Source organism: Microtus pennsylvanicus, chromosome 4 (assembly GCF_037038515.1).
Source record: "Microtus pennsylvanicus isolate mMicPen1 chromosome 4, mMicPen1.hap1, whole genome shotgun sequence".
NCBI classification, from domain to species: domain Eukaryota; kingdom Metazoa; phylum Chordata; class Mammalia; order Rodentia; family Cricetidae; genus Microtus; species Microtus pennsylvanicus.
This window is the reverse complement of record NC_134582.1, coordinates 77,419,842-77,480,453: the sequence shown is the minus strand read 5'-3', so window position 1 is coordinate 77,480,453 and position 60,612 is coordinate 77,419,842. Positions and strand designations below refer to the sequence as shown.

General features: G+C 50.3%; 1 protein-coding gene across 2 annotated transcripts; it reads left to right on the top strand.

The window, feature by feature from the left end:
• Positions 1-27,478: 27,478 nt before the first annotated feature.
• On the top strand, positions 27,479-57,841 carry Tgfbi (transforming growth factor beta induced). Of its 2 annotated transcripts, XM_075969473.1 has the most exons (18): positions 27,615-27,816; positions 32,354-32,452; positions 41,096-41,160; positions 42,680-42,840; positions 43,104-43,268; positions 43,504-43,650; positions 45,350-45,491; positions 48,111-48,323; positions 49,026-49,163; positions 49,686-49,831; positions 50,438-50,574; positions 51,259-51,389; positions 53,775-53,899; positions 54,831-54,933; positions 55,414-55,493; positions 56,497-56,521; positions 57,212-57,266; positions 57,478-57,566. In XM_075969473.1, the coding sequence occupies exons 1-17, from the start codon at positions 27,683-27,685 to the stop codon at positions 57,250-57,252; spliced, it is 2,052 nt and encodes a 683-aa protein (XP_075825588.1). In that variant the 5' UTR covers positions 27,615-27,682; the 3' UTR covers positions 57,253-57,266; positions 57,478-57,566. The 2 variants fall into 2 exon arrangements, with proteins under 2 accessions (XP_075825587.1, XP_075825588.1); XM_075969472.1 differs by having other exon boundaries at positions 27,479-27,816; positions 57,212-57,841.
• Positions 57,842-60,612: the final 2,771 nt, after the last annotated feature.

The following is a 60,612-nucleotide window of genomic DNA, read 5'->3' as shown; positions in this document are numbered from 1 at the left end:
CACACACACACACACACACTCCACACATCACACATTGATTAACCCAGCAACCAGAGGTCAGAAGAACTGGCCCTGTGGACTATACAGGCCACAGCATCTGGGTCACAATAGTGCAATAGGATACAGAAAAAAGAACACCACAAGTCTACAAGTCTACCACCTAGAGGAAGTGCTTGGGCAGAATTCCTCGAGGACACTTTAGGCTGCGCCTCTTGTTTGTGGCTGGGAGCACAGCAGTTTCTTTTTAAAGCAAAGTTAACCACAGTGTACTTGGAAGCCCCAGACAAAAGCTATTTAAAGGCTGAGGATGCAGCTCATGGAAAGGCTCGCTAGCAGCAGAGGCCCTGGGTTTCTTCTGGCACAAACAGACAGAGCCATGTAAGAATGACAAAATGGCAGATGATAATTGTGCCCAAATGCCTCAGTGATTGTTTTAGTACAGTGAAGTGCACACACGCTCAGAAGGACCCAAGTCACTCGAAGGCAGGGAGTTTTGTTTTTGCTTTTAAGAAGAAATGTGTTCCTTGAATTTCGAGAAATTCAAATGAGCTTGGTTTTTATGCTTTATTCTGGTAGAAAAAAAATTAAGATTTTTGTTGTTGTTTCCTGGAAGCTGCTTGTACGTCAGGTTGGTTTCCAACTCAGAGATTCCCCTGATTCTGCCTCCCGGGGGCTAGGATAAAAAGATATGCACAATCACACCTGTCTCAAATTACTTTTTAAAATTGCCACGTCCTGGATCCAAAATCAGGAACTGCAAAGGCGCCCACCCCGAGTCTAGGTGTCACCCTTTGACGTCCCTCCTCACCAGGAAGGTGAGCTGCTCCTCAGAATCCCGCTGAGGGTGGTAATAGCGAACACACCCACACCAAGAGCTGTTTCCAAACCTGTCCACGTTTGTCCGTCACTAGGAAGAGACCAACACCCCACAGTAGTTTAAGCAGCAACAGTCATAGTTTGTGATCACCCTCAACTGTAGAGGGAAAGATCTGGTTGGTCCGAGAAATGGGTTTCTTGGTTCCGTTTATGTATTGGAGCTCTAGAACAGCAAAGCGGCGAGCTTACGGTTGTGGAATTTTCCGATAAAGCAATCTCACTGGACGTTTGAATTGGAGTCTATGTGCCTATTCTGAAGACCTTCATATCGAGACCCTGCAGACTCAGTCTTACGGCTTACTACTTCAGTAACCACGGCATGTCTCCTTTGAGTCCCTACATACCTGTTGTCTTCACTATGAAGGGATAGACTAATCCACATCCAACTCCCCTCTTCAGAACCCAACAACGTACAAGCTAGAAATGATGGGTCATGTCTGCCCTTTCAGCCACTGGGAGGCTAAGGAAAACTGCCATGCATTGGAGACCATCCCTGGTGACAGAGTGAGACCCTGACAATGATCCACGTGAAGTGGCAAAGGACAAGTCTGAAGCTACCCAAGTTGCTGTCGTTTGTTTTAGATTATTTTCCCTTCTTGGTGATATTGGTAAATTGATCTTGCAGTGGGTGAGAATGTGTTTTAGTAGAGGCCCCTGTGCGAAGGTCCCAAGGGCCACCACTCAGAAAGTCACTAGATGACTCACAAAACAGCGTCAAGTACACTCACAGCCAAAACTCATTGCGACCAGGTCTCAACGATTAATGTGCAGCCAACTTGAAGGTTTCCCCTTAGGACCTGTGGGCTTCCTCATGTTCTCCTTCCCACTATGGCCACTCTTCACCAGCCAGGAAAACAGAACAAACTGTGTGGTCCGTTTGCACACTGACACCAACTAGATACTCATTATCTGGTCTTCATCTTTGGGGTTTGCCCACATATGGACTCCATGTACCAACCAACACTTCACCCTCCCAGAAGAAAGTCAGATGCTCAAGAGTTGAGGTGCCGTGACCCACCACAATTTAGGGATAGTAGGGAAATGCCACTAGCCAAGTTCTCTTTCTCTAGAGGGCAGGCTTCGCTAGGATGGCAGTCTCGAGCCTGCTTATGCTTAGGTGACCCTGCTTACACAGTCACCATCAAACTTACTTAGAATACTGTGAGTCCTATCAATCTGCACATCAGTGAAAGTGTGTGTAGTTATTCGTCTGCTATGGCCTGTGCTCCAGCTGCTCCAATTCTTGCTTCCAGAAGTTCTGCATCCTGAGTTAACTGGGTAGAAGATGGGAGGGAGCCTGCGTCCCCTCCCTCTGCCTGATGCTTCCCTTTGTTCCCGTCATCTTCTGTTCTCCAACCCTCGTGCCTGTCCTCATTGCTCATTTGCTTGGCTGCAGTCTTAGCGTGGCTGCTTGTTGGTTGTCTTTCTTAGTTCCCTGATCCTATGATAAAATACTAAAGCAACTTAATTGAGAGAGAGTTTGCTCTGGCTCTCAGCCCAAGGGTGCAGTCTATCATGTCAGGAAGGCATACGGGCAGGAGAGGAGGCCGCTGTGACTTTGCATCCACAGTCAAGAGGCGAAGGGGGAAGAAGGCGTGTCTCCCTTGCTTGGATCTCATTCGTTCATGGTCCAGCTGAGAAGAGGTGACACCCACAGTTGGTCTTCTTACCTCATTTAACCAAAACTAGGTAATCAATCCCCCATGGGCATGGTCAGGCCAGCCTTCTAGGTCATTCATGAGCCTGTCCCATGGACAATCAATATTAACATTAACAGGCTCGTGGGCCTACTGGGTTTTCCTTTGTGGTGTTGCATTAGAAGCATCCTTCTCACTGAAAACCTGAGAGCATTCTCAGAATTCCGTGACTGTTTTCTTCATGTTGTAACCCCACAACCGCTCATCCTCTAAGAATGGGACATCTACGGAGACTCAGTTATTTCCAGGAGTCTGGTGAGTGGCTACTGGGCATTGCTACCCTGGAACCGTGGGTGTCTGTCAAAGGCCTGACAGACAAGTGATGGGGTGGAAGATTATAGAGTCCATTTTAGAGCCCTGCTCTGGGTATCCAAAGGTTTTAACTTGGTAGACCTCTGTAGAAGTGCCGGCCATCCTTTGGGGCTAAAGGGAGGATGTGTTGGGGCTGGAGAGGGTGCTCGGTGGAGAAGAGCTCTTGCAAAGCACTCAAGTGTGGTTCTCAGCACCCAGCTCATAGCTGCCTGAAACTCCGCCTTCAGAGAGCCCAATGGCCTCAGTGACCTCTATGGACACCTGCGTATATGTGGTAGACGTAATCTCTCTCTCTCTCTCTCTCTCTCTCTCTCTCTCTCTCTCTCTCTCTCTCTCTCTCTCTTCCTCTCCCTCTCTTTTTCCCTCTCCCTCTCTCTGTGTCTCCGTATCCATGTGTGTGTCCTGTTTTTGTGCATGAACACATGCGTACACATAAATAAATTTTAAAAGGGCATGAACCATGCCTAGGATTCTTGCCTCAAGATTCCACTCCCTAACCCCCTCCTGTTGTGTCTGTGGGGTTTCCCTCACACTCGGGGGGGTGGGGTGGATGACAGGTGACCTGTGGAGCCAGAGTGAATCCCGAGTCAGCTTCCCCAGACTGGGTAGCCCAACCCTGTCCCTGGCTTTGGAGACAGGCTCTTTGGTGAACTGCAGGGACAGCCTTGGCGGATTTAGTCCAGCTTCTCACCTGGCATTTACTTGGTACTGAGTCTAATCCACGGTAGTACCTTTTGACTTTCTTCACCATTGTCTTAGATTCCGTGGAATAATGATATCAGCACACTAGGGGACCATTAGCAAAATATCATTTTAACATCAAAGCCCTAAAAATCCCAGTTAGGGGCCAGCTGGTGTTGGCACATGCCTTTAATCCCAGTACATGGGAGGCAGAGGCAGGTGGATCTCTGTGAGTTAGAGGCCAGCCTGGTCTATAAGAGCTAGTTCCAAGTCAGGCTCCAAAGCTACAGAGAAACCCTGTCTATAAAAAAAGAAAAGCAAACAAACAAACAAAAAAGCAAAGAGACAAAGAAACAAAATCCCAGTTAGGGAACTTTGGGGGCCATAGAATAATGTACCTAGGCAATCCAGGCAAATTAGAGTCTGCTAGACTCTCACTGAGGAAGTACAGACAGAGGCGTGAACACCAACAAGGCCAGGTGGTAGTGTGTCAAGGCTCACAGAGAGCAAGGAGCACCAGGAATTAGAAGCTTTGCTTCTGGGTCCTGACTCTTGGACAGACTGTCCTGTGACCTTGGACAAGGCAGGGCTCTCGCTTTGTTTACAAATGGGGGGATTGGTCTAGAAAGCTCCCAGCAAGCCTCCAGTCCCAACATTAGTCATTCCTTCTGGCCGTGGAGGGGAATTCTTTGGAAAAAGGGATCGGCTGACCTTGATCTGACTGAGCAGCTCTGGCAGCCAAAAGAAAGGAAGGAAGGAACGCACACCTCCCCGGCCTGGCCTCAGTGCCAGGGTGCGTTGCTTCGGCCTTGTTCCAACTTCTGCAGCTCATCGCTTTGTCTCTTGGAATCACCCAGAACCAGGCAGCCTGCGCGCTGTGTGACCACCCAGTTTACCAAGCTGTCTGTCACCCAGTTGTCATTTTGTCTCACTGTGTGTCTGTGTGCAGCTGACAGATCAGAAAATGGGTCTCGGGCTCCCTCGAAGTGAAGTCTGTTCTTCCTTTTGGGACTGATTCATGGCTTCGCCACAGGAGTCGGACATTGTCTCATGCTGGTGGTAGACATGGGCCTTCTGTGAGGCCAAGTTTAGACCAGAGCTCCAAGGCACAAGTGAGTAACTGCTGAAGCACTGGGGTGTGCTGTGGCTGCTTCTCCAGCTCACAGCCCTGGGGGCCTGCCCCCCCTCCCTGCCTCTGCTCTCCAGGTGGAGTTGTTTTGTTTTGTTTTTTCTTTTTCTTATATTCAGATTCTAAATCTACTGCCTGGCAGGCAGAGGTGAGTCAGTGGCCCTGGAAAACAGCAGACTGGCACCCTGCTGTCTTTTGGGTATGAACTTAGATGTGAACCCACTTGGTGCAATGAGATGAAGAGGCAAGATCTGAGCCCTGTCCCCTCTGGCAGGCATAGGGGGCAGGTCATTCTCATGACCACATTGGAGGCAGAAGACTAGCCTGTACGATCTTCAGACATCGTTTTACTCCCAACCATGATGGGAAGGACAGTGAGCATACTTAGCAGATTATGAGACACCTCTGAAACCGGATATTCAGGTTAATACATAATCCCCCAACCAGGGGCGTAAATAATCGAATTAGCCATTAATACACAAAGAGAACAATGACAAGCTCTCAGAAGTACGTGGTATGCTATATCACACCCCTTTCTAGACAACCCCTCCCGTTCCTTTCTGTAATAAGCTTTAGAAAAAGGTGAGCCTGTGACCAAACTCTTTTATCGTTCATATCATGAAAGAGGGAAAAGGACCACGGCTGGAAGGATCCTTGTTTGTGGCTTTCCCCAACCTCACTGTGAGAACCTCTCGCCACTCTCCACCCTAAAAAAAAGGTGGACATACAATCCTGTGTTTCCTGCACAAATGCATAGGCTGGCCAGACCGTTTTCCACATTGCCATGGAAATTGCATCTCTCTACCGTAGCCTCAGTCCAAACCCCCAGTGATTAAGAAGCATGTCCACTAGCCACCTCCGACAGATCTGTACAGAGCAGGTGTTCCATGGTCAGTTTGATTCCGGGGAAGTGTGCTGGGTTAACCTTGCTAACGTTCTAAAGGGTGATGCCCCTGAGAAGACAGGTCAGAGCTGTCAGGACAAACGGCCTGTGAGTGTTCTGTCTACGCAGCTGGTAAATGTTTATTGAACAGCCCTGTGTACCAGGGATTCTGCTATACACTGGGGTGTAGAAGTAATATGTCTGCCACAGGAGTTTACATGTAGTGGGGAGACATAAAATAAACAGGTAACCAAACAAGTCGAGCAGAACAGCTGTTCAGATGAAACAGGATGTCGGGCTACAGACATGGGGTTGGGACAATTTCTCTGTCTTCTTTAAAGTAAGTTCTGAAGAGCAAAAGGTGTGGTGGGGAGGAGAGAGGAGAGAGAGAGAGAGAGAGAGAGAGAGAGAGAGAGAGAGAGAGAGAGAGAGAGAGAGAGAGAAAACGAACCAGTGCACTGTCCCCAAGCAGAAATAAACTTGGCACATTAAAGAAACAGTGACTGGAGAACACAGCAGCGGGGTGGGGGTGGGGGACTTGAGATTGAAGAGAAGGCTGGGCCGGATCCCACAGGTTCCTGTGAGCACACTGGCTGGTCACTGTGGTGCTCTGGGAAGGGGCCAGGTGAAACCCATCTTGGAGGCATCTGGAGAAGACTGCTTGATAACCAGGCTCTGTTCTTCCTATGTGGAGATGCTCCCATGCCCCTGCCCCCACCTCCAGCATTCCAGGGAAGAGGGGTGGCTTCCTCAGACACCTGGCCTGCTCAGCTGTCTGGTGTTTGTTTGGACCTTCAGGAGAGAGAGATGTTCTTGACACAGAGTGGCTTCCTGGAGGAAAAAAAATCACTAGCGTGACCTTGACCAACTTCTCATTAGCCAAGGCTCTCTCAGTTGGGAGTAGCAAACACAAGGCCAGTTAGGCGAAGTTGAAAGGCCATTTGTTGTGATGTGGGATTTATGGTGAATATGTTTTATTACCAATGGTTAATAAATAAGTTGCTTCGGGCCTATGGCAGGACAGAATATAGCAAGGCAGAAAATCCAAACAGAGATAGAAGAGGAAAGAAGGCAGAGTAAGAGAGATGCCACATAGCTGCTGAAGGAGAAAGATGCTGGAAATTCACCCGTAGGCCATAGCATTGTGATGATACATCGATTAATAGAAATGGGTTAACTTAAGGTGCAAGAGTTAGTTAATAAGAAGCCTGAGCTAATAGGCCAAGCAGTGTTGTAATTAATATAGTTTCTGTGTGATTATTCGGGTTTGAGCTGCTGGGAAATGAACGAGTAGTCTCTGTTTACATTGTTCGATGCTAAAGTCAATGCAGGGGTAGATCCTATCTCAAGGAATTGGTGTCAAGACGCTCTCTGACACTGGACACTCTCCCGTTCTGTATTTGTATTGATTTTTTCTCTCTAGTCCTAGGAGACTCCCCTCCCACATGGAGTCTCTGCCTATTCCTTTGGAAGCCCTGCATTTTGGAATAGTTCCTTGAAATGCTCTCAGTTACCTCCCAATAGTGCCAGCTGGTCAGGGTACTCCACAAGCCCAGGCCTCAAATGAGCCCTCTTCTCTTCACCGCAGAGTGTCTTGGTGTCCTCACTGCTCTGTGTGCTAAGCTCTACCCAGGGTCACCTAGGGGTCCCCAGGAACTTCAGAGCTCTACTCTGTGATTATCCTGAGACCCTGGGATTTAACCTCAGTTCCTCACCAGGAAGATGGCCTCCTATAGGCCAGTGCAGTATTTCTTTCATGGGCCTCATGAGCTCAGAGTGGTATTGGCATGTAACTCAGTGTGTTTTTGTTTGCTTGTTTGCTTGTTTCTCGAGACAGGGCCTCACTGTGTAGCTCTGGCTGTCCTGGAAGTCTCTTTGTAGGCCAGGCTGGCCTCAAACTCAAGATCCCCCTGCCTCTGCCTACCAAGTGCTGGGATTAAGGGCTTGTGCTGCCGCTGCCCAGCACCCAGGATATTCTTAACTCCCACCTGTTAGGAAGAGCTTTGAACTGCATTAGCCCCAGGCTGCACTGTCTGGACACCACACCCAGACACCCAGGCATCTCTTCGCTGCCTGAGTTCTGACTATGGTGTGGCCTGCTCATTGCTGGGCTCTGTTCCAAACTGTGCCTTGTCCTCCAAGGGTTCCAGAGCCTTGTTGCATAAGGATCACAACTAGTCCAACTTATAATTGATGTCCTCTCTGGCTCGTTATTGATGTGCTGGCTTTGGGTCCACATTCCAGATGAGTAACACTCCAAATGTCTGTGCTCTGGCTCCTGCCCATCTCCCGCACGTGGATGGGCAACAACCATTGGCATCTTTCTTTGTGTTTTCATTCGTCTCTCTGCCCTCCTCCATCCTCAGGGTAGACAAGCCTTAGAGAGGTGGACCAGTTAGTTCATTTTTAAGGAGGTGCCATTGAAAAAGAAACCGTCTCTCTGCCTAGATTGACTTTGAAATAGCTTGGATATTTCATGATTGCTCCTTGATAGTTAGAAGAGGGTTCTTTTGTTTGCTTGTTTATTTGTTTGTTTTTCGAGACAGGGTTTCTCTGTAGCTTTGGAGCCTGCCCCAGAACTAGTTCTTGTAGACCAGGCTGGCCTTGAGCTCACAGAGATCCAACTGCGTCTGTCTCCCGGGTGCTGGGATTAAAAGCGTGCACCACCACTGCTTGACTTTAGAAGAGGGGTTTTTGCACACACACCTGACAGCTACAGCTGCCCCTCTGAACTCTTAACCTTGCCAAGTGGTCCAGGCATAAGGTTTTTCTTCACTTCTACTCCTCCCTCCTAGCACCTCCTTGTCTCTGAGATGCCCAACAGGAAACCTTCCAGAAAGGCATGGTTGGTAGTGCCTGGCATATACCTTGTCTTGTTTGGTATGATTTTAAAATACTTGACATTAAAAAAAAAAGAACTGAAGACTATCTGTAGAATATTTAAAATTTTAAATTTATATTGAAGTAATATTTTAAGTGCATTGGCTTCAATTAAATATATAGTTAGGACTAAATTTCACCCTTTTTTATTTTGTTATCTGAGTGCTGAGGGTGCTAGGGTGGAGGTGGGGCTCAGCAGGAGTAATGCCCAGGTTCCATCCCCAACACCAGAGAGGAGGGGAGGTGAGGGGAGGAAAAAAAAGGGAGAGGAGAGGAGGAGGAAGATGAAAGTAAGAGGGGAGAAGAAGGGGGGAGAGAAGAGGAGGGAAGTATAAGATAAGGGAAGAGGGAGAGAAGGGAAGAGTAATAGGGGAAAGGAGGGGCAGAGAGAGAAAAGAGGAGAAGGGACAGGGTGTAGGAGAGGGGGGAGGGAGGGAAGAGAAAGAATGGAAGAGGAAAGGAGGAGAGGGAGGGAAGGAGGGAAGGAAAGAGGAGAGGAGAGAGAGGAAGGGAAGAGAGTGGGAGGAGAACCTGCCCTCACACACAGAACTCACTGTGTGGCTCTAGGACACAATGCCGGTCAGATCATCTCTGAGAACGTTTTCTCCTTCATTCCTTCCTCTGTGGTTTTCCTGGCTCCAGTCACTGGCCTGGCAGGGTGTGGACATCAATGGCAAAGGCTCCATCTGGGCAGTCTCACCACTTTCCTCTCCTGTGTTGAGTAGCACTTGGTTTAAAGCTGATTTTCTTCAACACATTCTCAGCTCATGTTTTATTGCTAAAAACACACACATTCAGGTGCAGTTCAAAACTCTCACATCAGTTCCTTTATCAAGGAGTCAAATTTCTTCAAAACTCCCAAAGACAAATAGATTAGAAAGCTGCCTTTTGTAGCACTTCAAGCATTCCGGGAAGCTCCTTTAATGTCACCTCATACATATTAGGAAGGGGGTTTGGAACAAAGAACTCAGACCTTACATTTTTGCTGACTGGTAGATGTATCCATAAGTGAGAAAAGAACAGTTCTATTGTTCTATTTGGGACACACCATGTTCCTCAGTTCCTGTATTACAGTGGAAAGCCAACATCACCCTGATAACTCTAATTCAGTTCTGAATGATGAAAACTGATATTCTAGGTGACAACCATAGCAATAAGATAGATTATTTAATAACTGACTTTGTCTTCATTTAAACCACCATCATATAGTTTTCCTGCACAGACAACTGTATGGAATGGGTGAGAAAGACGGAATCATTTTCTTCCCTCTGAAACCCTGGCAAGCCCACATTTCACTCCACAGTTGATTTCGTTGACGAGGAAGCCCAGCTCACACCTCAGTTAGCACAGCCCACACAAGACCTTGGCTCTTTTACTTAAAGTTAGCAAGACTTTCTCTTGTGCTTTCTTTACTTTGATAAAATATTTTCTAATCCATCACCAACAACTTAGATCACTCCATTTCCTCCCCCTCCCCACTGCCAGGAAACTCTCCTTAGCCATCAAAGTGAAGCCACCAGGACTTCATGCTCCCCACAAACATGCCTGGGAGTTTGGGAGCACAGCCCACAGCTTTGACAAATCCCTCTGATAAGGGAGTTCGGAATACAGAAAGAGGGCTTGTTCTAAACTTGGAAAGTTTTCTTATCTGATAATCTTTTAAATCAGTTTTGTGTGGGATTGAAAAGCAATGCCCATGGATAGCTAAGGGAAGGCTTATCTGAATGTCTAAGGGTTCACATGTGTGATCTGAATGTGTGTGTTACAAACATTCTACGGTTAATGGAGGAAAGAGGATCCTGGGATCGGTGGTCATCTTCCAAGACCTACGGGGGAGTGATTTACTCTGGATGTTTTCTAGTCAGAGGTTTAAAAGCAAACTCCTCGTCGTTATCAGTCTGTGGGCTTGAGTACCGACAGGAACTTCAGAAGGGGCTTCCTCCAATCTCTGATGAAATGAGGGACAGGAGCCCTCCCTCAGCTCTGTCTGTACCGCCATAGGCCTGTCTCTGCTCGTGAAAGCACACACGCACATCTTAGGGGGTGTTCGTCTTTGCTGTAGTTTTACACAGTCTGATTTCAGACATTTGCTTGCTCACGTTCCTTGAGGAAGAGGAAGTAGAATGTTGTGTAATCGGATGGAATCTCAGGAATTAATGCTGATATTTGGTAAGCTGCTTCCTCTTCTTTGTGTGCCTAATTCATGCTTGTCTGGACAAATGTCAAAACTGCAGCTCTCATCAGAAATGCATGTGTACGTGTTCATTTGTATGCACACCTATGTGCTTGTAGCTACCAAAGGTCAATGCCAAGTTCTTTCTCTGTTTCTCTCCATTTTATATTTGATGTAGGCTCTCTCAGTGGCCTCAGAGATTACTGCTTGGATAGACTAGCAGGCCACTAAGTTACAGGGGTCCTCCTTTCTCTGCCTCCCTGACCACTATCAGAGTTAGGGTTAGAGGTGTATTTGACCACACTCAGCATTTCATCTGGATGCTAGGGATTTAAACTCAGGTCCTCATGCTTGCACACTGAGCACCATACTAACCGAGCCATTCCCTCAGCCTTCCTCACCAGAAATTTTGAACTCAAAACAAAAACTTCTGGGTTCTCAGTCAACTTTCAGGTGTACTTCTCTTAGAGATTTATTTTTGAATGAGTAGATACTTCACTACTGCCTTGTCTCTGAAGAGGTGAATGTATAGGCATGCTCAGATAGGTTTCTCTGTTTGGCTCAGAAAGTCCCACTTTCTCTTTTCCTTTGGACTGAAGTTCCTGTGGGAGATTTAGGTTTGAATGGAGAGGGAGCTGCTCAGACCACTGAAGCTTCTGTTGAGATATAGACACTTAAGCCAAAACAAAATTAGACACAGTCTATAAGGCCACCTGGCTCCAACCTGAGGCCAGTTGCACTTGCTACAGAGATCCCAGGAGCAGCCTTCAGAGTGTTAGTCCTCAGCCAAGTGTGACACATGACTGTGTGTTCCTCACGGTCCTCTCGGGATGCCTTCCAGCAGCTTCTTGAAGCCTGTTCCAAGCCTAACACTTGAGGGGGGAGTATCTAATCACTTCAGATAAGCTGGTCCCGCTCTGACCTGGGCCTGTGGAGTTCTGGCAGCACACTGCTCCCAGGAGGGGACCAGAGAGGCCGGCCACTTCTATGAGTTAGAAATCTGCTCTCATTGGCTACTGTGCTCCAGAGGAAAGAACTCTCTAGCGTTCCCTGTGCCTAAGGTTTGCGGCTGAGAAGCTAATTAATGATTGAATCCTATCATTTGCCTACAACCCCAAAGTCCCAAGTCTAATCTTGGAGAATTACGTCTTGAACGTGATTCTTGCAGATCCATATCCTGAGCCTGTCTTCCATATACCCTGGAACAGCACTGTTAGCAGTGGGAACTGTGAGGAACATGGATGCCAACGACATTCTGGTGAGGTCCCCTCCCTGTGCGCTACTTCTGATGTTAAATGTCTGCATGCTGCCTGGTTTGGGGTTTTGTGTTTTTTTATTTTGTTTTTGTTTGTTTGTTTGTTTTTCAAGCAATCTGTCCAGTACTTCTTCCATACTGTGAAGGAAAGCAATGGCAAACGCCAAGCCACGATGCAAGTCTCTGCACTGAAAGAACGTCTGTCATGAGTTTATTTTGAAGCCAGAAACAGGCTGCCTCAAACTGCAGGCGCTGACTGGAGGCCTGGAGGATGTGCAGCTAAAGTCTGGTGGTCAGTTTCTACCACTGTGGTAACGAACCCATCTTGTCCCACCAACGAGGAAAGCTGTTATTTAGAAGGGAGGGGTCCATTTTAGGATTCTGTGTTAGCTGATAAATATAATAGAAACTTTTATGTTGCAGGAGCGAGAGCAGTTTGCTTAACGTCAGGTTTGCCTACTCCCTGTACAACAGAGACTTTAAAAGAGCTCCTCCCCATTAATGCTGTGACTCGAGCCCAGGGCCTGGACCATGTAGACAAGCAGTCTACTTTGACAGCTTTTAGTGAAATAAGTTAGCCTGCTGCCCAGCCAGCTGGCCCCTCCCGCGTGGTTGTGATGTACCCCGCAAGTTGTGGGGTCTGTCGGACCCTCCGCGTTTCCCCACCTTCCCAATCATGCTCTGCCTGTCTTCTACCCGCATGAGTTACAAGGCAAGGGGTGTCCGTGGCAGCTGCTGGGTGCACAGCCAAGCGTGGGGCCTTCTCTCTGCCCTCACAGCCACTGTCTAGTGGGGAAATAGTGTGGAGGGAAAGAAGGGAAAAAAGCATAAGGGCCGTGGAAAAAACAGTCAGATGGCGTGCTGCAAAGTCCCATGGAGGATAGTCAAAAGTGAGCACAAGAGGGAGGGTGGAGATCGAGGGTGGGGTTGTGGGAAATAGAGGCATATTTGAGAAGCATGAGTCATTCAGCATTGAGAGAAAAGTCTAGGGAGGCGAGCGAAACCATGCTGGGGGAGTCTGGCTGTGGCTGAGAAAAGGCTAGAGGCTCGGGGGCCATCAACATACGGCAGATGTAGGGGGTGTGGCTGCCTAGGTGAGGACGCGGTGCTTGGCTGTGGTTGTGCATTAGAACCACCCAAGAAATTCAAAATGAAACAAAACTGGAAAGTTCCCACACAAGAGCAATACTGTCTGTTGTCAGTTTTATATCAGAGCTATACTATGGGTCTAATAGGAATAAAGATCCACACTGTAGCTACCAGAAGCCAGGAGGACAGTGGGGAGAAAGGATTGAGAGGTCCGGAGATGGAGGTGGGTAGGAGAAGTGACTCCTAACACTCGATGGCACAGCAGAGTAGCAGGCTATCAGTCATTTCCTTTTGTGTCACCACCTGTACCAGTCATATGGGAGCACGTGGCAGTGATGGGAGCACATGGCGGTGTTGGGAGCATGTGGCAGGGATGGGAACACAAGTCAGTGATGGGAACATGTGGCAGTGATAGGAATACATGGCAATGATGGAAACATGTGGCAGTGTTGGGAGCACGTGGCAGTGTTGGGAGCATGTGGCAGTGATGATGGGAGCACGTGGCAGTGATGGGAGCACGTGGCAGGGATGGGAGCACGTGGCAGGGATGGGAGCACGTGGCAGGGATGGGAGCACGTGGCAGGGATGGGAGCACATGGCAGTGTTGGGAGCATGTGGCAGTGATGATGGGAGCACGTGGCAGTGATGGGAGCACGTGGCAGGGATGGGAGCACATGGCAGTGATGGGAGCACGTGGCAGGGATAGGAGCACGTGGCAGTGATGGGAGCACATGGCAGGGATGGGAGCATGTGGCAGTGATGATGGGAGCACGTGGCAGTGATGGGAGCACATGGCAGGGATGGGAGCACATGGCAGTGTTGGGAGCATGTGGCAGTGATGATGGGAGCACGTGGCAGTGATGATAGCATGTGGCAGGGATGGGAGCACTTGGCAGGGATGGGAGCACTTGGCAGGGATGGGAGCACGTGGCAGGGATAGGAGCACGTGGCAGGGATGATGGTAGCACGTGGCAGGGATGGGAGCACGTGGCAGAAATGGGAGCACGTGGCAGGGATGGGAGCACGTGGCAGGGATGGGAGCATGTGGCAGTGATGATGGGAGCACGTGGCAGTGATGATGGGAGCACGTGGCAGTGTTGGGAACATGTGGCAGAGATAGGAGCATGTGGCAGTGATGAGAGCACGTGGCAGAGATAGGAGCATGTGGCAGTGATGGGAGCACGTGGCAGAGATAGGAGCATGTGGCAGTGATGGGAGCACGTGGCAGAGATAGGAGCATGTGGCAGGGATGGGAGCACGTGGCAGTGTTGGGAACATGTGGCAGAGATAGGAGCATGTGGCAGGGATGGGAGCACGTGGCAGAGATAGGAGCATGTGGCAGTGATGAGAGCACGTGGCAGAGATAGGAGCATGTGGCAGGGATGGGAGCACGTGGCAGAGATAGGAGCATGTGGCAAGGATGGGAGCACGTGGCAGTGTTGGGAACATGTGGCAGAGATAGGAGCATGTGGCAGTGATGGGAGCACGTAGAGGTGATGGAAATACATGGCAGATGCCACTCGCCTCAAGGTAGACAAGATGAGAGAGTGAGGAAGGAGCTGGAGACCAGGTGTAACTTTAAAAGCATGTTTCTAGGGACCTACATTCTCCAGCTTGACCCCACTTCCTAAATTCCCACCAGAAGCTGGGGACCAGCTGTTCCACACGTGAGCCTTGTGGGGAGGAGGTTCCTATTCAGCCCACACCAACACCAAGAAATGATTCACATCCTAGGTTATAGATGAACTGGCCAGCTTCATCCCTCATGCAATACCACACTGTGTGGTCTGAACTAAACATACTCCATCCAGTGAGTATGCACAGGTACAACTGCGTGTGTGTCAGCTTGGTTCTTTTTGTTTGTTTGTTTTTGTTTACTTGATTTTTTTCATTTTTTTTTGAGACAGAGTTTCTCTGTAGCTTTGGAGCTTGTCCTGGAACTAGCTCTTGTAGACCAGGCTGGCCTCAAACTCACAGAGATCTGCCTATCTCTGCCTCCCCAGTGCTGGAATTAAAGGTGTGTACCACCACCGCCCAACTGTCAGCTTGGATCTTAAGGATTCTAGTTTAGTCCATCTGGGATGTGGCCCAGGTATCTAAGAGTCCTCCATGATCAGGGACTCCAAAATGAAGCAGGGCTTGAGCACTGCAGGCTTAGGAAAGATTTCGATTCAGAGGGTGGGGCCTGCTGGAGAGTGTAGAAAGGACACTAGTGTTCTGGACCTTAGACCATTTTTGTGATAGCAAAGAGTCTATGGTCCTGCAGCTGCAGACTGCATTCTCGCCGCTCCTGGAAGGACAAAACAAAAAACCCTTTGACCTCTTTCACTGGGCAAGTCTTGGGATGCTGGCCTCAGCCAAGAGAGGGCTGCTTCAGTCACCTGCAGTTCCAGTACTTCAGGGACAAATGGGAACTCTAAAATAGCATGCTACCCCTTTGGAGGGCTACAGGACAGCCTCTCAAAGGATGTGCATAGACCTTACCAGAAGCAGTTTTCAGATTCTTGGAGTGCACGCTCAGCATGTCCCTCCTCTCCAGTAGTAGTACTTTCCCTGTTTTTCTTCTCACCAGAAGTAGGACTTCCCATAACCACCACGCCATAGGCACTGTGCCAGAACCACCAGAAAGGCAGTGAGATGGCACAGGGTCTGAGAGCCACATGAGCAGCAGACACAGTGTGCGCCTGGTTGGGTCTAGGCAGTCCCTAGCAAACCCAGACACTTGTCTTTCTCCCCAGAATTCGACTCTTTAGGGAGACGTTGTCTGTCAGAAAGGCAGGTAGTGACATGCTCATTTGAATTAAATTGAAGCCATGCTGCTCAGGGTGACAGCAAGGGGTGGTGTCACAGTGAGACCCCTCGGTAGTGGCCTACACATATCCAGCTGTGTGATCCAGTCCTTATGCTAAGCCCTGCACGTGTAGCGCATCCACTCCTCCCAACAGCCTGTTCCGTTATTCATTCTTTTATTATTTCCAATTACAGAGAATATTTATGTACGCAAGATTAATAACTTGCCCAAGACAGAGAATAGATGGAGTAGAAATAGGGCAGAGATTTTTTCATAAATAATATGAACTAAATTTACACTTCTAATATTTTGACAAAAAGTAAAGTTTGTACATATTTAGTATAGTGTTCTAACATTTTAGGCAATTGTTTAAATATATAGTATACATCTTTATATATAATTCAATGTGCAGGAAGGTCAGTTCTTTGAGGAGGTTCATAAGCAATGTATTTGAAGATCTCTGGCTTTGAGCCAAACAGCCCCAGCTAAGACTCTTGGCTCAGTCCCTGAGCAGTGCTGGCCAAGCCCCACCCTCCCTGAGGCTCAGCCCTCGTGTGTAGAAATGTCTCTTTTCAGCAAGGTTGTTGGAAAGATCAGATGAGCTATCCCAAGAAGAGGCCTGGCTTGCAGCCCACTCTGCTGAATAGTAAGAATCATTAACACAGTTGGCATCTTGGAAACCTTCCTGGCATGGGAGGGGGTCCACTTAAGTGAGCTCTGTGACCCCCCATTTGCTAAACGCAATGGTTTCCACATTTGTTCCCATGGAAATCTCATGCGTAGTGGGAACGTGATGCAACTAGGCTCCATGTCTCCCATTGCCTTCCCTTTCCACACTTCCTCAAAGAAAATCTCCAGACATGGCTTCTCCAAGAAGCCTCCCAGGGAGACGCAGGACCACAGTGGCCTTTCGTGCCCATCATGCCAAGTACTTCATCAATAGCGATGGGCTGATGATGAATTCCGGGCATGGGGTAATAAATGAGGCAGGCGCTTCTCTCACCCTCACCAAACTGGCGATCTAGTAAGGAGAACGGGAATGTCACCAGTTGGCATGGTGACAGCAGCAGACCAACAGGGCCAGGGGAAGAAGCCCAGAGAAAGGTACCCACCAAGCTAAGGTCACGAGCAAGAGTATCCTAGAGAAAGAGTTGTCTAAACTAAAGTGTGGGCTGGGTTCTGAGAGCTGAGATTTCCCTGATGCAGCTGTGGAGATGAATGTTTACTGGCCTTGAGCTTGATGTCACACATTTCCTTGCCTCCTGGACAATGGCATATACCTGGCAAACATAATCTCCTGTAAGTCTTGTGTTTACCTGTCTAGTTGCTCAATTTTGCAACAGCACAGCAAGCAGATAGTAGGTGTTAATAATAGGAAAAGAGGCCTTTCGAAAACCCTCCTGCTGTGTCTTCTCTGGGCCTGAGCAGTGCTGCATGAAACCCAGGCTAGCCAGACAGGGGTTACCAGAATCCCACCTGTTGGTTCCGAAGGCATTAATCCCCAGGAGGCAATATTCTGATGTTCACAAGTGGCTCCAAAATCACGATTTACCTGGGCGCACTTGGCCTGCAGAAGGACTGTATGTCCATGGATCCCCAGGCTGGGGCTCTGGGCCAGTGAGTGGCAATGACAAGACTTGTCTCAGCCTGCATCTGCTGCCCCAGACCAGAGAAGAGCAGAGTCATCAGTGGGGACGAGAGGGCAGGGTGGCCCGTTCACACTCGCTCGCTCGTTCTTAGCAAGTCAGATCCAGTCACTCAGCTGACGCCCTCAGCTTTTCTTGCTGCCCCAAAGTGATCCTTGACCTTTGCCAAAGCCCCGCCCCCCGCCCAGCTCACACATTTTACGGTATTCTCTTCAAGCCCACAGAGTCCACAGACTCACGGAAACAAGCACTATTCACCAACAAAGCAAAGCCAACTGGGATTGGGGATTCCTTTTAAGACCCAAAATGAAGACCTTCTGTGTTGTTTCAGAATCTTCTATTTGTGGGATGTTCCTAGAAAGCCACAAACCAGAACTTCTTGTGTTCCTCAGAGAATGAACCCGATTCCCACACTGACAAACCATCTGAATCTCATGGTTGGCTCCAGGGAGTTGGTGGTACCATGCTGGCAGCCTTACTCCGCATCCCTCAGCCGAAGAAGGCCACACTTAAGGCAAATCAATCTGCGAGTTTTCCAGCTTCCCACCTTCAGTGCTGACGCTCCCTGTGGTCACAATGAAAGAAGTTGCTCAATGAGGGAGGCTTCAGAGGAGACTGAAATCCAGGGGGCAACGGAAGCTCAGTGTGGGAAGCCAGGCCCAGAGAATTGACCTCAAAACTTTGACCCACTTGTGAAGTGTTTGGTTCATAGACCGGGGTGCTCAAGGCTTACCTTGCCCCGGAGATGGATACCAGCCACTTAAACCAAGCCAGATCCAATAGCTTCCAGGGGACCTCTTTCATGAAAGCAGGCCTGTCCTGACTGAATTCTTTTATGTGCCTGTTTGTGGCCCCAGTCACTTGATCCTGTCCCGTGCATGTGGTTGGCTTTTGTAAGCATCCACAATCAGGATGCTTCCTCCCTCCTGGACCACAGAACAGACAGCGTTTCATCTACAGCGAGAACAGGCTCCTGATCTAATGGTTTCTAGGGTTCCATTTCCACAATGATAAAAGGTTTCCACCCCCAATCCAGCCCCTGCTCTGACCCTGGCTTAGGACCACTTAGAAACATGCTGTGCTCCACAGCCTTCTTCTGGAGGGGACATCTGGCCTTTGTGGACATTGTGGTTTGCTGTCATCTTCTCTAAGGCCCATGCCAGGTAAACATCCAACATGGGCCAATGCCTCCAGCCAAGTGAGGCTGCTGCTGGGACCAGTAGCCACTTTCTGTTAGCCGGGGAAGGACCGCCGTTTGTTATTGTCTCGGAGCTGACACCATGCCAATTCGCACATCTGGAATCGGTTAGGAAGAAAGAAGAGAATGAAAGCCAGGGTCTCATGACCCTGCCGTCTTCCTCTCCGCTGGTTAGAAGCGGTAAGTGGGCCTCCAGCTTTTCTCCTTTAGTACGGAGACTAAAGGGAAAAAGAACTCACAATGGCACAGCGGATTGTTTCAGAGGGGCTTCGGTGGGCTCCGTGTCTAAACAAACACTTGTTTGAAGCTGCACGCTATGCTGTTCTTTACTCACACGCCAAGCCTTTATGAGCCCAGCCTTGAGGTCCAGGTCCTTCCCGAACTTGGCCGACTCTGCCGCATAGTCCCAACGGCTCGGTAGAATTTGCACTTTTTGGGTTTGGTCACACAGAGAGAGTCAGGCCACAAAGACACACACTTGCTCCCTTCCTTGCCTTCTTGAAACTGCAAGCAGTGTTCAGCAGGAGCCTGGACAGTACCAACATGGGATGCTGATTTGTGGTCCTACAGATGACATCAGGATCCGACATCAGGACCCACAAGTCCTCGGGGGCTACTTTAGGGCTTCTTGCTTTTGGAGAAGTGGTCCAAAGAAAAATCAGGTCTAATTTTGAGAAGAATGAATGAATCAGGCCTAAGGATACTGAGTATATGCTATACCGCGGACAAGAGGTAAAGGAGGGCTTAATGTAAAAAGTCAGGGTTGTGGTTTTTTCTTTTTCTTTTTTCTTTTTTTTTTTTTTTGGCCAGTCAGACTCGGTGTATATAAATGTGACTTCTCTGGACTCTCCTGAGTCTCCTGAATTATCAAGTACTAACAAGAACCAGAAAGCCAGCCCAGCAGTCTTGGCTCCAGTTTCTGCCTGAGGAGCTGCCGTCTACCTCACTGACACAGCTTCCTTTCGCCCAGATGATGAATCACCTCTTCTGGGAAGACTCTGGGACCCCTGCCCCCTCCCTGCTCCCCTCCCTGCCCACACCAGCTGTATGGGGTGGCGTGTGGTTGGTACTTCCCTTAGGAGCTACTTTTGCATAGAGTCTTGAATTAGGCGCTGATTTCACCGTGTGCGCGTCTGGCTCTCTATGGGGCCGAGCGTTTCCCCCCCAGGCATGACTCACTCCTGTCTGGAAGCAGCCCACTACAAGCTAGCTCAGGCAGATGCGAAGACCCCATCAAGACCCACTTTCTGGAGTGTGCTGGCTTCTGAAAACTGTCAGGACGTTTTTTCAAAGGGCTGACTAATAGGATCAGCTTGGCCGCTAATGTGGCTGCTGAGTTAGAAATGAGGTAACTCTTTTGTTGTCTGAAGACTTTGATGTCCTAAATGTTAGACAATGCCATTAGTTTAACCAGTTCTCATATATGCAACTTATATTTGATCAGTATTGAAACAAAGTATTCAAAGTTTTTTTCTTTCTGTGTGCCTGGCATAGTGTTGCCACATGTCCTTGGGCTGTGTGAGCCACCCCCTCTACCTGGGACCTTTAATTCTTAGTTCATGTGATTCCCTGGTGTTTTGAAGAAAGGGTGTCTGCTTCACAGGTGTGAGTTCTTGTCCAGAGGGAACGGCACTGGGAAAAAGAGTTCTGCCCTGCCCGAGTCAAACAGAGCTTAGAGCTTTAGGTGGAGAAGGCTAAAGAGGGGTCTAGACAGTCTAAGCCGATGGTAGAGGCTGGCTGTCACCTGCCAATGTGGACCTAGGGAACCCGAGAGCTGACGAGATTGCCCCGTGGGTAAAGACACTCACTGCCAAGCCTGAGGCCCGAGTCCCATCTCTCATCTGTCCTTGGAACCAATTTGGTAGAAAGAGAGAAACGACTCCAACTCGGACATGTATCCGGTATCAGGCGTGCACACACAGAAAGTAAATAAATAAATGTATTAAAAAAAAACCCTAAAAGCATCCCTTGTAAGCTGAGAGAGTAAATTATTTTCTGGGGTCTAGACAACCCTTGGTTTGAGGACTGCGGGACATCCCCTTCAAGAGGCCCCAGGATACAGAGAGTGAAATATTAGTCCTAAGTTACCTAGGGATCCACGCCTGTTGTTTACTTGATAGGGCATCTCACTGTGTAGCCCAGGCTGGCCTGGAACTTGCTGTGTGAGTGGTCTGCCTGGGTAAGTGACACTAATTCAAACAACCTTGACTCTGAGGTGAACTGGACGTTTGGCCCAGTCGCTCTGGGCTTTTTTCACTTTGGTGGAAAAGAACACTTGGCTACCACTCTCCTCACCAAAGCTGCTGCTTCCACCAGAGTGACTTGGGGAAGCTGGGAGGGTTTGCTCAGAGGACCTCTATGCAGAGAAATTGATAGGGTTTCAAAAGGGTTTCAAAAGCTACATGGCTGCCCTACATGGTGAGGGGTACATCTTCAAACTCCTCCAGGGATAGACCTGATTGGGGCATTGAGGAAATGAAGAAAAGGTAGACACATAAGAAAGCTCGGATTGGGTGGGTGGGACTCTCTGGTGAAGAAGCTGCAGTGTCTTGGAATCGCAGTGTGTTTCTTACACACAGTTGAACAGGTAGGTGGGGTTATCACACACAGCTGAACTTGGAGGCAGGATTAGCTAATGTCTGTAGGAGCCATCTCTGTAGGGAAGCGGACTTTAAGCATAAAAGCTGGGGAGAGAAGGCTAATGATGGGTATTTTCTGCACGCACTGTCAACGTTCACACTTGAATCCCTAGGAAGGTTTTCTATCCCTCTGAGCCTCGAGGGGAGGGAGGGGCTTTGCCATTTCTCCATGAATCTGGTGCTACGGTCCTTATCATGGGCATCTGTCATGTATCCGTGCAGGATTTCACACCAGAGGACAACACACATCCACTCAGGATTTCACACACTCAAGTATTCCTCCACTCCCTACAGGGCACAGCTTGCATGGTGGTTTGGGGTAGAGCAGGCTGGGGCAGGGGGGTTGCTTTCTTCAATAGGCTGACTTTGCTTTGCTGACTTTGTGGCCGCTCTGGTGGGTTCCTTTGATTCTCTCAGCCTCGGCTTCTTTGTATGTGGAGTAGAGAAGATGGCAGTACCCAAGCTATAGGATTCTCTCGAGGATGGGAGGGCTTAATGCAGGCGTTTGGTAATCTACTGACAGCTCGGCATCCTGTGTACACACATGCCCATTTCTGACGCTCCTCTTCTGGTTCTTCCTGGCATCTTTCTCAGGATGCCTTTCTTCCACACAGTCTGGAGGGACCACAAAGACTGGTCCTTGTTTTTGTTGCATTCAGAGACAATCATCCACGTCTGTTATCTGTGTCCTCTTTATCACTACAAATGCTGTGCCCTTTACTAGGAGACATCGTGTGGTTTGTGAGCATCTCAGTGTCCACCATGTCCTAGGGACTCATCTGGAATCCCATGAGTGGAACAGCGAGGAGGAAGGTGCCGGGGGAGATTTGTAAGATTGAGGGGTAGGGTGTAGCTAGCAGATAGAATACCAACAGACCTTCTCTTGTATCCTGTCCTGGCTGGGCCTAGTGTCTTACTGGGTGTGGTTAATGGAGGGTTGGGAGCAGTACAAACTGGGTTTCATATGGCTCTCTGTATGGGATTTAATTCTATCCTTTCAGGGCTGGGCAAAAATGCGGTTCAGGGCAAGATCAAGTTTCAGAATGTTGAAACAAATGACAGACTCTCACTATCCTGCCCTTCACACATCACTTACTGTAGCATGGCTTTGAATGTCTGGGATGTTCTGGGCAGAGTCTGGTGACCCCTGGAGAAGGGCATTCTTAGGATTGGGCCTCAGTTAGAAGGATGGCTGCCGCTGTCACAGCTGCTCCAGTCTGCCTTTCCCTCTGACAACACTGCAACCGAGGAAGTAGAGACTTACTTCCTCTTGGTCTTGAGGATCTGCCAGAGAGTGAGTTTGTGACTTTGGGCGCACCTTCCTGGGGACTCTCACTCCTTCATGCTTGAATGGGATGTTTTCAGTGGGCAGCCAGGGGAGGAAGCCAGGAATAACATTCCTCAGAGCTCTTCAGAGTTGTAGCTGGAACCAGAAGCCACGCATGGCTGTGTAGTCCTAGACATGCTGGCGAGTGGCCCCCTAAGCAATCCCACTGAAGTCCGTCTCTAGTCTAGACCTCTCAACTGGAAAAAGCAAGAATGCACAAAAAAACAATTTAGACAAGACCTTTCAAAATCAGCAGGGCAGCCCACTGATGGGCCATAAATATCAAGTTGATTCCATGCTGTCTTATTTTGGGGTACATAAAAGGACCACTGAGCAAACACACAGGCTGTCTATCGAGACAGACTTTCACCCTCAAAAAGAGAGGCCTCATCAAGTGGGAAAACCCAGAAGGGAAAGCCAGCTGAAAATGCTCCAGCCCAGAAAAATTAAGAAATTTGCCTGAGCAAGACCGTAAAGTTGGTTATGCAAGTGCTAATACGTGTGCCCAAGACAAAGAAGAGCAGGGGGAAGCTGGTGTGGATCTGTGTGTGGGAGGAGAGGAAGAGGTGTGTCCAGCAGGAGCTGACAGGTGCACATGCGCAAGCTGATGAGGGGATAATTTCCAAGGGGACTGAGTGTCAGGTGCACAGAAGGAGGCAGATAAATCATGCGATCTTTTGCTCTAGGTGATAAGGATGGATTTTCACTGATGTAGTCTTTCCCCTACATTTTCCGAGCTTTTTGTAGTAAAGCTGTGTTCCTTTTTCTGTACGTCAAAAGAAGAAAACTCAACAAAGCAGTCTGAATCTTCTTCCATAAATAGTAGCCATCAGGAGTGTCTAGGCGAGCAGAGTTTGGGGGTTGGAGTAGACAGGGGATGCTGGGAAAGTGGGTGAGAGAGTAGGGGAGGAGATGATGTTAGGAGCTGGCTGTGGGTCGGTAAGGGAGCGACAGGAATCTGGGTGTTCAAGGGTTAGAGAGCGAGCAGAAGCTTTGAGGAGAGACTTGGAAAGAACGTTTGTCTTGGTAACAGAGGGCATATGGGAATCAGAAAGGGAGGAGGTTCAAATCCACATACAGGGTTTCCTGTCTTGAATGGTGCCATCCGCAAGAGTATCAAAAAGATATGTTGGCCCAGAGAACTGTGTGGACGCCTGGACTTTGGAATGCAAGGCCACCTGGTGCTATCTAGCTCGCTGGGGCCATCGCCTGCCTTGGAGAGAAAGAAAACACAAGCAGAATGGTGTGGGTGAGGTTGGTCCCACAAGCCAGCGAACCGTCATCTGTGGGCATCACTCTGCAAAAGTATTTGAGGTTAGGCAATTAAAGCAACCCCAAGGACGCCTCCGGGTTCTCCTCAGAGATTTCAGCTGTGCCAAATCAATGAAGCTCTCTTTATGAAAAATCAATTTCCCTGGAAAACAAATTTGGGTTCTAACCAGCAAGTAGCATTTGGCAAACTCTCATGAAGAAAGCCAGTGTTTGGAAAAGAGAGGGAAACAGCAAGCCATTGAGTGGAGCAAGCCTGGGAGGGAGCCTGGTGCTGTTTCAGGCTGTGACAGCTGCCGTCTCCATCAGCTGGGAAATGCAAAGCTGTGGCTTTGTTTCTGAGATCTTACCACCACAAGCCATGGTCTGTCCTAGCCTGTTGGAGTGCTGGAAGCGGGGAGGGAGAACGGAAAATGATTTGGAGCCCCATTTCCTCTCCCTGTTCAGTGTGTAGAGGACACTGGCTGTCAGCAGCAAGATCCGGAGCAAAAGCCACTTGACTGTCACACCTCAGTGGCCATCCAGTGGGAGCTAGTGTCAGCACGAGCTGAGAGTTCCTCTGTGCTTGTTTCGCGAGGGCAAATATTCCAGGATATTCCCTTTGGGTCAATCATTTGACTTGTACTCTATGGTCACCTGAAGGTTATCTGTCTAAAGTGACCCCATAGGCCAAGGTTTCTAGGGAACGACACAAAGGGACCCTGTCAAAATGTAGAGCCCGATTCTGTAGGTCTGAAGAGAGTTCTAGAGTCTGCACTTCTAGCACATTCTCCGGTGGTGTGGATGCTGCTTTCTGGATATCACATCTGGAGTGGCAAGGCTGTGGCTCTGGAAAGTCAAATCCCACACGGCACCACGGTCACCCCTTATCTGTAGCAAATGCGGCGGCTTCTCGCCTGTGTTCCTTACATGGATAGAAGTACTTACTGTATGACATGTAACACGGGAAACAGGGTTACCAGATCTGACACATACGCTCTTGGAAATCCCACGCAAATATGCCTTCCTATTCCTTCTAGGCTGTATGCGGAGCAGGCTGGAGAGGCTGAGAATCCTCTGGAAAAGGTCTGACCATTTCTCTTGATGCCCAAGCCCTTGAGGGGGGGAAACAGTAGAGCCAGGCCTGAACTGGCCTGTTGCCTGCCTGCCTCTCGCCTACGGACATGGGATCCTGTGCAGAAAGCTCGTTGGAAACTCTGGTTTGTCTTCTGCTACTGAAGGCTCATTGTCGAGTGTTCCCAAGTTGTTTACACATAGCTTCTGGTGATCTTGTTTGTGCCACAAAACATGAAAGCCACCGTTTTTCTAAAGTACCTGGAAGAAGTCTAGTAATTATTGTTCCAAACAAGCCTCATTTTCTTGTGTTTAGATTTTCTAACATGGAAAGAAAAAAAAGCTCCCAAATGAAAGGACTGTTTTGCCCTGGCAGCTCCGGGCCATGGGGCTGGAGGACCTCCCCACACAGCGACATCACCGTCTTTGAAGCAGCAGCTACTACCATGGGGGATATGTTTACATTTCTCCCTTTTATGGGGACGGGCAGGCGGTGTGGAACTTGTGGTGGAATTTTTAAAAATATCTAAACAGTAACTGAAGCATTACTGTGATCTCCTCAGTGAGCTCATGGAAAAGCTCAAGTCATCCAACGTTAGTTTTATAGAGGGGAGTGAGGACGGTGAGATCACTAGCCACGTTCAGACCCCCTCCGTCTTGCCAGAGATGGTGGTGCTGGACTGGAAGGTGGAAAGCAACCGTTTCCCAGGCTCCTCTCCCCAGTTAGCAGGGTTTCCTGGCCCGAGGGACGCTTTCTGGGATCAGGCCTGCACTTGACTCTCTATGGGTGTCTTCCAGCATCCTGGACCAGGCAGTCATTGCGTTCAGAGATGCTTTCTAACAGAGCAGAGGTTGTTTGGCTCGGCTTTGTGTGCAGCCTTTCTCTCTGTTACGAGTTTCTCCATCAAGGCTTCCCTCGTCCCACTGCATCTCCACCCATGGGGTTTTCAGCCTCTGCTCTGCTTGCACCTCCCTCCATCAGATCATTGAACAGCTCTTGTCCCCTGTCCCCTCACTGGAGAATGGCTTCCAGGTCTGAGTCGCTGGATCAGGCAGCCTGTGAACATTCCATGGAGATGAATCAAGTGTACCTCAAACTCATCAGGTCCTGAGCTACTCATCTTTCCCTGGCAGCGTCCAGCCATCTCCATGGCCTTCACATGAAAACAGCCGCAGCAGCAGCCATCGTGATGCCCAAATCTCAAACACCTCACTCACCCTCGATGCTTCTTTGCCCCCAGTACAGAGTGTGTCAGTTGCTTTTCTCACTGCTGCGGTCTGACAAGACACAGTTTCAGAGAGGAAGGTTTGTTTTGGCTCACGGTCCACATGATGCCATTGTCCGCCGTCCGTTGTGGCTGGGAAGGCAGGCAGTGGAGGCTGCTCACGTGCATTTCTGCAGATCACAAGGCAGAGAGCATGGGGAGTGTTCATGTTCACCTTGCCTTCTCTTTCCCCTCTTTTTCCAATCCAGGACTGCAGCCTGTGGCATGGCACCATCCCTATCCCATGTGGGTTTTTCCCTTCCAGCTAGTCTTTGGAAATACCATGCAGACACACTCAGAGCTGAGTGTCACTGATGCCCTGGGCATTTGTCAGTCTGAGTCAGTTGGTAAGCACAGTTAGCTATCACATGTAGCTCGTATGTTCCCTTGAGACTGCGTATCTCCTAGACATACCTCCAATACTTCTCCCTTCAGCTCCAACTCTACCACAGTAGCGCAAGCTCCTATGTGGTCCCCTCCTGCTCAGCCGACCCTCCTGCCTCCCATCTTGCCTTATTTTATCTGCTCCCCTCGAAGCCTGCTCATGACACTAACTCTGCCCTTTGCTTGAGCCCCTAACGCTGGCAGGATTCTTAGTTTAGATCTGACCCCTGCTATTCGCCTGTCTTCTGCCCGACTCTTGTCTCCACCCAGCACGCTTCAGTCAACTGACTAGCTTAGCATCCTCATTTTGCCTGGCTAAATCCTGTTCAGCCTCCAGCTCTAAAAGCAGATGCTATCGATTCTACCTGATTGAGGGGCCTACTCCAAACTCTTAAGGCTCCAGCTGCCTCTCTCCATGGTATCTTCTTGGCTAGGTCCATGCTCCCCACATCTGGGAACTCACCCCTGGGGCTAGTAGAACCAAGTAAGGGGAGGGTGATTAGTAGGTGCCAGGGTGCCTGCTCACCTCCTCGCATGCCTTGAGCTCCTCCAGGGCACACTCCTAGCATCTATCTGGCATTCACAGACTTTTACATGCCTTGAGCTCCTCCAGGGCACACTCCTAGCATCTATCTGGCATTCACAGACTTTTGCCGGAAGCCAGGTGAGGGATTCCTGATTGCCAAGGTGTGAGCCCCGCCCTTCCCCACTTTTCTGTTTTCTGTCAACAGGAAGATTTGCTCCTCATCTACAGCATATTAGCATGGGTGGTGCATCAGGATCCCAGAGGCCAGTCTGACAGGCCAAAGCTTGTGGGTGCCCGCTCACACCCTCTGGCTTCCTGCAGCCTAGGCTTCAGGCATGAACACCTGAAGAAAGAGTGAAACTTGAGGGCGCCTTCCTTTGGACCCGCACTTTGTGCGCAGTGGGAGGAGGGTGTGTGAGGCAGCTGGGCGGTGCAGGAGGGCTGCGGGTGCTTAGAAGTGGCTTGGCCTGGGAGGCGCTGGCCGCCCTTCCCCGCCCTCGGCCGCTCCCACCCTCTCTACTAAACCCTAGGCGCGCTGCCTGGCCGCTCTCACTTCGCCAGCGCCTCCCGCGCCTACTTTCGTCGTGGGTCCGCGCGTGTTCCTGCTCCATGGCGCTCCTCGTGCGGCTGCTGACCCTGGCTCTGGCACTGGCACTGGGCCCCACCGCGACCCTAGCGGGCCCCGCCAAGTCGCCTTACCAGATGGTGCTGCAGCACAGCCGGCTCCGGGGTCGCCAACATGGGTAAGCCCCAGCGGTTCCTTGGTGGGCGGTGCAAGGACAGGTCGCTGAACTGCCAGTGCACTCTGCTGGGGACATCATCGTAGCCAACCTGAGTAGCAGGGGACAAAGCCCGACGGAAAAGCAGCCAGTGCACGAAGAGACTAGCCCTGCGTGGAGGGAGGAACTGTGGAATAATGAGATGCGGGGACCCAGTAGAATGCTTTGTGCTGAAAGGATTGGGGGCGCTGGCCAGTGGCCACAGACTCGACCAAAGTGTATGAAACAGCCTAGGGGACTTTCAGTCTCCTCTCCTAACTCTAGGTAAAAGGGGGCGTTTGCAGCTCTCAGCAAGGAATTCCCATCACCCTGAGAAGGTGTTTACTGCAGAGGAGAAGCCCAGCCAGATCCCACTGTCTAGTAAATCCAGGTGTGAGCCTGGTCACACCAGGTAGCAGGCCCTCAGGTGCCCACAGCTCCTGTGCACCTGGCATTGCTCTGCACCCAAACACTCATGCCCAAACAGTGCTTTCTGGCCACCAGACCAGTGTGACAGCTTGTAAAGGAAGAGCAGGAAAGTTCACTTTCTACATGCTAGACACATCAGGTCCTGGAGGGCCCCAGACTGTCATGCAGGGTGCCCTGGAGCCAGCATCGGAATCTGTCTTGAAGCCATGGCCAATTTTGTGAACGTGAGCCATTCGTGCTTCAGATACTCCTCTGGAGCACCGCAGATGTGTGGGCTTCAGGAGCACTGGCCAAGGATATGCCCTGATGAAGATCCTGGCCCAGACCCAGGCTGTGCGGTACTTCTACATACAACCAGGCCATGGCTGCTTCGAACATAGCCCAGCTTTGCTGCACGTCCAGCCTACCTGGCTGCACCAACATGGTTTATACTGAGGAAAACTATGTGGGAAGAGAGGAGAGGTCCGGATGCCCCATACCCCAGCTCTCCAAGAGACTAGACAGATCTGTCCTCAGACTTTAAAAACACCTATGTGGCTAGTGAGGATTTGCTTTGTAGGCTCAGACAAAATCGCAGGCCCCACACTGGGTATGCTCTGAACTTGGGTAAAGGCTGCCACTTTTAGGGAGCAGTCACTCTTCTGTATGTGGATTTCAGGTCTCTTATAGACTCCCGGGTCTCAGCTTGGGGGAATCAAGCTGCTGGGTGCAGGACTGACCACTCTGCAGGGCAGAGCCCAGCCAGGTTATGCCATAGCCACACACCCACCAGAAAGGAAGGAGGCAATGCAGAGGTCCTGAGGTCATTTACTGCTTAGGCCGTGTGCATGGAAGGTTGGGAGGGCAGATCCGAAAAGTGCAGATTTGAAGTCTCAAAGCCAAACATTGACAACTGGAACGATCATCCCTGCCTGGGTCACCTTTGGTCCCGCCGCCTTTCTTGCACGCTGTATTCGGGTTCAGGGGTTCTGTTTCTCCTTCCTCTTAACCACGAAGAACAGCACACATGTGTGCATGCTACAGCATTGTCATCCAGAGTAGCAATGTCACAGCAATGTGAAGTCTCTAAAGGTACCACATAGATCTATCGCTGAGGCCAGCCTCCTTCCCAGACCAGGACACTGATAGGAAAACTTGAACTTTTAAAAACCGGTGTGGACCAGGGAAGTGGCCCCGCTAAGGCATTGCTGCTAAGCCTGATGACCCACATAGAATGAGAGAACCAGCCTCTCAGGAGCTGTCTTCTGCCCTCCACACACTCACTGTGGCGTGTGCCACCCACCTAAACACAAAATGAGTAAATGATTTAGACCAACATCTCTGAATGCTTCTTGCGCTGAGTTGGAAGCCCTGTAGTAACCTGTGACAGGCTGAGTGATGGGGAGATGACAGGTACTGAGCAGGGAGATGCATTCCTTTAAAGCCAGCTACTCCTGAGACAGGGGTAAGAGGTGGGCAATTTAGGGAGACCCTACCTCAGCATAAATATAAGGAAGAGCACATTAGCACCCCTTCTGGAGGGAAATCTGGACACCCAGGCACACAAGTCTTGGCAAATGGGCAGACACTGTTGCATTTACTCTGATCTAACTGTCCCTGAAAAACCACGGGACTGCCTGGCCTTGCACGCATGGGTGTGGTTCCCTGTGCAGATGGATAACCTTGTACCAGTTCCAGTCCTTTATTCAAAGTGAGAGCTGGAAGGGGGGGGAGGTTTAAGGACGTGCAGGGTGTCCCACGAGGGAGGGAAAGGACCCTGTACCTAACTCTGGGAAACAGTACACAGTCATCTATCACCCTAATGTATTTGCTTCCCCATGCCCCTGCCCCCAGCACGGTGAGAGCCACCGCAAAATTCTTATTTTACAGAGGGAGAAATCAGCCTATGCATGCCAATACAGCCTTAGGATGCAAATACAGAAAGCTGGTAGTAGGGTAGGGGTTGCTTGGTGGCCTCTTGGCTCCCCGCTGTATCTGTGTTACCTTTGGAGCTAGCACACTAACGTAAAAGTGAAAGTGTAGCCACAGGTTTGAATGGCACCAGCAGAAACAGGATGGAAGTTCTGGAAGTCCTTGGTTTTCAGACACAAGTCGAACAGCAGGGCTGCTGGTCTTAGGGCAGAAGCCCAGAAATGGCCTGCTCGTTTTGATTACATTTCAGTATAGATTTCCTGTGGACACAGCTTACCCCTACCCCCAGCCTCTGCTCCTGTGGCAGGGGCAGTGCAAACTCTCTCTGCCGAGGAGAGGAATGCTGGAGCCAAGTCCACAGAGACTCGCTGAGGAGCCGCCGGCCGCCCATGGAGAGCTGTGGGGAATTCATCCACAGTAATTATTTCCTGCTTAGCTGGACAGGAGAGCTGGGACTGTTCAGCAGTAAGGATGATTTGGGGCTGGAGCATGGCTGGTGGAAGCTCTTCAGGGGTTATTCAAGGACTGTGAAACACATGGATCACTGGGTGGAGAGTCTCTAAGCACCTGGGGAGACGCAGGAAGCTGGGCTGACCCAGCTACCCGAGTCACCCATCAAGCTTGACTTCTCATGGTCATCACTACCCTAATGTCAAGCCCGCTGTGCTCACTTACTGCGGTCCCTTGAGCAACAGCAACAAAAATGTAATCTTCATATGGAGAAGAAACGGGAAGGAAAAAGAAAGGGTCAGAACAAACAGCCACCCAATCACCCAACTGTGGACACTGTCCAATGGTGAGGTGGTAGCCACAGATCCCCCAAATCCTCTGCTCATCAAAGGAGTCTATGGATCACAGTTAGTTGTTAGTTAGTTAGATAGTTAGTTAGTTGAAGCAGAGTCCAGATTGTTCTCAAACTCACTGTGCAACCTAGGTTTGCCTTGAACTCAGAGCAATCCTCCTGCCTCCACATTGCGTTTTAAGGTATTGAGAGTTGCTATTGAAGAAACTGTCCACATTTGGATGCGCCTGATGCTGTGGGAACATGAAAATCTTGTGGACACCCTCAGTCTGTTTTCTTTGCTTGTCTGACTTACAGTTCAGTCAGATGGCTGCTGCCTGCTCAGAAAGAGGCTCACTTTTGTGACTACAGATGGCAGCTCCCTTGCCCCAGGAGCTCCAAAGAAAATGCCACCGTCACCGGACCTGAGCACCATTCTGGTTGCTCAGGAGAAAAACATACACTCAAATAGCATTCTCCAGAATGCTAAAGGCTCCAGAAGGCTCCAGAAAAATGTTCTCAGCAGAAACCCAGGGGTGGGGGGAGGTTGCTTCTGCTTTTCCACAGTTACTAAAGATCTTTTTAAACTAAATTTTTATAAACTGTTTCCACGAGCCTGATCCCCACTGACTCTAATCAGGCCGAGAACTCTTGTCTTTACGGCTCTTTTGAGGGTAATTGGAGAGAGGGAACATCATGACATATCAGTTACCAGGTCTGTTTAGTACCTAGCACAAAATAAAGGCAGCCCCTCAGGTTACAGTCCTGCGGGAAGTGGGGAGTGGCTCTGAGTACTGTGCAATAGAGAGTTAAGAGAGAGAGAACTCATTGTCAGTCCTGACAGCCTCTGGCCACTCACCCTGCTTTACAGGGTGGATACTCCCAGTGTGCCATCCCAGGAGCCAGGCACTGGTCTAGACATGCAGAGCGTGTCTGTTTATGGAGCTGGCTGAGAAGTGCTGGAAGCCATCCGCTCTTGACAACGGGACCTGTGACACACACTGGGATGCCAAGTCTGTGCCCAGGGCAGGTACAGAAAGAGGGAGTCTGGAACGTCCCAGCAATATCGCTTGGGTTTTGCTCATTTTCTCAGTCTGTAACACACAACCTCACTTTTTAAGGTGCTTCCACCTTCATTTAATAGTTGCCTGAGCCAGGGAAGGATGCTTAATGTGTAAGACAGACTCGAAGCATTTTTTTTGAGGAAAAGATTTTATGGAAAGGAAAGATGTATATAGACAATGCCAAAGTTTACCCCAAACCACCAAAATGGCCATGTCTCCTCTCTCCAGACGGCTCTGCTAACCATAGGAGGTCCACATGATGGGACGGACCGCACAGCGACCTCAGTGTAGGCTGACTTGCCGACCGTCTCGCTCACACTGTTGCTCTTGTTTCCAGCCCCAACGTATGTGCTGTGCAGAAGGTCATGGGCACCAACAAGAAATACTTCACCAACTGCAAGCAGTGGTACCAGAGGAAGATCTGCGGCAAGCCGACGTAAGTATCTGTAGCCGCCCAAACCATTGCCTGCCAAGGAGACCACAGTGTGTGTGTGTGTGTGTGTGTGTGTGTGTGTGTGTGTGAGAGAGAGAGAGAGAGAGAGAGAGAGAGAGAGAGAGAGAGAGAGAGAACCAGCTGCCAAGGAGGCCATACTCTATATGTGTATGTATGTATATGTGTGTGCGTGAACCAGCCACCAAGGAGGCCACCCTGTGTGCATATATGTGTGTGTGTGTGTGCATGTGTATAGGGTAGTTGCCAAGGAGACCACACTCTATGTGTGGTTATGTGTTTGTGTGTTTGAGAGTCAGCCATTAAGGAGGCCACACTGTGTGTGTATGTGCATGTGTGTGGTGTGTGTTTCTCTCACTAAATGAATCGACTATTCAGAGGAGAAGCTATGTGACTCTGGGAATGAAAAGTTGTCGGTGAACTTACCCCAAAGGTCAGCCAAGGTAAACACTTCTGAAAGTCTCCCTGTGTCTAGGAGTCACACAGGAAGCAGTGTAGCAGATTGAGACTCAGGCTCTGACTCCAGTTCCGACCCTGGCTGTGCCACATACTTGGGGAGGGTTCATCTTTTGAACCCTCAGTTGCCTCGTGGGCAAAATGAACACAGCAGAATGACCTGCTGTTGACCGGAGGGTTGAGTTGAGCAATATTCATAAGAGGAGGAATATGGCACCTGGCGCATCATAGCTACAAGTCCCAGAATATACAGATGTAGACCACACATGCAGAAGCTGTGTGGTGGTCACAGTAGGTCTTGTGGGTGCCTCTCTTCCTGGAGGGAGGTGGCCTTTGCCTCACTGCCTGGCTGCCCGGTGGAAGCAGTTGAATGCATGTTCCAACAGAACTCTGGGGAATCTAATCGGCTTTGGCGCTGACAGTCAACAGACCTCAGAGCTGGCTCTCTCTTGCAGAAAGGAAGAGGTACCATACCAAATCTCCTAAGAGACGTGTGGAGACCTGACCTTCCTCTTTTCAGGCAAATAGGAAGATTTCTTTGTACTTGCCCCAGTGTGAGAGATTTTAAGATGTGTTTCTTATGCTATGGCTGTCAAGCAGCCATCGCCAGCTGAGAGGAGGAAAATGTTGTTCCCGTAGCGTGTGCGTGGAAATGAACACCATGCTGTGTGGCTCGAATTATGTTAGGTTGGTCCTGGGCTCACAGACCAGAGCAGAAGCAAGGCTAGCAGCTCCCTGGGACCCTTTGTACAGCCCATGGCAGCAAGTCCCACCCGTGGGCAGCCTGGTTTCTGAGTGCTGTGTGAGCTGGGACCCACCGATGCTCAGCCCAAGTTTGTGCTGCTTGTAACTAAAACCCAAGTTTTAAAAACCAACCCTTTCAGTACCGATAGATACGTACCTGACCTATTTAAACTTTAATTGCTTAATTATATGTGAAGTCAGACCCCATGCCATTACTTCTCAAGAGATGGCCAATGTGCTGGTGCCAAGTGGCAGATCTTCATGTCATAGCCTCAGGGCACCTGGGGCAAGCTGGCCACAGGGTGGCATTCACCACGCTGCATCCGATTGGCCCGTGCTGTGGAACTTGACAGGGATTCATGGGAGCTTAATGGCATTCCTTGAGAGCTCCCAGACACGTGATGTTGACAGTGAGCTGTACTGATTTACTGACGCCTACCCATGTCTCTGCAGGCCAGGATGAGGTACACGCCACAGGAGGGTGCTGACAGATTGTCCCTGAGAGTCCTCTCCTCTAACCTGATCTGGTTTTGAGAGCACAGTGAGGTAGTGGGTCAGCCCTCTCACCCCAGTGACTGCAGGAAGCCGTGGTGATGGTGGAGGGCGGGGGCACCAGCTCTAGGAAGGGAAGATGTACTGGGTTGTGGGTGGAAGAATGGTCTATGTAGTGAGGTCAGTCAGAGCCCAAGGCTATCCAGGTTTGACCTGGCTCACAAAACTGAGAGGAAAAAATTATTCACATCCAACTCCTGCATGTGGTTGCTGCCCTGGGAAACCTCAAGAAAGAGAAAGTGAGCAGAGGAAAACATGGGCTGCTAAAAAAGTTAGTCCCCAGTGGAACATCACATGTGGTCTTGGCCTTAGGAGGTGGAGCTGATGTAGAAGGGACCCAGGGGACAAAGAGGGGAAGAGGGAAAGATGGGACTCATCTCTGTTGTCCTCCAGGACTGAGAGCTTCAGAAGACACCGGCGTACATAGGAGAGTCATCTCCAAGGGAGCTGATTGTCATATGGCCACAATTAAGTGCTAGGTGGAGTAGAGATGTACCAGCTGGAGCTGATGTCATCCGGAGACTGGGTGGGTACCTAGACCTGCTTAGTTGATCATGAGTGGGGCTAGAAGTGTGGCTATTGGAGCAGAGTTTTGACAAGCCAGCATGGGCATTTTCTCAGTGAGATGTCAGCAGGGAGGCTGCAGCAGAAGTGTGTGTGGGATGAGAGGAAGCAGGACCTAAGGGGGCCTGAGACAGAAAAAAATTTTTGGTTCTGAAAACAGATGATGACACAGAGGTAAAGGTCTGGCCTTGTGAGGTTACTAGAGATACGGACACAGGCCTAGCGAATATGGAGCCTAGAACCCCTTGTCTATGCCTGTGAGGCTCTGGGTGCTGTCTTCCAGAGGGTACGGGTGGCCCTGCCACACTCGGCATGGTCCCTGCCACATTGGTGAAGCCTCTGAGTCTTCAACAGTAGCGGTCTGTATTTCCAAGGAGAGAAGAATCTGAGACTTCGGTGCTATGTGTCAAAGACTCTGTCAGGCTGAACTACTGCAGGATGCGGTTAGCAGGGGACCTCTGTGTGGTGGCTTCTGTGTGGTGGCCTGAGCGAATTCTATTGCTCAGCAATTCATCTCAGCCTTTGCCTCTGAGCTGTAGCCCCAGAGTGGCACGAGAGCCAATCAGACAAAGAGACTGTGGCTGACAGGAGCCCACTGTGTGCTTTCAGGCCCTGGTTTGCTCAGGAGCCATACAAGTTTTCTGTGTGTCTCTAGCCCATAAAGAGAAGCCTGGCTACTTCCCTGCAGGCCTCTTGTGTGAGGCCGGGGGATGGGGATCTGCTCAACAGACAGGTTGAGGCTGACCTAGCTGGGGTGTCACAGCCATGACTGGAGCTATAGAATCCTAAAGGTGGAACAAAGGGACAGTGTGCAAGCTAGCGGGGGGGGGGGGGGGGAGCAGTCCACCCCAAAGTCTTCAAATTGCTCCCCTAGCAGCATGGTTCACAGGTGAGAAGCCATTTTCTGGAGGCAAGAAGAACTGACAGGATGCCCCAGTATCTCCAGCAGCTCGAGCTTCTGTACCTTTCAGCCATGTGGCACAGTTCCTCGGCATTCGCAGAAACCTGACATTTCCGGAAGCCATCTGGGATGTGGTGGCACTTTCCTGTCAGCTAGAAGGTCTACTTCTAGTAGATGTCATCCTGGCACAAAGACATCTGACAGAGCCCCCCCCCCTTTCCTCCCTCCCATGTGTCCCTTCACCTTGGCCCAAGAGGAAAAGAAGTGGTTGGAAGCAGTCAGCACTGTCCCCAGACCACACCTGTGCACATTTCCTGTCCCCATCCATAACTTGCTCTAAGATAACAGACTGAGCACACCTCAAATACCCCACCACGTGGTGCTTTCTAAAAATTCTAGGTCTAGACCGTTCTGTGAACTAGGAGTCCGCTTAGATGGTGCGTGATTTTGTTCTGGTGAGAACTTTCATGAGCCCACGTACTGTGTGCCGCAATGATCCCCCAACGATGCCCGCATCCTAATCTGAAAGCTGTAGATACTTTCCTTTCCGTGGAAAAAGGGCTTCACAGACGTGGCTTGAGTGTCAACCTGGAGTGAGTCTGGAATCATAGGTCCTTGTAAAAGAGCGGCAGAAAGGTTGGAATCAGAGAAAGGGGTGTGCTAAAATCCACAGCTAGTGTGATGCCGCCAAAGGCTGAGGAACCCAGCCGCCTCTGGAAGCTGAAGGGCAGAGAGGGGATTATCCCGGTGGCTTCTAAAAGGAATATGGCTTTGGTTTTAGGCCCATGAGGTCAATTGCTGACCCTAATTCAGAATTGTAATGCAATAGATTTGTAGTGTTTTAGGCCACCGAGTTCGGGGTAATTTGTCACAATAAGCTATCGGAAACTAACAGCCCTTGCTGCTGTGCTGATAGCTATCACAGGGGTGGGGTTTGATCAGCTGTCTCATGCAGGCCTTTACTTTCGATGAAGCTATGTTTGTTAGAGCATAACTGAGCTTCCGTTTTGTCATTTCTGTGAGGGTGTTTTATCTCCATCAGTTTGCTTTAGAAACCCCGTGCTGAGTACTTAGAATACACCCCACGTGGAGGTACTTCATGTATGTTTGCCAGTTCAGCCCCCGTAGTCATTCTCTGTCCAACAGTGTGTGTGTAGACACACACACAGAGAGAGAGAGAGAGAGAGAGAGAGAGAGAGAGAGAGAGAGAGAGAGAGAGAGAGAGAGAGCATTTGCAGATGGGAATACTGAGGAGCTAGAAGTCTACACATCCTACTGACAGCCATACACTGAGAAATGGGGAGGTCTAGCCCCTTTGTACCATCCCCAAGGGGAATCCAACCTGGCCACTATGGTCAGCAATGCCACAGGGAGCAGGCTAGGATCTAGGTAGACTGTCCTGAGGTCCTGAGTCTCTTTTTTACAGCCCCAGATCTGTAGCCAGGGTCCTAGAAACAAATCCTCTTGAAGTCAGAGACCTTGGGCCAGAGTCACTAATCGCCCCCTCCCCTGGCCCCGGGGTTGACTTCAAGTTTGGTGGTCATTATGATGACTGATGGAGACTGAGAACCAGGACTTCTTCCCCAGACAATGGGTGTGAAATCTGGGGGACAGTCAGCATCCAATGGCCACCAAAATGTACTGCTGTCCCTATGGAAAATTTCATAAGCCTGTGTTCTGAAGTCACTTCACATCTCCCTAGGCTCTGAAAACCTTCACTGGGCCACAGTCGGTTAGGAAAAGCCCCACCTTTTCCCTAGGAACTTCAAGAATCAGCTTAGCCTCTGTCCAAGGGACAGCGGGTAGAAAGTGAGCCGCTTTGGACTGGCAGTCCATGGGGCATGCCAGTATCTAGAAACTGTAACTGTGTGTTTGCTCTGTGGTTAATCTGAGGCAGGATGACACAGAGAGTGTCCCCTATCCCAGGAGACTATGCTCCGTCTCCATTCCTTACCCCACCTTCTCCCTGAGTGTAGCTAGTCTCTTGCCGCTTGTAGCTAGAACAGCAGCTGTACATTTGGGGGAACAAATGTTTGGGGAGAAGGCAGTGAGACTTCTCCCCCATTCAATCTAAGAGACAGGCAGGGGACAAAGCACCCCACACCTTGACCTTGTGTTGACATTATCTTCTTACATTCTTTCTTCAAATCTGTCTCTCGTTTCCTTTTGCCCTAAAAAGCTAGAACAAGGTGACCAGTAACTCATTGCCCTAGCGTGTGCACTTAATCCAGTCTGAGCTTTTTATGTACCACGCTGTGTGTGGCCAAGCCAAAACTGGAAGTCTTTAATCAGAATCTAACTGATGAGACAAGATACAGAAACCAGTAGCCTGGTCCTTCCTGAACTGAGGACATTCAAGGAGGGTGCCCATAGTATCTGTTCTTCTCTACTGGGTCTAGAGAGCAGACTGAAGTTCTGTGCTTACAAAGTCCGCATCTTCTCCAGGGGGAGCCTATGTAGAATAGAGCATGGCCCAGGGAGGGTGGATAGCTCACTGTGAGACCACCAGCTCACGAAGTCCTGGTTAAGATTGTTCCAGTAAGCTGCTTTCTCTGTGTGTAGTCTCCAGCTGGCCTCTGCAATCCGTGCCTGAGCCGGCTGGTTCTGAGAAGGGCTTATATGGTCTAAACAGCTAGGAGCATGGAACCTGCCAACTGCAGAGCCCTCTCCACACATAGGGCTGATGTCCTCAAAGGAGAGCCTGGTGTATAACTATACTCCCGGAGAGATACCTGGAATGGCTACCAGTGAGCCCAGGAAGGAGGGCTCTCCAGAGCGAGAGGATTGGAGAGTCTTCACAAAGAGCTGTGCTTGGTTACAGGCTATGCCTGGAGGAGGGCTCGCAGCCTTGAAGATGGAAGTTCTGCTGTGAGGACTCCACAGTCCTCCACAGAAGCCACCCTGGTGTGAAAGCAGGGTGCTCTCCAGCCCCTGTGAGAGTTAGGTGCAGTGAGCCCAGCAGAAAGGCTTTGCCATTCTTACTCAAATCTGGCTACTTCCTCTGAATGCTTGCATGGTTGAGAGCAGTGGTCATTGAGTTAGCCTCAATGAAACAGGAGAAAGCCTCCATGTGTCTAGGCCCTCAAGGACCCCTTAGCCCATCTTGTCCTGTCCTTCTAAGACTGCTCTGCTTAGGTCTATCCCGTCCTTACCAGCCCCCAACTTTCCACTTCTTCCCATGTCATTCTCTAATCCTCTTCTACACGCATGTACACTCATGTACACATACACTTTGAGGGGGGTATTTTATCTTCACTGAAATCCTGGGGAGGCCAGCCAAGCTGTTCAGTTGTCCTTTGGTTTGGAGGGGACTGGAACTCAGAAGCTAACATTTGGGGAACAGAGTCTATGGGGAGTGTAGCTGGGCACTCCAAGTCATGGAAGATGAAGCAGTGTGTTCACAAAGGGTCCCAGAGAAAACTCTTTGGATGGGACAGTTTTCCTCAAGTGCTTCTCTAACGCCGTAGGTTTCCACATTGGCGCTTTGGGAAAGTGACTAAGTTGGGGTGATGGCTTTATCTGATTGCACCTCCCCAACTCCAGTCACAGAACCCTGGTATTGTTTTTGTGTTGTTTTTATTGTGTGTGTGTGTGTGTGTGTGTGTGTGTGTGTGTGTGTCTGTGTGTGTGCGTGTATGGGGAGATGGGTCCTGGTGCTATGGGCTCAAGGCTTGGGAGTTCCCTGGATTTAGCTGGGAGAAGCTGGCAGATACTGTTTTTCTTCGAGAGTCTTTGTCCCTTCAAAGTCCCTCCGCTGTCTGGGGTGATCACCCTGAGGCTGAAGGGGCATCATAGAACAGCTGCTTGAACTGTACCCTACTCTGTGGATCAGAAAATAGAGACCACAGAGAGAAGTGGGCTCCCAAGGTTACCCCACTAGTCACTGAGGGATCCTAAGTGAGTCACCTCATCCAGGATGGCTTCTTCTACTCCTCTCTGCCTTGGCAAGTTCCTTAGCAGCGGAGATGGCGCACGTTCAGAGGAGAGCATAGTGGGTTGATCGTTGTCGGCCAGGCTGTGATCTCACCGCCTGTTTAAGGAACCAATGGGAGGTATGCGGCAGAAGAGGGTGCAGGAGGGAGAGGGAGCAGGGCACAGAGGAATGTATAGCTTGTCACTCCTCACTTAAGAGGTCAAGCGGGGGCTGAGGGACAGCAGGGGGGGGCAAGTCTAGCCAAGTGGCACCTGTAGCTCCCTGGCCGTCTGAGAATCTGACACATCCCCTGGGTAACAGAGGACCACGCTTCATCCTCACTTAACTGAGTCTTTCCTGAACCGATTCCAAATGAAGTCTCAGGAGCCAGCAGCCTCCTCAGCACACACCCCTCCCCCCAGGGCCACATTTCTTCCCGCCTGTCTGCCTCTTTTCTGATGATGTCATCCCTGAAGAAAAGGACTGGCAAATCTCTCATAGAAGAAAGGAAGGGGAAACTGGATTGGTTGCATTTGCCGCCAGGCCTTGGGGGAGGGGCGGGAGTGGGGGCTACACACCTGTGGGCAGCCTTCAGCTCTGGGCCTCGGGCTCCTTGGCCACAGTGTTATTTGAGACTCTCTCAGCTTCGGGGCTCCCACAGACTATCAGGGTGGCTGAAATGTGCTTTGTGAAGTCCAGACAGCAGCCAGCGCCCCACAATGGGCCCTTGGAAGAAGGAGAGTACACAATCTTTAGTTTTCTGAACCACTAAGTTTAAAGCACCCTGCACGTCTCCTGTCTCCTGTTCATCTGAGTGCAGAGGAACTTGGCAGCTGCTGCTATTGGCTGCCTCCTGGAAAGGCAATGGGAAGGTTGACGATGAGGGCGGGTGGGGGAGTAATTTGTAAATAATCATGAAGGTATTTTAAAATTGAAACCATAAACATGTTTTTAATAAGTTTCTTTAAAATGTAAATGAATAGCAAAGCAGGTGTCTTCACATGGAGGTGCTCTGTTTGCATTTGAAATCTGGTTTGTAAAAGCTGAGCGGACACAGTGATCACCCATGCCCTGCCTTTCGGGCTACTCAATCGAGTACTGGAAGAGCAGGAGAGAGACAGAGACCAGTGTGTTTTACATATGTGCTGAGACCCAGAGAAGAGGTGGGACCATGGGGAGGATATTGGAGGGGGGGGGGTAAGCTCAGAGACAGAACCAGCACAGGAGTCCTACCAGCTCCTCCCCAGAACACCATCTATCCAGAGCCCTGTGCATGGTTGTTGGAGGTCATTGCGGGGTGACTGATGGTTCTGTCAGGGCTATTGAGTGTGCTGCCTTCGCCTGGTTTCCCGGTTGGTTGGCTGCTGGTGTTGGCGATCATCAGAGACAGGTTACAAGGCTGTTGATGATGCTCCTGGTCGCTATGCTTGTCGCCCCTGGGAGAGCATCCGGGAGGAGGAGCAACGCACTAAGGGACACTCTCCTGTCTCTATTTCAGAGTCATCAGCTATGAGTGCTGCCCAGGATATGAAAAGGTCCCGGGAGAGAAAGGCTGTCCAGCAGGTGAGTGAGCCAGGCCCTGCCTGTGGGTGGATGGGATGGAAGAGTTACCCTGTGAAGGGCAGCACAATCATAGCATGGTGCGGGCATGTGGTTGAGATGTCTCTCCTGTGTGTTCCCTGGGCCATGAGGTGCAGAGGACAAAGGTGGAAACAGTACCTGTCCTGCGCTACTCCTGACCCCCAGCAGCAGGTGGAGGAAAGGCCACTCCACTCTGCCCAGCCTCTTCTCCGTGGTTACAGGTTCTAGCCTTGTAGTCAGTGGCTCTCCGTGGTTACAGGCTCTGGCCTCATCGTCAGTGGCTCTCCGTGCTTACAGGCTCTGACCTTGTCAGTGGCTCTCCGTGGTTACAGGCTCTGGCCTCGTCCTCAGTCACTCTCCATTCTTACAGGCTCTGACCTTGTCAGTGGCTCTCTGTGCTTACAGGTTCTGGCAAAGATGGCAAGATACTTGTGAATTTTACTAGAACCTTCACTGCCACACAGCAACTATGCAGGGCTGGGTTTTGTTTTAGCTTTGAAATCCAAGATAGTTTAAGCTTAAGATAGTTTCTTTTTTTTCTTTTTTTAAGTTTTATTTATTATGTATACAGTGTTCTCAGTGCTCTGCCTGCAGGCCAGAAGAGGGCCCCAGATCTCATGACAGATGGTTGTGAGCCACCATGTGGTTGCTGGGCATTGAACTCAGGACCTTTGGAAGAGCAAGCAGTGCTCTTACCCACTGAGCCATCTCTTCAGCCCCTTAAACTTAAGATAGGAACAGGAATTTAAGAGGGAAAGAGATTTAATTTAGTGGCAAGTTCATGATGCTATAGTTAGTGTGGCCATGGCTATGGCCTTGCTAACCGAAGGAGAAGGGCAGTTGAAAAAATAAAAGGGTATAAGGATGTTGGCCTATAGGGGGGGATTTAACTTTGGGATGATCATTTTTGATGATTTAAATATGGACTTTAGTCTGTGTATGTGCGTACATCTGCTATCCCAGCTGTCAGAAAACTGAGGCAGGAGGATCACCATGAGCTGAAAGCCACATAGTGAGTCTGTCATAGAAAGCAAATAAATAGACATTCCAGTTGCTGTCTCAGGGGACCATTCTCAACTGCAGACGGTTCCTGAAAAACACACGAGAGTCTTGGCAGATAGATTTACAGTTCTTTTGTTCTAGCAATGGTGTTAGGGAACACGTGGCAATAGCTCGGGAGATCGCAAGGCCCGTGTGGAGTTTCCCGCCTGTTTCTACCCACTTTATCTGAACACATAGAAACAGAAGCTCTGCTCTGCTGTTCTTAAAACACTTAGGAGCTGCCCATCAGGCTGGTCCACACAGGGAGGCATTTGACATACTGGGTGGTTCTGCAAAGCATGTGATTTTAAGCGTCTCCATCCATAGACATCTGAGCTTTTCCTCACTCTTCCCCCTCCCTTCCCTCTGCAATTGTCTCCATTCTTTCTGATGAAGAAGCACGGGCAGGTGTGTGTCTCGGATGGACTCACACCCGTCCCTCTGTCCTCTGCCTCTGCAGCTCTTCCGCTCTCTAACCTTTATGAGACCATGGGAGTTGTAGGATCGACCACCACGCAGCTATACACAGACCGTACGGAAAAGCTGAGGCCTGAGATGGAGGGACCAGGCAGCTTCACCATCTTTGCCCCTAGCAATGAGGCCTGGGCTTCCTTGCCTGCGGTAAGAGGAACCTTCTGCCCAGGGCACTCTCCTGGGAATCGCCTTTCTCCTGAGACCTGGGCACACAGTGGGATTCTTCTGTTTGGGTCAACATCCTTTCCCTTAACCCCTGAGGGAAAGTTAAAGTGGGGTCCCAGGTGCCTTCCAGTGGCCCCATCCTCCCAATGATGCTCACTTAAGGAGGACCAATTGGCAGAAGAGGGGTCTAGGTTCCCTTGGAGCAGGGGTTGCTGCCTCTCAACTACTGTGCCCTTTCTTTCTAGGAAGTGTTAGACTCCCTGGTAAGCAACGTCAACATCGAACTGCTGAACGCCCTCCGTTACCACATGGTGGACAGGCGGGTCCTGACAGATGAGCTGAAACATGGCATGGCCCTCACCTCCATGTACCAGAACTCCAACATCCAGATTCATCACTATCCTAACGGGGTAGGGGCATCCCCAGTTACTCAACGCTGTTCTCTGTTCATAGCGAACCCACCTCTGGCCCATCAGGGTGTTTCCTTCTAGGGTTCCGTCCTGTGATTTGATAAACCGTAGACACGCCCTTGCCTCTGGGTCTTCTCTACAGACCCTCCCACTTCACACTGCTCCTAGCTGTGGGCCCACTGTTTGCCCTTCCCGCAGCCCTCTCTTTACTCATCCTTGCTTCTTCTCTGGGCAGATTGTGACAGTGAACTGTGCCCGGTTGCTGAAAGCTGATCACCATGCTACCAACGGCGTGGTGCACCTCATTGATAAGGTCATTTCCACCGTGACCAACAACATCCAGCAGATCATTGAGATTGAAGACACCTTCGAGACCCTTCGGGTAAGGCCCATGCAGGGGGCAGTTGACTTCCCCAGAGGGACCTGGCAGGGTGACTTCTGCAGGAGGACCTGAGGATGTCCCAAGTGTGGTTAAAGGGAGGAGATACTATGAGCACTGGGCTTGATCCACTCCGAGAAATGGCCCTGTTGTAAAGCTTCCCTTTCTTTGGCTCTTCTGGATAAACCAGCAATCTGTCACAGTAACTGCCAGAATCCTCTGAGCCTTAGGGCTGAGCTGTGAAGTCCAGAGTGTGAGGGCCCACCTCCCTGATTCTACTTCCCACACAGGGCACTACTACAAATGTCTTGTCAGCTGGCACGGTGCTTTTAGGCCATATGTCACCAGCCTGGGGCCTCACACATGTCCCCTGGACCTTGCAGAGAGGCTGTGGTATGACTCAGGAGAGTAGTCCAGACTCCTGACTGCTCTGGTCGAAGGCATATGTCTAATAACTGGAAAGGCAAGCAGTTTCCTGTTGGCGCTGGCCACACAGGAGGAAGTGAACACGGGCTGCCATGTCAGGGGTTTTGCCTGATTCAAGAAGAACTTCCTAACCACAGAGCACACAAGAGGGAGTGGGCAGCCCCTCCCTGGAGATCTCTAACACAGAGACAAACACAGCCACAGCAGCGTGGGCACAGAGGGGCCTCGGCATCTGGGGAGAGCTATGGCTGGCTCAGGGTGCCCCCAGGGAGTCTAGCTCTCCAAAGCTTCTCCCTACCTTTCTTCTGGGTCTTCAAGGGAATGTTAGTCCAAAGTCGACAGCGCAAACCTTCATTATCAACACAAAGTCCCATGAGTAGCTCCCCCTTACTGGGGGATTCACAAAAAAAAAAAAATCTCTTTCTTATTCCCCTTCTGCCCTCCCTGGTACTGATTTTTTCCTTCTAGCATGAGTTTCTAATACCTGCTGCTCCCCAGGCCTAGGCAACAAGGAACAGAGCGAGTCAAAAGGCTGCCATTCTTTCTGAGGGTCTAGATGAGATGTGTACAAGGCAGGGCAGGGTGATGTCATTGGGGAGGGTCGGCAAGTGAATGGCAGGCAGTGTAGCCTAGGAATGGTGGCCAGGGAAGGCTTCTTTGGAAGAGATACTTTTAGCAGAAGGCTCTGAAAGATGAGACAGCCCGCGTTTCACAGCCCCACTGCAGAAGCACCGCTGAGGTAGGGAAGCCTGGAGGAAGCCTTCATGCCTTCCAGACCAGCAGAGACTCCCTAGTGGGGAGCAGTGAGAAGCAGCTCCGGCTCTTAGGACACTGTTCTAGATGTGAAGCCCTGAGTCACATGATTTTTGCATGCCATCATCACTCAGAAGGGATCACTACTAATTGTGGAATTAGAGCTGGGAGACAAGACAGTGAGGTTCATATTCATCTGGGGACCTATGCCAAGAGGAATGGCGTTTTGGTCAAAGTTAGAAGGAATGGGAGTAGAAGATGGGTAGAAAGAGAGGAGGAGGGACTATTGGGATAAAGGCCTAGAGGTGGCATGGACTGACATCTGTCAACACCTGAAAAACAGCCAGTGTGGCTGGAACATGGGCCGAGGCCTATGGAGTTTGTGCTAAGACAGAACCTCGGCCAGGCTTCTCTCTCACTTGGGACTTCTCTAAGTGTCTCTAGTCCCCAGGGAAGGCATAGCCAGGTTGTGTGTATCTTGCCAAGTAAGCATATGAAACACTTGTCCTCCTTGCCTGCGCAGGCCGCTGTGGCTGCATCAGGACTCAATACCCTGTTGGAGGGTGACGGCCAGTTCACACTCTTGGCCCCAACCAATGAGGCCTTTGAGAAGATTCCCGCTGAGACTTTGAACCGGATTCTGGGTGACCCAGAGGCCCTAAGAGGTGAGCACCTTCAGCTCATGTTGCTGCTTCCTGGGCGCAGCCCACCTGAACCCCGGCCTATGCTGATGCCACAAGAGTCAGAAAATCCACTGCAACCCTGGTTTATAGTGTTCCCAGTGGCCATGTTTCTGTGGAAGCCTAGCAGACTCAATTCTGAGAGCCCCTAGCTGACCCTGGCTAAATAAAGGGAACAAAACTGGAGTGGCCAAAACTGTCAGGAGGACTATGATGCTTAGAGAGCTTGGAAGAATCGGGTGTGGGTGGCCGGAGGTGGCATCCTTCAACTAGAATCATCTTGGTAACCTTTTATATCTTCCTATATCTGACCAGAGGCTTCATGGGTAACCAAAAATATTAGTTAGGAATCAGTAATGGTCAGTGATTTCTATTGCTGGTTCCATCTTTCAGTTCCTAAATTAGACATGGAAGGTAGATTAGGAGTGGTCCACTCTCACCTCACCTGACCCCCTTTAGTTCTAGAACTTCTGAAGGATCACTAGCACCAAGCTGCCCGGTGACCCTCTAGATCCTGTAAAGTGCACATTCTTCCTCCCAAACATCACTAGGCGTGACTTCATTTAAGCCCGCCTTGGCAGCGTGCCATGTAAGGAGAAGAAGCCCAGTGGTTTGCAGACACCCTGTAAATTTAAACTCTCCAGGCCAGGCATGGGAGGACAGGGACACTTCAGAAAGCAGAGGTGGGCACTGTGCCTATGTGAGTGTTGTCCTTTAAGATACCTGTCCCTGGCTGAGATCTGGGGTTCTGCAGTGAACACAGTCAAAAGTGTGTCTTCAAGGAAGTTAAAGTCTGCTAAGCACCAGCTTCCAAAGAAGCTGCTGAGGTGGGATCCAGTGAGTGTCGTGTGGAGGGCAGGGCTGGGGTCCATGGTCTCAAGGGCTAGGAAGCTCCCCAAGAGGGATGTGGCTGCATCTCCGCACACATGCCTGAAATGACCAGACTACAAAGAGCAAAGGTTTCTTTGGCTCACAGTCTTCGATGTGTTATTTCCTGATCACCTGACCCCATGGTTTTCAAACCTGTGGCTTTGTGGGTCAGGCACTAAGTAACTTAAAGGCCTCACAGTAGCCCTACCTCTTAAAGTTGTCACCACCCCCACTAGTACCACCCTGGGGCCAAACCTTTAACACACAGGCCTTTGGGGAGGGAGGACATTCAGCATCTACACTGTAGCACGCACCAAAAGATCTTTTGTACAGAGCACATTTTTTATATTCATTGATATTGGAAATCATTATAGACCCCAGATAGAAGCCTTTTGCTTATCTGCTTCTACTATGCCATAACCAGTTTTCTCCATCCAGGGCCCTGCCCTCTGCTGTTATAACTACAGACTTGAAGGCAGAGGGCTGGGTTCTATCTACATTCACAGTGCCCTGTTTTGTCTCTAGATGGTTGGTAGATAGCCAGGAAGCAGGCCTGGGCTGGCATATCTTGTTTGAAGCCTGACTTCTGGTCCTGTCCTTCTCACCCCTATATGACCCCAGGAGTTCAGTTTACTTCTCTAGGAAGAATGATCCCTCAAAGGCCTCGTTCCTATGGGGTCTTCTTGTCATTTTCAGACAGGGCTTACTATGTAGCCTAAGCTAGCCTCAAATTCAAGGCAGTCTTGCTTCTGAGTGATGGGATTACAAGCATACCACCATACTTGGCCTGACAGAGTCTTTTTGTCTCTTCTTTACTTACTGAGTTGGGTCAGTACTGGCTCTCAGGATCTGTTTCCAGTACCCTGGTGCCTCTGTCAGCCCCACAGCTTCCTCCTAACTATGACAGGGCAGTTTTGGTTCCCACACTCAAGGATAAACTGAAACTTGCCTCTGTGGTGAAGCTGAGACAAAGGACCTTGGTGACACTGGAGAGTAGCATCTGGGAACCTGTGGGCTTGGGGAGGGGTGAGGCTTGTCCTTGGCTGGTCCGTGCTGCTGCTTTCCTACACAGAGGTCATGAATGACCCTGAGACCCTGTTAGAGGTGTGGGTGCAGAGGCTTCCGCTTCTGACTGCCCAACACATGCCTCCAAAGTAGAGCCTAGACTTATGAGGGAGCAATGGGCACAACCAGCCTCTAAGTCAGATCCTGGCCACTAGGAGGCCTTGGGGTAAGATAAACATAATCCAGAAAACAAGACATACAAATAATTCATACCTATCCTTGGGTCAGTTTTTATCATTGCTTGCCTCAGTCTGTGTCTTATAAAGGCCTAAGACATAAAGACCATAGTATACCTATTGGAGGTTTCCTCTTCTCCCTGGCCCATTAGGAGAATTTACCCTGAAGCTAATGGCTGGTGTTTCTGTGTTGTGGAGAGGCTTGCATTTCAGGTTTAGGAGACAATGCTAATCTTATCTGTTTACTCATAAGGAAGATGAGATTTGAGGAGGCTAAGTGGCTGACCCAGGATCCCACAGTTGATCAGCAACCAGGGGATTCAAACTCAGGCAGTGTGACCATAGAGTCCCAATGGTTTTAGATAGTGGTAGGCAAGAGATGGGAATGTGGGCCCTGTAATACTCCAGCAAAGTCCTCAGCCACAGGCAGGCAGGGAACTGGTCCCTGCAGAGGTCTCAGCAGGCTCTAGACCTGTGTCCTGTTCTGCCATAGACCTGCTGAACAACCACATCCTGAAGTCAGCCTTGTGTGCCGAGGCCATTGTCGCCGGAGTGTCCCTGGAGACCCTGGAGGGCACCACACTGGAGGTAGGCTGCAGTGGGGACATGCTCACAATCAACGGGAAGGCTGTCATCTCCAACAAAGACATCCTGGCCACCAACGGTGTCATCCATTACATTGATGAGCTGCTCATCCCAGATTCGGGTAGGTGGGCCTCAGGGGCCCCTGTCCTGTGCAGCTTCCTCCCTCCTCTGACAGCCCTGGTGACAGCACCAGGGCTATGTAGAATCCTTCAAGCCATTTCCTGCCCTTGGTTCAGCACACGGCCCTATACCTACTGTGAACCTATGGGAAGTGTGAAGCTTTGAGCTTCAGGTACAGAGGTCCAGACACCATCCTGAGGCAACCAGGAATAAGTTAGAGCACATATGGAAGGAACGAGACACCATCGTAGAGTCCTTTCTGGCCTGCATCTTGTGGTTAGGCCCAAAAGGCCATTTGCTGATGTCACAACATCTTATTTCCTTAGAGAAACCAAGGCCACTGGCCCAGGGAAGATGACTGGATTGGCTTTGGTTTCCATTCAGAAAGGAAACCAGTCTCTTCCTGTGGGAGTATCTTCAGAAGCAGCCACGCAGGCCACGCTGCCTCCTCCTCCCCACCACCCTCAAACAGGCCCTGGCCAGGCCACCCTGGGGTCAGGGACAGTTCTGCCTGCTGCCAAGTGACTCTTACCTCCCTGCAAGTTAGGTTTTCTGACCACACAAGCACGCTGGGCCCCACTGCATTCAGAGGGCCGGTGGCTCACAAAATGAGGTTCCTGCTAATGCCTGTCCCATCTGGGGTGGACCATGGCATATACTCATGGCCATGTTATCTTTCGAACTCTGTTTCTCCCTCTTGCAGCCAAGACACTGCTTGAGCTGGCTGCAGAATCTGACGTCTCTACAGCCATCGACCTCCTCAGGCAAGCCGGCCTCAGCACACATCTCTCTGGAAAAGAAAGCTTGACCTTCCTGGCCCCTCTGAATTCTGTCTTCAAAGGTAGCATGGAGAACACCTTCTACTGTCCTGTTGTCTCTTGGACAGCTGCCCCAATCCTACAGCACTGCCCTGATTTACGACAGCCTTGGAACCTTCCGCCCACCATAGCCCAAAGCAGATGTGACTCTCTCAGAAACTTTGGACTACCCATTGTTTATCTGAAACAGCCAAGAATGTACTGGGGACTTTTCCCTTCGGAACCCAGCATTTCGCTTCTGCCGAGAGTGGAGCAGGCTTCTGCTTTTTGTTTGCAGGGTCAACACCAGGGTATATGGGCAGAGGCCAGCTGAGCTGCCACCATGGGGATGACAAGAAAGACCCTCTCCCCCGACTGAGGGCAAAAATACAAACACACTCAGTGCCTAGACCTATTTTATTTTCTATAATAGAGGCCAAATGTTAAGGAATTTTGGCAGTCACACTTATTTTCTATCTCCATTTCCAAACCAAGAGGGGATGGGCTTTCTTTCTACTATATGTGCCTCATCCTCCACTTCATCTCTGTGCACCCTTCGCTTGCAGATGGTGCCCCTCACATCGATGCCCAAATGAAGACTTTGCTTCTGAACCACATGGTCAAAGAACAGCTGGCTTCCAAGTATTTGTACCACGGACAGACATTAGATACCCTGGGTGGTAAAAAGCTGCGAGTTTTTGTTTATCGAAACGTAAGTTCTAGGACCTTACTCACACCCCTTCTTTGGCTTCAAATCTACAATTGTTTTTTAAAGTCCTCAATAGCCAGGAACTTATGTAAGAACTGGCTTCTACTAAAGGGGAAGTAGTTTCTGGAGAGGGCAGGATACTAGCTGACACTTCCTTTCCTGCAGACTTGGAGAATAAGGCTCAGACCTAACTGAATTGCTGAGCATTGGGGCTACCTGGGGCTCAGCAGGATGGACAAGGGGGGAGGGGCATGGAGGCTTTGAGCCTTCCCAGGCTTATGCCAAGAGAAGCCCTATGAAGCTCAGACTTCTTTGATCCAAGACCTTCCCATATCTAACAGGAGGGATTGCTCCTGGCCTGGGATCAAACAGGACCATTTGGCCAAAGATGTCCAATGACCGGTGAAATCAACCAGTCAGCTACCTCTTGTCTGCCTATTTGATCTTTGTCAATGGACCTCGTGTGAGACTGATGTTGTCACGGAGTCCTTATGCAATTTTAAGAACCCCTATAGCCACTCTTCCTTGTGGAACACTTCTGTGGGCGATGCCATTGCAACTGGCCTGAGAGGATAATCATCTCCCTTTCTCTCCCCCTCTTCTCTGCAGAGCCTATGCATTGAAAACAGCTGCATCGCTGCCCATGACAAGAGGGGACGGTATGGTACCCTGTTCACCATGGACCGGATGCTAACTCCCCCAATGGGGACCGTTATGGATGTCTTGAAGGGGGACAATCGTTTCAGGTAACCAGTCTCATCCCAGGGCCAGGCTTCCGTCAAGTGGTCATGCTGGCCCTTATCTATTTTATCCAACTTCCCAGGGGGTGACCTAATGTAGTGACATACTGGTGTGATCTTCCATGTTTGGGGTGTGGCGAGAATGAGGGTCTCCTTGAAACCTTAGGTTGGGAAGCAGGGCTCCTGCTGGCGGTATAATCTTCATACCCATTGTAAGGGGAGACGTTCTTATTACTACACAAGGGTGTCACTCACACCAGAAAGTCCCCAGTGAGCTGAGGGCACAGATGTTAAGGACCTGTTGTGTTTTCCTCTTTCTGCATTTTATTTGTAGGTGACTGAAGCCACCATGTCACTTTGCTTCCTTGCCTTGCTCCTTCTGTCTCCAACTTGCTAGCTCTCCAGTGAGTGCTGTCAAGCCAAGGGTTTCCTGGGCACTGGCTTCAGTTGCCTGCCCAAGGGATGGGAGACTGGTCCCCTGGCTTTGCAGGGTCACACTCAGCAGACACTGACTCTGCCAGACTCAGGGACAGCCATACCAAGTCCCACCTTTCTCCTCCCTCTGTTCCCTCTGCCCATATTCCCTGTGTATGACATTCGTTCTCGTTGAAAAGATGTGAAGTACACGGTCTCCCTCCTGCATTGGGAGAGGCCACGGAAAGCAAACTCATCTTCTCTGTTTGTCTACAGCATGCTGGTAGCTGCCATCCAGTCTGCAGGGCTGATGGAGACCCTCAACCGGGAAGGGGTCTACACTGTTTTCGCTCCCACAAATGAAGCTTTCCAAGCCATGCCTCCAGAAGAACTGAACAAACTCTTGGGTAAAGAGCAGTTTAAACAGCTATTCCCATTTCCCTGAAATGGCAGTCAGTCCCAGCCATAGCAGGAAATGAGAGATGCAGGGCAAAGGGACTTAGTGATGAGGCCATGTTGTGGACACATGAACAGAATTAAGGGGACAGCAAATGGTGACAATAGTGGAAAAGGGTGGGGTGAGGGCAGGGACCAGGGAGACTCAGGACAAAGGACACAGAAAACACCAGAGCCAATTATGGTTGTGACGGGGCCATGGCAAAGAGGGGTCCTGAATGCCCCTTCCTTCTTTCCTCTCTTGGGCCAGTTGACTTTCAGCTGGATGTAGGAGGGCAGAGGTGATGCCACTCAGTTTCCTTAGACACGGTGCCAAGCAAGCAAGAAATGAGCCGCTGAGGTGTGTGCTCTCCGCTGGGGAGCTGTGATGACAGAACTGCATTAAATGTCCTCAGAGATGGAAAGTCCGTCTTGGGCAACTTCAGCTGAGGGTGGTGGCTAAGTGTGCAAGTGAGCACTGGTGAGCTGCTGAACTTCTCTGAGCCTCAGTTTCCCCTTTAGGAAAATGAGGTTGGCAACAGTCCCCGACTCACTATGATACGGATTAAATGTGGCACACGGGACAAGGCACACATGTTCCATTAATGGTGGTGGGGACAGGGAGATGGGATGGGGTGATGGGCGTTACCTCTGATGTATACCCACCCTCCCAGGAAGGTGGTCAGGGGAGGAAGAAAGGAACGCGAGGAAGCAGCTTAGCCAACCTCACTCAGAACAAACACAGTTTATGCCTCCCTTCCTGCGGGAGAACAGAAGGCTCAGGTGGCAGTCATCAAGGAACTAAGTTTGTGTCCTGTTTAATTTTCCCGATTGCCAAGTGCATGCCTGTGTCCGCTCTGCTGACGCAGGTTCCTGAGAAGAGGGGAGAAGTTCAGTCTGCACATAAATGTCCCATCCTCTCTCAGCCTTCTAAGAAGGGATTATTCCCCAGGTGGCCTGTGCCTGCTCAAGTTTCCTCATGTTCAGCTGTATGCAAGGTCCGGGAGGGGGTGTGGGGAAAGTTTCCTAAACAGCCCTCAAGTCCTATGGGTAGGATAAATGATCCCCGAGGGAGGAAGAGTGGCCCTGGTGACTCCAGAGGACTGGCTTGACTTTGCACCTCCGGGCCATATTTTTGTGGGAGGGGATCTCTTACCAGCTTCAATGTAGATGTTCAAGAGACCCTTACAGGTGGCTGAGCTTTAGTTTCCCGGACGCCCAGACCCCAATAATCACACAGAAACTATATTAATGACAACACTGTTTGGCCAACAGCTCAAGCTTATTTCTAGATAACTCTTGTATCTTAAATTAACCTGTTTCTATTATTTTGTATTTTACCACGAGGCTCGTGGTTTGTTATCTCTTACTTCTTGGGCAGCTACATGTCTGCCTGACTCTGCCTTCTTTCCTCCTCTATCTCTGCTTGGATTTCCTGCCTTGCTATATTCTGCCCTGCCATAGGCCAAACCAGCTTCTTTATTAACCAATGATAACAAAACATATTCACAGCATACAGAGGGGAATCCCACACCAGGTGGCTCCATCCCCCAGCACAACATAGATGTGACGTTAACCAGATGAACTCTCTGAGTTGTTTTCAATTTTCCTCTGGGTTTCTTGATCCTGGGAACAGCCACTCATAAGCCCTGGGGGAAATAAGCCACTGGCTGTCTATGGAAGGATCAGGACCAGAGGGTAGCTGGCAGATGTCTGTGCTGCCTCTCATGTAACTTGGGAAAGGTATCGGGTGCCTGGTCCAGTTGGCAGAGAAACTGATGCGACTTGGAAGGGATGTGCCGAGGAGGAAGGATGCTGCAGAGAGAAAACTGCCTTGGCCCTGACCTCATCGGCTCCGTGGCTCCTCCAAAGCACAGCTGTTGATTCTTTCAAGTCCTCCCTCCAGGAAATAGCTAACTCCAGCAGAAAATGCACTTGAGGGCATAATGTGTAAATATTTCACTACTGTGTTATAGTCGGCAGGAGCCACGTCAATGATGAGACATCCCAGATGCCGATGCTGGAAAGGTCCCTGGCTTTCCAGGCAAATATTTAGCTCATGGAAGCATGAGTCATACGCATAGAGGAGTATGGATTAACTCCTCAGCTGCCAAGGAATCCTGCTTAACCCAGCCGCCTGCTGGCTCCAGGGCCAGCTCACAGACAGGGCTGTCTGCTGACCTTTAGACTGATAGTGGGTCGTGGGCTGTGCACACAGTGGGCACTCGGTACACACTTCTGCATGTTCAATGAGTTGTCCTGCTCAGAAGAAACCACTGCTATCTTCTCTTGTCCCTTAACCTCGCCAGTCACCATCCTTGTGCATAACAGTGTCCCCTTCTTCCACCATCTTACAGCAAATGCCAAGGAACTTACCAACATCCTGAAATACCACATTGGTGACGAGATCCTGGTTAGTGGAGGTATCGGGGCCCTGGTGCGGCTGAAGTCTCTCCAAGGGGACAAGCTGGAAGTCAGCTCGGTGAGTGTGCCAGGGGAAGGTTGGCTGTGTGCTGCCATGAAGTCTCTAGGACTCGCCTCACCGTGCACACAATTTTTAAGATGCTAATCGAAACTTCGAGTGTGGTTTGTCCAAAGAAAGAGAGAAAAGAGAAGCACCCAAGGGACACCAAGAAAGATTATCTATAGATGTGTGTAGGAACTTCCAGATGTTCAGGGCAATCAGGCATCTGACGTGGATTGTGAAGAAGCTCCTTAGAAAGTGGGAAGTGGTCCCCAAAGCCAGGCACTCACTGACCTGTTCAGTGGCTGGCGTCTTAAGAGACCCTTTCGTCCCGATTCTGCTCTGGGAGCCATCTCTCGTCCTGTGGTGATGGTACCGCTCAGCTTTGGAGCTGGGTTCAGGGTGTCTCTACCTCAGATGAGAACATAGCCAGCCTGACTCAGCAGAGGCCATCCGTGTGGATAGGAGCTGGTGGCTCTCTGCTCCTGTCTCTGGATTTTTGGTGTCCCTTGCTCACCAGTTCCTTGGAGACCATGGGAAGAAGGCTAGGAGAGATCTGTTTAACTTGAGGTCACTCAGGGTCTCTTGGGACTCAGTTCCATGTGTTGGGATCCTGTCTGTCATAGGCACATGGGCTGTTCAGGAAAGCATTTGCCCCGAGGAGACCTCCCCACCTATGTAGTTCAAGGGGCTGTGTGACCTTCCTTGCACTTCAGCTCCCACTTCCGTTAAGAGACAAGCGCCATCCTTGCCCCACATTGGGTGAGGGCAAGAATCCTAATTGCGCTGAGCCTCCAAACGGCAGTGGAAGTCTGCAGAGAGCAAGGGCCGCTGCTCCCTGGAGAAGCCCTGCTGCCCATGCACAGAGCGGGTGTGTGGTCAGCAGGGGCCTGCAGAACGAGCAAAGCCAGTAGGCTCCGCATCTAACAATGGCTGTCTCTTCTCTTAGAAAAACAATGTGGTGAGCGTCAATAAGGAACCTGTTGCCGAAACTGACATCATGGCCACAAATGGTGTGGTCCATGCCATCAACAGTGTTTTGCAGCTGCCAGGTGAGATCCTAATCTGTGCTCCCCACGAATAGTGGCCACGAGCACGGCCTCCCTGGGGCCGAGGGAAAAGTGCATCAGGAGCTATGGTTCCCAGACGACATACTACAGAACTCGAGGGCCTATTTCTTAGTGAGCTGCCTGCTGTCTTACCCCAACGCTGACATTTTGTATCGTGTGTATTTACATGGATGCTGGTGGCAGACAAGGCCCAGATGTGTATGTGTGTGTGCATGGTGATACTGGTTCCAGAAAGGGCCAGGCTGTGTGTGTGTGAGGACACTGGTGGCAGACAGGGCCTGGCTGTGTGTGTGCATGGCGACACTGGTGGCAGACAGGGCCCAGCTGTGTATGTATATATGGACACTAGTGGCAGACAGGGCGTGGTTGTGTGTTTACATGGGGACACGGGTGGCAGACAGGGCCCAGCTGTGTGTCCATTGAAATGGTGATAGCAGACAGTGGGCTTCTCTTTCTCCCTAGCCAACCGACCACAGGAACGGGGAGATGAGCTGGCGGACTCCGCCCTTGAAATCTTCAAACAGGCATCGGCATATTCCAGGGTATGTAAGGGTACCAGTAAGCATGGCTGAGGAAAGCAGCCCTGAGACCCACCTTGCCAATGGGGGTAGCACACCCCGAGTTCATGCCCGTAGCAGGTTGGCTGCCAGGCCTCTGAATGAGTCTTCATTTTCCGAGACTTGCCTATCCTCTGTGTGTGTAGAACTGGGCTCCTTGGCCTCAGCCCTGCCTGCCTCACCCCGCATCTCTCTCTTTCTGAGCTTCCTTGCTGGGCCCCCTGCCAGCTTAGGGTGTGGTGAGGGATCCTCTGTATGTTACTAAAGCTTTGGTTTCAAGAGAAGAGACTTCAGGCTGGAGTCCTGACTCTGGAGGCTGGAGTTTGAACATGGCCCTCCACTTTTGAAGAGAGATCTCCTCCACAAGGGCTCTGAATTCTTACTTCTGGGAGATGCCCTAGCTGACCCCCACTCCCCGCAACTCTAAGCTTTGGTCTCAGTGGAAAAGCCTAACTTGCAATCCCCCAGGAATGTCTATCCTCTACATAAGAGCTGGTTTGAAAGAAGCCTGGTACAGCCAAGGGCCACTGACCTCACTGAGGGGGCTCTTTGGGGACCGTGGGTTCCACTTTTCCCTTTCTCTCCCCGCTTCAGCAATTGTTTGGTGTAGAGATGACAAGGTGCAAAGACCCCCCCATATGCAGATTTAACGACGATATGTACTGGAAACCTCATGCCCTAGGCATGACATGCAGCTGCAGCCCTCCCTGGAGGACCGCCACAAGTTCTAGACCAGCCAGGGCTACATAGAGAGACCCTGGCTGGAAAAAAAAAGAAAGACGGAAGGAAGGAAGGAAGGAAGGAAGGAAGGAAGGAAGGAAGGAAGGAGGGAAGGAAGGAAGGAAGGATAGAAGGAAGGATAGAAGGAAGGATAGAAGGAAGGATGGATGGATGAGGGTGGGTACAGAGGGAAAGACAGAGACGGAGGGGCCGGAAAGAAAAAAAATTATGAAAAGAAAGCCTGACCTGCGTGTGTTTGTCCTTTCAGGCTGCCCAGAGGTCCGTGCGACTCGGTAAGTGTCTGGGTCTGCTGTCCCCTCTGGGCTAATGAGCCGGACAGTCCCTAGCAGAGCCAACCTGCCATCTGTTATCACACGCAGTAAGAGAAGACTGGCCCTCAGGGTCAGAGCAGCAGGGTCAACTGGGGTCAGACAGGCAATCTAGTTTCCTTCTCTGTAACATGAAGATAGTGGGGTCGGGCTGGATGTGGCTTTGGCCTCAGGGAGCCTGGGAAGATTGCACAGGCCTTGGCAGGCCCCCACACTGAGAAAAACATCCCAAGATGACAGATGAAGAAAAACCCAAAAGATCAACTATTGAGTAAGACATGAAGTTCCACAAACCCCAAAGCCCCAGCTGTGTACCTGAACAGGAGAACATGGCAGAGGGAGGCCTCACAGCCTCAGGAGATCCCAACTACTTGGTAGTCTGAGACAGGAGGATTGCAAAAGTAAGGCCTAGATAGGCTACGGAGTGAGTTCAAAGCTATCTGATCAATCTGGCAAGACCTTGTCTCAAGAATAAGAGAAAAGAGGGCCTGGATGTCACTCACTGTGAGAGCATTTGCCATGCATGCATGTGGCTCCAGGCTCATCCTCTGGTATCCCCAAGACAGAAAGACTAAGCACCCAGACAGATGGTGGCACAGCAGACGACGGTGAGGCCCCTGCATTTTACCGGCTTTTCGTGCTTCTTCTTTGCAGCTCCTGTCTATCAGCGGCTACTGGAGAGGATGAAGCACTAGCAAGGGCCAGCGAGGTGTGTACTGCAGCAGCTCCCTGCCAGTTTCTCCCAGTTTGTCAAAGAGACCGTTGGATGTTTTTGAAACCAAATATCACACTTCAACCTACAAGGGCAACACCGTATTGAGATCTGAGCCTTGGACGGGTAGAGAGGGGGTGGAGGAGAAACGGGTTCTTTTTAGCTTTCGGTCCCTCTAAGCATGGTTGTTGACCCACTGAATACACAGATTGCCTGGCTCTGATGTCCAGAAAGGACCTCTCCAAAGCGTGGACTTTTCTGACTGTGCAGAGGGCCTGAACAAAGGGAGCTGCAGCATTGCAGAGCTCACAAATGTGAATCAAGCGGCTCGGCATTCTGGGAGCCCTGGCAAGTTTCTGTAAAGCTCTTGTACAGCCGGAGAAATGGTATCACTATAAGCTATGAGTTGAACTGTTCCTGTCAGACATGTCTTGTATCCACACATGGCTCGGACACTTTTATATGGCCCTGCCCAGGTAGAAAAGAAAGGGTGTATAGAACATGTAGAATGCAAATTTCCTGGGTGTGATGGAGCCATGGTGTGTTTGTGATAATAAAACCAAAGAGATATATATCCGTGTGCTGGTTGGATATTGGGGATGGGTTCTGCTCCTCGGAACATGCAAACTATTTCATGTCTGAGTCTTCCCAAGAGCAGTTCAGCAAGGAACCCTGAGGGTGGTTAATTGGTACAGTTTCAGCAATTGGCCCTTGGATGCCCAGGCAGCTTGTGCGGGTGTAAGCTAAGCCTGGGCTGCTCTTGTTTCTGCCTACTCCTAAGACCTCAGTTTTCATATCACCCAGCACTGTGCCCTGTATTTCTCTGAAACCTTTTCCTTTCAGGGATGAGCTGCCCTCTTTGTTTTGGACTTTTGACGACTTGGTCTTGCCAACACAGACCTATCATTCAAGGGATCAGATGGGTACTTGGGACAGGGAGAATATTGGTAACAACAACAATAGCCAGACTGATGCTGGTGCCCGTCTCCTGGCTCAGAGACCAGTATCTGACAAGAGAGCTAGTCCACATTTCCCAGGCTCCGCCTTCTGAGCCAACCCTTGTTCAGATCTCTTTCCTGCTCCCTCAGCCTGTGCCATCCAGATGTGCTCGGTACTCTGGGGTCAGTACTATGTGATTGGGAGAGTGCTTTAGTTTCCTGAGCCTTCTATATATCAGGGTGGTGACCTGCTTCCTGGGTTAGATATTTGTGGGTGTGAGGGTAAGGTAAGCCATGGTCTATAGAGTACCACACAGTGTCATGTCCTTATTATTATACCTTCTGGGAAGCTCAAGATCCTTGCATCCATCGCGTGGGTCTTTCCTGAAGGCAGCCTGCTCCCCTGGAGAATGGGACAGCCCTGTTCATACTTTGTGCACACACAGGTGTGCATGCACACACGTGCACGCACACATAGCTAAAGCATAACACCAGTCAGTTCTGGGACTAGACTGATAGATGAGGCAGGAAGGCCTTTCTCTTACATACTTTTAAATCTAAAGAAAGATATTGTATCAGTCTATTAAAATTGACTGTCCAGGGGGATGGGCAGAAGGCTCAGGGGTAGGAGAACCCAAGTTGGGTCCCCAGCACCCATGTCCTACACCTCATAAACACCCATAACTCCAGCTCCAGGGAGTCCAGTACCCTCTTCTGTCCTCTGTGGGCACCTGTGCCTACGTGTACATAACCCCACATACATGCATGCAATTAAAAATAAATCCTTTTTTATTTTCTTAAAAAAAAAGTCACTCATTCCTCATGTGCACAGGTAGCACAGATAGCTTTTGAGAGTCACAGCATCCACCTTAGATCCTGGGTAACAGGTACAGCTTTGTCACCATGAAGCTTCCCTATAGGTGGAAAAGAGAACAGTCACTCAGCTAATGACCCTGACGATGACATGAGGGAACACGGAAACACAGCCCCTTAGCTCTGTGACAGATGAAAGGAACCTGAGGAAGTGGGGGTGGGAGGAATGGATGGCCTGAAACAACCACTGTAACCAGAGTGGGGGGTACTGAGAGGGGCTGGGGTGACTGACTGTAAAATTTAGGGCTCGGGGCTGGGGAGACAGTATGCTGAGAGGTGAGACACAGCCCTGGGCCTTGCCAGTCCCGTTGCTTCCCCGTAGCTCTGGCCTGCTCATCTGGCCTCCTGGGCAGTCCCCTGGCCTGGGACTGTGGTGAGTGTCCTGCAGCTGTGGACTTTGAGTACACACAATAGCCACGATTCCAGTGGAACCCAAAGGGATGTCTATCCTAACTCTTAAAACCCATTACATTGTAAATAGAACTCTGCGCTGGGGAGATGGCTCAGCAGTCTAGAGCACTGGCTGCCCTTATAGAAGACCCAGGAGGTTTCCAGCGCTTACACAGTGGCTCTCAACCATCCGTTACTCTCATTCCCTGGGGCTCTTCTGCTGTCTTCTGACCTCCATGGGCACCAGGAACACATATGGTGCACATCCATACATGCAGGCAAAAACACTTATACACATAGAATAATAAAAGAAATCTTGAAGAGGTATTTAAAATAAAACCTCCCACAGGATTCCTTAAAAATGCCAGTGTTTAAATCCTTCACCTCCTTTTCGTCATTTGCCTTTTCCACATCCTTGCCTCAACCCTTCCAGTAAGGATTCCACTCTTCCCTAAACTCTCTCTTCCAGAGTCTTCCTGTGGCTACAGCCCTAGATGCTCAGAGCCCTCTGTGGGGATCTTAACTTGAGACCTTTCTGCCCTCCACCCACGTGCTGGTTTCTCTAAAGCTCAGGCTCAGCTTTAAACGTGTGCTGCCACCTGGAGGCTGGCCTCCTAAGGCTGAGGAATCTGCCTCTAGCTGTTTCCTGGGATTTTGTACATCCAAGGCCAAGAGCAGCCCAAATAGGATAGAAGTTGCTCAGGCTTCACTTGAGTCCAGGCTCCTGAGCCTTTCAGTCCGGGGAGGAGACAGAGGTTGAAGGAGAAGGGGTTCTGCCTTTTGCTGCTGTCTTCAGGGAGCCAATAGAAGCATGGCCCAGTCAGTCCTGAGCAAGCCAGGCACAGGCAAAGGGGACCCAACCGTCCTGAGATCACCCTTCCCAGCAGGCTGAATCTCTGCTGCACCTCTTTGACTGTAATTCGCTACCACACCACCGAGGGACTGGGGTGGGGGAGCAGCCACAGTCGCGGGGCCCCAGCAGCGCGCTAGTGCTGCGAAAGACAGAGGGATACACCTCTGTGAAGGAACCACCATTCAACACTGGGCTTTTGAAGAGCTGCATGGAACATTGTGCTCAGATTTGTTTCGAAGCCAGGAAAGACGGCCCTGGAATGAAGGGTGGGCCCAGTGCCCCACCCACA

Bases quoted from the DNA above. Each gene is read 5' to 3' on its own strand.
- Tgfbi (XM_075969472.1), top strand. From the start codon at position 27,683: ATGGCGCTCCTCGTGCGGCTGCTGACCCTGGCTCTGGCACTGGCACTG. The intron at 32,453-41,095 runs GTAAGTATCTGT...TCTCTATTTCAG, and splicing joins AAGATCTGCGGCAAGCCGAC to AGTCATCAGCTATGAGTGCT. The intron at 41,161-42,679 runs GTGAGTGAGCCA...CTGCCTCTGCAG, and splicing joins AGAGAAAGGCTGTCCAGCAG to CTCTTCCGCTCTCTAACCTT.